Below are 72,089 nucleotides of genomic sequence, written 5' to 3'. Positions count from 1 at the left end.
CCAAACCTTCTGCACTTCAGGAACACCCTTTTCAAATGCTGCAAATGGTCGTGATGGCTGCTGGAGTATACTATTATATCATCAAGGTAGATGAGGACAAACTTATCCTTCTCTCCCACAAATGCTATATCTATAGCTCTCTGAAAGGTGGCTCCAGCATTCATCAGCCAAAAAGGCATCTTGAAATACATAAAGGTGCCCCAAGGAGTGGTGAATGCAGTCTTCTCTTGATCATTTAGATGTACAACAACCTGATTATACCCTGAAGATCCATCAAGGAAAGACATCACTTTGGCTCCTGAGACCTTTTGCAGCAAATGCTCCATCTTGGGCAGAGGATAATTGTCTTTCTTGGAGCATTTGTTCAAGTTTCTGAAATCAACACAGAGTCTGATTTCTCCACTTTTCTTCCTCACCACTACTAGGTTGGCTACCCATTTTGAATATCTGAGAGGGACTATGATTTTGGTAGCCAGTAACTTCTTTATTTCTTTTTCAATCAAAGGGAGGAGCAAAGGATTTATTAGTCTCAGCTTCTGCTTGAAAGGGATAGTGTCTTTCTCTAAAGGGATTTTATGTTGGATGATCTTCTTGTCATATGTTTTCAGGTCACTATATTCCCAGGCAAAGGCACCAGCAAATTGCTTCATTAAATTGCAGTACTTAGAACTTTGGTCAGCAGATAGATGAGTGGACAGATTTATGTATCTTGGCTGACCTGGACTCCCTATATTGTGCTCACAGACTGCAGATTGGTCTTCTTTTTGGGCAGCCTTGTAAGGCATATAATTCTGGTCAAACAGCTTTTCTAAAGGAACTAGACCCTTAGGTATATGATTGCTAGGCAGTTGGACAATGCTATCTTTGCCAATTTTGTTTCTAAGCTTGGATTGGGGACTTTCTTCCAAGGCTTCATTCTCTTGGTCAATTTTCATTTTAGAAAATTCATCAATGACTTGCAGAAACCTATTCACTTCATCATCATCTTCGAAAACTTTCCAATGCTGGACATTATCAGGCAAGGATGGTCTATATTTCATCTAGACCTCATAAACTAATTTGGGAGGCATGGGAGGAATAAATATGCTAGCAGATACAGCAAGGGAATCAGCAAGCTGATTTTTGGCTCTAGGGATGTATGAGATATAAAAACTATCAAAAGAATCTTTGAGTCTCCATACCTCATCTCTGTATGCTTTCAGCCTTGGGTGCTTTTCCTGGAAGGTTCTGTTCACTTTCTAAATGATAAGATCAGCATCTCCAAACACCTCTATATTCCTGATTCCCCTGTCTTTAGCTACATTAAGGCCCAATATTAGAGCCTCGTATTCTACTATATTGTTTGTGACTTGAAAAGACAGCTTAAAAGACAGATGTGTGCTTTCTTGTTTTGGAGATATCAGCACCACCCCTGCTCATGCAGTCTCCCTAGAACATGCTCCATCAAAGAACATCTCCCAAACCTAACGTCCTTTCTCTCCTTCGGCCTGCTTCACTGGCTTCTTGATCTGCATTGAGGTCTTTTGAGATTCTTCAATTTGGAGGATAGATGCTCCAAAGTCATTGTCCACAACATAAATGGGATGATTGGAAGGATTCTTCTCATCACTGATGATGTATGCCAGCTGTGTTTCTTTGTAAAATCTCCTACTTTCTCCTCCAAAAACTGGGACAGTGGCATAAGATAAGTCATTTTGTAGTGTCCCACCTAGTCTCTTAATCCACCCTCTAGACAACAACATGCCAAACTTGGGAGGGACATCTGCTACCACAATATTCATCATCATGCTCTTCATGGGCAGTTGAGTCAGGGTAATAGCTAAGTCTTTTATCAATCCTAGGCATTTTATTTTCCTTTAATCAAAATAGAATAAATCATGATAAGGTCTGGTGATATCAAGGCCTAACTCTTCCATGACAGCTTTAGGCATTAAATTGTGGTTGGCCCCTGTGTCTAGCAGGAAATTGTGAAGGATTTTGTCATGAATGATCAAGGAGACATAAAATGATGGAGAATTATCATCAGCAGGTTTAGTCATTCGGCTAACCACAGCTGTAGGCTTATCATCTTGCAAATTGACATAGTCAGTGGAGGTTTGTGTGGCTTTCAGCTCAAGAGCCTCAAGGATAGGCTTTCTAAAAACTTCACTCTTTACCAATTCTATCAGAGGCACAGATATTTTTAACTTCTGGACTTCTGATTCAAAGATGAAAGGGGAAGGGGACTTGTCAGGTTCTCTTACCTCTTGAGCTGGTGCTTTGAGAATGACCGGATTAGCTGCTGGTCTTTTCTGCCTGATATTCTGTGACTCTGTCTGGACAACAACTTTTTGGGCAGGACTCTCCTTGACATTGTTTGCTTTTGACCTCAGATTATATCTTTGCTACTCATCAGTTTGTAGAATAGCCTCTCTGTCCCACCTTTGACTGTTTTGGTCCTGCAACAATGATTCTTCATATGTAGCCAATGTCAATAAGGCAGCACTGCCTTTATCTTCCATGCAACGAATTTCATCTTCCTCCTCAAATTTCTCCTCCTCCATGACTACATTCTGGAAAGGAGCCTTCACTTTTTGTTCTTCATTTACTTCTTTACCCCTCTAAATGATTTGCATTTGTTCACTTTCTCTTCTGAATGGATTTGGATTTCTTGGAGCAAATGTGTTTGGAAGCCTTGTCTTCCTAGAACTCTGTTCAAGCTTCAGCTTAGATATCTCAGCAACCAATGACTCTATCATTTTATTCATTTTATCTAACTTGGGTTCTGAAGAGGAAACAGAGGAAGAAGAAGCCTCACCTCTCTGCCTACTTCTATCAGCATGACTTTTTATCTTTTCTACAACCATAATATTAGATTCCTCCTCTAGTGCCGCATCTTGCATTTCAGCTAGAGTGACAAATCTTCTTTCTCTTAAAAGCAGGCAGAAATCAGAGTCAAAAGAATTGGCATAGGCAAGTTTGGCAAAGATGGGAGTAGGCTTTACTTCAGCTGGTATCTTACTATACATACGATTGAATATTTTATTAAAATCAAACATTGATTCACCATTTTCCCTCTTCAAGTTAGCAAACTCAGTATGGTAATACAAAAAGTCTTTTTTATCTCCCCAATGTTTCAAAAAGGCATCATCTAGGGCTTCAATATCAGCAATAGACCTAGGGGCCAATTCTCTGTACCACTTTCTGGCCTCTCCATCGAGGCTCTGGACAAACACTCTCATCCACACATCATCCTCACTGATATCTAGGTTATCAACATAACTATAAAAAGATTCAAGGTGTTCCTCAGCTGTTACTCCTTCTGTACTAGTGAATTTAGGCATGTATTTCTGGTATTCCCCTGCAAGCATGGCATTCAAAGGAATAGGCAAGACCAAGGGTCCATACCTGGCAGCTATGATTCTTTCCATCTTCGTGGGTGCTTGTTGGCCTACCATGACTAGGATAGGTGGAAGGATACTGGTAGATTGGATGGTAGGGAGCAGTGAAATAGATGACAGAGACAAAGGGATGTGATGGACTGTATGGGAGACTTTCTTTGGACTGAGATCCAAAGGGGAACTAAATGGACAAGGAGCTTTATGAATCTCTAAGGGTAGTTTGCTAACAATATTAGGCTCTATATCTTCAAAATGTACATTTTCAACTATAATCTTCTCCTGCAGAGACACATAATATTTCTTGGGTTTACCTAATCCTGATGCTCCTTTCTGTGATGTTTTATTTTGCTTAACAATCTTCTCAGGGTCAGGCACTGGGTCAGCTGGTGATTTCTGAGAATTTCTCCGAGTATGCCTCACAAACTGAGCCAGAACTATAATGTCGAGTCGCCACTAGGTTGGTTCTCCAATAGAGTCACCAGATAGATGATTACAACCAGAAATGTGTCCAGACTTTGTCTATCATCAAAGTTGGAACTATGTCGTTCTCCTAGGGAAGCTAAGCTTCAATCTCCTCTCCCCAACAACAGCACCAATTAATGTTATCACCCCAAGAAACTCTCCTAGGTTGTTTCTCGAAGATGCTCGGGAACATTACAAACTCAACTTAATGTTGGAAATGGATGAATGGAAGGAATGATGCTTGTTCAAGCCAGATAACCACTTCTACTATGCTTAACTCAAGACACGCGTGAACACCCCCAGACTACAAGGCTTTAGACCACCAATCACTCACAGTTTAAAGATTGGGTGAATATGGAGAATACTGACCACACCAGCACATGCACAAGACCTTGTGATGGCCGGCTGCAACTAGTAAAGAGGTATGCAAATCTAATTCCCTAATGCACAGACAAGATGAGAACTCTCTGTCACTAGGTGAAAAGAAACCTAAATAACACATTTGCTGATACATACAAGATTCTAACACAGAGGTAGGATGACAGCTCCTTTGATGCTAAACATCGAGAGTTCAGGAAAACTGCATAACAGGCACAACCTAGAACATAATAGAAATGGAAAGAGAGCAATTAACAGCAAAGAATCTTGTATTAGCTGAAAATGAAAACGAGACACTGCAAGTATCAAAGCAGTTACAGTCTGCAGAAGTTGAACTTTACATAAAAACAACAACCATCAACCCTGATTACATCTTGTTTCTGGGTATATAAAGAGTTTCATTACAAAGGCACTCGACCCTTCTAAGTATGGGGAGGTCATAATTGACGACCAATCGCTTTAACTGCCTGATGGAGTTTCTGGTTCAATTTTCCTGCTTCAGTGAATGATTTGATCTTCTCGGGTGCTCTATTGTCCTTCTCGGGCAGGTGGAGTGTTATATGGGATGAAGTCCCATAACTGCTGAATGAATTTACCTGCCCGGGTTCTGTCCTTTTTCTTCTTAGCCTTGCTGTTTGTTGAAGGTGGTGGTTGAGGAGAAAATGCACCAGGTACAGGTAAACAAGTCATCTTTGTTCTTCGGGCAAATGGGACAATTCGAGGACATGAATAGTAGGGTCGGATGGAGGGAAACAAATCGGTCGTTGGATTGGGCAGATCAATGGCGGGGGTTTCTTTGGAGAGGGTATCGGGAGATATGGGAGTGGGATGAATGTAGGCCATTGGATCTTGGGTGGACATATCCAACAGTCATTGGGTGTCAAAGGTGCACGGAGTTTATCGAGCAGGAAAAGTGGGCTTGAGCAGTAAGCGGTATTGCTCGCACCGCTATTGAGGGTCGGGCGGTAATCATACAAGGGCGAGCGATCCCACTCGGAGCACGACGCATGGCGGCGGGGAAAGGGAAAACCACCCTCCCATCGTGCGTTAACGCACCGTCATGCTGTGGTCACGCGGGAAGCGGATGCCGTCCGATCGCGGCAGATGCGATCGAACGGTGGGTATTTAAGTGCACGGGTTAGTTCGTTTGATGTGACGAGAGGGCCGTTGGATCATGGTGTCGGGGATCAATCACTAAGATCATAGGAGAGGGCTGCAAGAGTGTGTGTTATGAAACTAGCTCAAGAAAAGATAGAAAAGATAGATCAATGCCTTAGAATTCAGCCTCTTCGAGGGGGAAGCCTCCTTTACATTACATAAATGAACAATTCTTCGATGGTTCAAATGACAAAACCTCCTTTCTATATATATGAGTCTAAGGAGTCGCAATATAATCCAGCCGACCTAACAATAATAATATAAAGCCACAAAAATAACAATAGAGGGATTCTATGGGGCACATTAATAACAATATGGGGGCAATAGGGGCACAACAATATTAATAAGGGGTATAATTACAATAGTAATGGGGTAGTCACTAGTATTATAGGTACCCAACATGCCCCTCTCCTTCAAAAAAGTGTTGTCCTCAATGCTTGAGTAGTTCTGGATACTTCTGCATAAAATTTTCATCCTCCCATGTGGAATCTTCAACGGATAAGTTCTTACACTTGATAAGATACTCTAAAATTGATTGATTTCGTAGCTGTCCAGTTCTTTTTTCTGTGACTGCTTCTGGTTCCAATATAATTTTTCCTTCCTCGTCAAGTTCTGGCAATATTGTTTGAACTGGGAGCTTGTCACCTATAACCTTCTTTAAACATGAAACATGGAAAACTGGGTGCAATCGAGAAGCTGCAGGAAGCTCCTTTGTATGCCATAGTACCAATCTTTTGCAACACCTTGTATGGACCATAATACTTTGGTGATAATTTATTATCCTTCTTAGCTTGCTTGAGGGACATTTGCTTATATGGTTGTAGCCGTAGGAATACCCAATCACCTACATCAAAATTTCTTTCAAGGCGATGTTGATCTGCCTGTTGTTTCATTCTATTCTCTGCCAACACGAGGTTATCCTTTAAGAGTTGGAGGACTTGTTGTTGATGTTCGATGTGATGTTCCACTGCCTGAACCTTAGAATTTTCTCTTAAATATGATGTGATGGATGGTGGTTGATACCCATAAAGTGCCATAAATGGGGTCATTTTTGCTGCTGTATGGAAGGAAGTGTTATACCACCATTCAGCTAGAGGCAACCATTTGATCCATTGTGTCTGTTTATCAAATACAAAGCAATGAAGATATCCTTCCAAACATTTGTTTACTATCTCAATTTGCCCATCAGATTGAGGATGATAAGATGAGCTATGAGCTAACTGAGTACCAAGACAAGAAAATAAATTTTTCCAAAAATTTCATGTGAAAATGGGATCTCTATCACTTACAATAATCTTTGGGTTTCCATGTAGCTTTTGAATTGTTTCCATAAATGTAGTAGAAATTGTACTGGCTTTAAATGGATGTGATAATGCACAAAAGTGTGCATACTTGGTAAGTCTGTCAACTACCACCATGATGACACTCTTTCCCTCAGACTTGGGTAAACCTGTGATAAAATCCATTGAAACCTCCTCCCAACGTTGGCTTGGAATGGATAATGTTTAATAGACCCGGTGTCTTAATTGTTTCAACTTTATTTTTTTGGCAAACCAAACATTCTGTTAGCCTCCTGCTGCAGCAGGTTAATCATCTTTCATGATCGACAGTTTTACATGCCAAATATGTCGTACTATGCATGCTGCAATGCTCCATATTTGCTACAGATGGCCAAAGAAGTGTCCATAAGAGTGTGCTAGTCTAAGGGCCACTGCTGTGTTCCAATTTTGATAAGCAATCCATTTTTCGGTCCGAGGCAGTTTTTCAGTTGGAGGTACTCAGGCTGGAATTCACTAACCTCTCCCTTCTTCTCATCACCCTTATTATATAACTCCCTAACAATTTTCCCCCTTCCCCTATTTTAATCATGTATATAAACTCCCCTATGTAAGTACCCCTCCCTGGCAATATAGCCATATTCTCTATAAGTCCGGGAAATCACAGTCCATCTGGGGTTGTTTTTAGCCCATCCGAGTCATTAAGGAACTAGTCTGACATTTGGTCAGCTAGTAACCTCTCCCTTAACCCTAAAAACCCCTAAAAAACACATATTCCGCCCCTAACCCAAAGTTTTTGTGCATAAGTATTAAGCCCGCCCCTGTAAAACCCACATAAACCCGTTTCCCTAAGTTTTTAACCCACCCGCGCAAATATTAAAAAATGAATATACTCCGCATATACCCCGCACTTAACCCGCCGTCCCTTCGTGTCCGCCGCCAACTGTTCGATCCACAGCCCCGCAGATCGATGGTGGGTGAGCCGCCCCATCCCCGAACCGCCCGGCCTTTAACGTCCGGGAGTTCAGCGGTTTTGCCGTCGTACTCCCGCCACGCGCCAGGCACTGGGCTGTGGTGGAGCCCCTCCCTCCAAAACCGCTCGCCCCTGAAAGCGGTGCGCCACATACCGCTTACCGCCCCGCCCAGTGACGTCACATGCCCACGTCACACCCTACGTCACCTGCTGAGTCACCACCCTGCCAAGTCACATGTCGAGTCACCTGCCTGCATGGCCTCCTGCCACGTCACTGCCATGTGTCCCTGCCACTGTACCTGCCATGTCATCGTCCGTACATGATGACATCATGCTGACGTCATCCCGCCACGTCGTCGTACTGATGTCATGCTAACAACACCCATCGTACAATGCTGACGTCATGCTGACGTCATTAGCACTTTTTTGGGCGTAGAGGCACAAAAGTCGCACTTCGGAGCCCCGGAATCGAATTCTGAGGCAGTTTTTGATGAGCGATTTGCGAATTGCTCATCGCAGGATTTTTTAGGCCGAAATGGAGAATCTTCAGGGAATCTTTAAGGAATATTCTCACCATGCGGCCCCGGGAAGCCCGAAAAGGCGCAAAAATGATACGTTTTCTTCACAGAGCATACCAAAAGGATTAGAAGACAATTGCAGATGATACAGAGGCCGAACAGCGGCCATTTACTGGTGATTAGACCCGTAGCATATCAGATCAGCAGTCCAGATTTTGTCTGAGAGTATCAGTGGAAGAAAAGACGCCAGAGAGTATCAGTCAAGATTTTTTTAGGGGCTCGAGGCACCTGAACATTGATGAAACCCCCAGAAAGTCAAATCAATAAGCATCAGCCCATCCTTGCCTTCAAATCACCATTAAGGCATTCAAAGCACCACGAAAGCAAGGAAGCAGAAACCCATACTCATTTATTGCAGAAAACACTGCAGCAAGCCACCAAGGACAGCATCATTTATTCAGTTTTGATACATCGGCCCTGAGCACGGCCCGAGATATCTTTTGTATTTATTTCAGGATAGGATTAGGTCAAGTAGTCATTTTTTATGACCTAATTAGGTCAAGATGTAATAAAGGAACTCTGCAGAGAGTTTTTGCCCTATATATACCATCCTCTGTATAGTTTTAAGGGTGGGTTAATTGAGAATTTTCACTAGTTACTCGCTGTGTATACCTGAATTTTTCTGTAATCAAAGATTGCTTAAAACTTGGAGAGCGAACTGTTTGTTGTTGATGAATGTTTTGAAGAGTTGAAGATGGAATTCCTGCGCTGCGGCCTGAAGCAATAAGTGTCTCTTATCTCTGTTTATGTGTTTGCCATTATCTAAATAGTAGAAAAAAGGAATAGCCTAGAATTAGTTTAAATACTCTCTATGCTCAATTTCTGTTCTTTCTTGATGTTTTCCTCTAAAATAATTGGTTATGAACATTGAATTCCTTTCGCCTCATGTTTACCCCAATTCACCTGTGTTGGCCAATTATCTAGGGATTCTTAACTGCCCCTAGGTAGCGCCCTGTTATTTTCTCTTCTAATTTGTTGGAGAGATTCTTAACTGCCTCTCTTTCTTTAGCATTCAGTTCATCCCTTAAATCTGAAGATTGCTTCAAACCTCAGCTATCTGGCTCCATGTTCCCTCACCGTTATTAAGAAAACGCACCAGCAGTTCCCCTCCTCGACTCCACGCCCAATGGCTTGAAAAATTCGGACTATACTCTGCCTCTCTACGTGAAAGTGTCAGTTTTCCCACCAAAACTCAATCAAAACCCCTGTGCATCATATCTAGCCTAAAATCATCCCTTTCAACAAAGCTAAATCATAAAGAGAGAGCCCTCTCTGACTGCAGGTAGGCTAGGGCCTGCAGTCCAAAGTTGGTTTGTGGTTACCTCAGTCGTATCCCTTTAGGAGTCAAAAGGGACAACCTGAGTGATAACATAATGGAGACTCCACTAGGGAGTGAATCATGTGTTTATTAGTGTAAATCCTCAATTTTGACAAGTTCGCCTCGTTTTCTGGAGAAAGTGTTCCTTTTCTTTAGGGCTTTTCATGTTCAGCTCTGATCTGTGACGATGGACAGAGATCAGGCACTTCAAGGTTGATTCATCCACCTGGCGACTCCACATCATCCTCATAATAAAGACTCCACTGGAGAAATGAACCCGAAGGAATTATAAAACAGATCAGGCTCTTGACTTGGACTATCATTCAAGAGATCATGTTCTTTCTCTTGCACCAGATTTTTCTGTGCATATTGTACTTTAAAAATGATTTTATGTCAGATTTTTGTGTTTTTCCTTTGGAAAAGGTTGTTGAAAAGCCTCCTTGCACATGAGAGCAGCAGCTTTCAAATGCTGTTGAAAATCATCATACAACCAAGGAGGAACCAAAAATAGAGCCCAGTCTTCTAGTTCCTGTACATACTCCCGTGCCTCGTAAAGTTCCAGAAAGATATAAGCCACTCATTTTGCCTCCTATGCTTGGTCCTCTGCCGGCAAATCATCCTGAATATCTCCCTAGATTTGATGGAGAAACTGGTATTACTGCCCAGAAACATATCCAGGATTTTGAATATTATCTTAATACATTTGAAGTGGAAGATGAAGATGTCAGTCTTAGACTATTTTCCCTTTCTTTGCAAAGCGAAGCTAGGACTTGGTTTAAAGCATTGCCTGAGGCGAGCATCTCTAAGTTTCAGCAGTGTGCCAAGCTTTTTCTTGATAGATGGATGATCAGAGGTAATCTCTGCGCGCTCATCGAAGAATACAATCATTTAGAAAGGCATCCAGATGAATCTGTTCAGCAGATTTCAGACAGATTCAATCAAGTTTATCAGTCCATGCCTTTAAATATAAGACCTCCCCTTGATCTAGCTCTATTACAATATCCTAGAGCATTTGACACAGAGATGGAATTCTGTTTGAGAGAAAGATGCCCGTCCACTTTGAAACAGATGCAGGACATAGTTGTGGACGTAGAGGCAAATCTAAGAAGGAGGGAAGAACAGTGCAAATCAGAGCAAGAAGAAAGATTTCATAGCGTGTTACAAAGGATAGAGGAAATGATGCAGCTGATCACAATGAAAGTGGAATGTTCAGAGCACCAGAACAGATCTGTTTCACAACAGGAAAATAGTGACATTCACGAACAAACCTGCCACAAAACAGATGACATATTCATCCAGCCATACATGATGGAGTAGTCTCCTGATATACTGTGTGAATATAATAGCTTCTCTCCTTTCAACTTTTTGCCCAAATATGATCTGTATGATGATGATTATAAGCCTAATGACCAAATCAGCCTTGCAGAGGAATCAGATCCTATTTTGGCAGGAAGCAGCGTTCAGGTTCAGCAACCTGAAACCAATGATCAGCATGCCCATCTCAGGTATGAAGAAAAGGAAGAAAACGAAGAGTGTGTTGATTTCAGTGAAGGAACTTTACCCTTTTGTTTTGAATATTTTCAATTTATCAAGGATAACTATCATGCTGTATATGATCAAGTGTCACCGCTTGTTGCTATTGACCGTCTGGAGGTTAATCAAGATATTGTTCCAAAGGTATTGCCTCTAGTTTTGCAGCCCCAAAGAGCCATTGAATATCAGATTGAGGTGGATCCAGAAGCAACAGTATATGACCAAACAATCCAAGTGGATCCCCTGCCTCTTTGTTTTCAGCCATCTGAGTTGTTCAAAGAAGAAGAAGACCAGCAGCCTGCACAGATCAGTCAAGTCCTATTCGAGCCAGATTGTAATAAATTACAAGAACCTCTGCAAGTTCTAAATGACCTATCCGCTGGCAGGCAGAATGATGAAATAGATCGGTGCTCTTCTCCATTAACAGGCTGCAAGGCTCAGTATCGAGTTATCGATGATCTCCCGACTCCAAGGCATGGTAGCGATCCTCAACCTTTGTACAGTTCTTTAATTCAGCCTAGAAATTGTATATATATGTTGCAGGACAGTTTTATAAAGTATTTAAACACCGCAAAGGAGGTTAGTGGCTTCCTGATCTTCTCAAATATTGACAAAGCCATAACAATTTGCAAAATCTCAGTTGGTCCCACTAGCAAGCACAAGCAGCAAAGCCCACTCATGTTATTATTGCTTAAGTGGTTGCATTGGCTATTTCACTTCACCTAACAGCAAAGTAAGTGTTGGTTAGGGTAGGTAGGTAGGTAGGATCAATAAGGCAGCCAGCCAAGGGAAATTTACAGAACACAGCAACAATTGAATACAAGGCAATCTGACCTACTGTTCTTGGCTTTTCACAAGGAAAAGCCATCCCCAAGTGGAGCCACTGTTAGCCTCCTGCTGCAGCAGGTTAATCATCTTTCATGATCGACAGTTTTACATGCCAAATATGTCGTACTATGCATGCTGCAATGCTCCATATTTGCTACAGATGGCCAAAGAAGTGTCCATAAGAGTGTGCTAGTCTAAGGGCCACTGCTGTGTTCCAATTTTGATAAGCAATCCATTTTTCGGTCCGAGGCAGTTTTTCAGTTGGAGGTACTCAGGCTAGAATTCACTAACCTCTCCCTTCTTCTCATCACCCTTATTATATAACTCCCTAACAATTTTACCCCTTCCCCTATTTTAATCATGTATATAAACTCCCCCATGTAAGTACCCCTCCTTGGCACTATAGCCATATTCTCTATAAGTCCGGGAAATCACAGTCCATCTGGGGCTGTTTTTAGCCCATCCGAGTCATTAAGGAACTAGTCTGACATCTGGTCAGCTAGTAACCTCTCCCTTAACCCTAAAAACCCCTAAAAAACCCATATTCCGCCCCTAACCCAAAGTTTCTGTGCATAAGTATTAAGCCCACCCCTGTAAAACCCACATAAACCTGTTTCCCTAAGTTTTTAACCCACCCGCGCAAATATTAAAAAACGAATATACTCCGCATATACCCCGCACTTAACCCGCCGTCCCTTCGTGTCTGCCGCCAGCCGTCCGATCCACAGCCCTGTAGATCGACGGTGGGCGGGCCGCCCCATCCCTGAACCGCCCGGCCTTTAACGTCCGGGAGTTTGGCGGTTTTGCCACCGTACTCCCGCCACATGTCAGGCGCTGGGCTGTGGCAGAGCCCCTCCCTCCGAAACCGCTTGCCCCTGAAAGCGGTGCGCCACATACCGCTTACCGCCCTGCCCAGTGACGTCACATGCCCACGTCACACCCTACGTCACCTGCTGAGTCACCCCCCTGCCCAGTCACATGTCGAGTCACCTGCCTGCGTGGCCTCCTGCCACGTGTCCCCGCCACCGTACCTGCCACGTCATCATCCGTACGTGATGACGTCATGCTGACATCATCCCACCACGTCACCCTACTGACGTCATGCTGACATCACCTGCCGTACAATGCTGATGTCATGTTGATGTCATCAGCACTTTTTTGGGCGCAGAGGCGCAAAAGTCACACTTCGGAGCCCTGGAATCAAATTCTGAGGCAGTTTTTGATGAGCGATTTGCGAATCGCTCATCGCAGGATTTTTTAGGCTGAAATGGAGAATCTTCAGGGAATCTTTAAGGAATCTTCTCACCATGCGGCCCCAGGAAGCCTGGAAAGGCACAAAAATGATCTGTTTTCTTCACAGAGCATACCAAAAGGATCAGAAGACAATTGCAGATGATACAGAGGCCGAACAACAGCCATTTACTGGTGATTAGACCCACAGCATATCAGATCAGTAGTCCAGATTTTGTCAGAGAGCATCAGTGGAAGAAAAGACGCCAGAGAGTATCAATCAAGATTTTTTTAGGGGCTCGAGGCACCTGAACATTGATGAAGCCCCTAGAAAGTCAAATCAATAAGCATCAGCCCATCCTTGCCTTCAAATCACCATTAAGGCATTCAAAGCACTAGAACAGCAAGGAAGCAGAAACCCATACTCATTTATTGCAGAAAACACTGCAGCAAGCCACCAAGGACAACATCATTTATTCAGTTTTGATACATCGGCCCTGAGCACGGCCCGAGATATTTTTTGTATTTATTTCAGGATAGGATTAGGTCAAGTAGTCATTTTTTATGACCTAATTAGGTCAAGATGTAATAAAGGAACTCTGCAGAGAGTTTTTGCCCTATATATACCATCCTCTGTATAGTTTTAACGGTGGGTTAATTGAGAATTTTCACTAGAGACTCGTTGTGTATACCTGAACTTTTCTGTAATCAAAGATTGCTTAAAGCTTGGAGAGCGAACTGTCTGTTGTTGATGAATGTTTTGAAGAGTTGAAGATGGAATTCCTGCGCTGCGGCCTGAAGCAATAAGTGCCTCTTATCTCTGTTTATGTGTTTGCCATTATCTAAATAGTAGAAAAAATGAATAGCCTAGAATTAGTTTAAATACTCTTTATGCTCAATTTATGTTGTTTCTTGATGTTTTCCTCTAAAAGGATTGGTTATGAACATTGAATTCCTTCCGGCTCATGTTTACCGCAATTCACCTATGTTGGCCAATTATCTAGGGATTCTTAACTGCCCCTAGGTAGCGCCCTGTTATTTTCTCTGCTAATCTGTTGGAGAGATTCTTAACTGCCTCTCTTTCTTTAGCATTCAGTTCATCCCTTAAATCTGAAGATTGCTTCAAACCTCAGCTATATGGCTCCATGTTCCCTCACCGTTATTAAGAAAACGCACCAGCAGCTCCCCTCGTCGACTCCACGCCCAATGGCTTGAAAAATTCAGACTATACTCTGCCTCTCTACCTGAAAGTGTCAGTTTTCCCACCAAAACTCAATCAAAACCCCTGTGCATCATATCTAGCCTAAAATCATCCCTTTCAACAAAGCTAAATCATAAAGAGAGAGCCCTCTCTGACTGTAGGTAGGCTAGGGCCTGTAGTCCAAAGTTGGTTTGTGGTTACCTCGGCCGTATCCCTTTAGGAGTCAAAAGGGACAACCTGAGTGATAACACATTCCACCACAAAATTTTGAATATCTGATTTAAGGCCATCCCAAAAAAATTCTTTCTTAACCCTATGGTAAGTTTTTAAAAATTCTGAGTGCCCTCCTAAGGAAGAAGTGTGCAATTCCATAAGAATCTTTTGTTTTAGCTGGGAATTCTTGCACAGGTATAAGCGATCTTTGTACCATAGCGAATCATTTTTCCAGCTAAATGTATTAGACATACTGGAATCTTGTTGTAACTTTCGAATAAGTGCCCACACTTCTTCATCATTCTTCCATTCCTCCCTTGCTTCGTTTATCCAATCTGGTTGGATAATAGAAATGGCGCACAACAATGCTTCCACATCCTCATCCTTTCTTGAGAGTGCATCTGCCACCACATTTTGCTTCCCTTTTTTGTAGATGATTTCAAAGTCATAACCCAACATCTTTGTGACCCACTTTTGTTTCTCTTCAGAGGATAATCTTTGTTCTAAAAAGTATTTAAGGCTATCATGATCCGTTTTTACCTTGAAGTGTCTTCCCATTAGGTAGGGTCGCCATTTCTTAAGTGCATGGAGTATTGCCAACATTTCCTTCTCATAAATAGCTTTGCTTAAAAACTTTCCCTTGATTGGACGACTTTCAAAAGCAATGGGTCTTTCATCTTGCATTAGAACAGCACCAATTCCATTTCCTGAAGCATCACATTCCACAATAAAGGTTTTTGTGAAGTCCAGTGTAGCTAAGACCGGTGCTTGGCACATTGCCTCTTTAAGATGTTCAAAGGCCTTTGTTGCTTCCAGAGTCCATGAAAATGCATCTTTCTTCAATAATGTTGTTAGAGGTGCTGCTATTCTCCCATAATTCTTAACAAACTTGCGATAATACCCTGTCAACCCGGGAAATCCTCGCAGATGCTTTATGGATGTGGGGATTTTCCATTCCTTAATGGCTTTAATTTTGCTAGGGTCTACCTTAACTCCTTCATGAGATACAATATGACCCAGATATTCCACCTCCTGGACTCCAAAGAAACATTTGGATCTTTTTGCATATAATTGTTTCTCCTCCAATAGTTGTAGCACCCTGTCAACATGTTCAACATGATCCTTCCAAGACTTGTTGTAGATTAGTATATCATCAAAAAATACTAACACAAATTTTCTAAGGAATGGTTTGAAAATTGAATTCATCAAACCTTGAAATGTTGAAGGTGCATTGGTAAGGCCAAAAGGCATGACCAAAAATTCATAATGACCCTCATGAGTTCTAAATGTTGTTTTCGGAATGTCTTCAGTCTTCATTCTGATTTGATGATATCCTGAACGAAGATCCAAATTGGTGAAGTAAATTGATCCATGCAATTCATCAAGTAATTCATCAATGACAGGAATGGGGAACTTATCTTTAATAGTGAGCTTGTTGAGCTCCCTATAATCCGGACACATGCGCCATGATCCATCCTTCTTGTGCACCAATACTACTGGAGCAGAGAAAGAACTTTGACTCGGTTGAATTATACCAGCCTCTAGCATTTCTGCAACCATACGTTCAATTTCACTCTTTTGGACATAGGGATATCTGTACGGCCTGATGTTTGGAGGAACACTTCCTGGAATCAGATGAATAGCATGATCATGATCACGCATAGGTGGGAGACCTTTGGGAGTCTCAAATACCTTGGAATGATTGTCCAGGACTTTTTGGAGATCTGGAGAAATAGATGATTCTGATGTGGAAACATCTAGCGAACATAATTGTGCAATTACACCTCTTTGCTCCTTTTTTAGAAGCTTTGTCATACCATTAGAGCTGATTATCTTTCCTGGTTTCCCTGTAATACCCCTTAATTCAAATTCCTTTCCTTCCGTAGAAAATTTGATGAAAATTTCTTGAAAATTAAAAGCTATTGTACCCAAGGATTGTAGCCATTGGACTCCTAGTACAACATCAGCACCTCCCATTGGAATGGAAAGCATTGGGCTAGTCAATACATATTCTCCCATGGATAGCTTGATATTATGGCACTTTCCAGAGAAATTTATTGTTCCTCCATTTGCAATCATCACTTGACACTTTGGTGCTAGATATAGGAAGCAATTCAATTCTTTTGCTACCTTACAATGAATAAAATTGTGGGTGCTTCCTGAATCAATCAACACTATTACCTTTTTCTTCTTGATTTGTCCTTCTATCTTGATGGTTTGAGGAGTGGTAATTCCCGCCAATGCATTACAAGATATGGTCGGATTTATTTGTTCTTCATCTAGGCTTTGTTCCTGGAGTATATCCTCTTCTTTTGACCTTTCTTGCTCCTTTTCTTCTTCCTCTTCACAATCTATGTAGAATAATTTCTTCTCAGCACACTTATGACCTTTAGTGTATTTGCTATCACAACTGTAACAAAGTCCTTTTGCTCTTTTTTCTTCCAATTGTTGTGGTGTCAACCTTATAGGTTGTGGAAGACTAGGGGCAACAAAACTTCCGTCTTTATAGTTGTGAGTGGTATGCTTCCTGGTTGCCATAATTTTTGCTTTCCATTTTTCTTGCTAGCCTGAATGCCTTCTCTAATGAATCAGGTTCCCAAAGGCGAACATCATGTTGGATATTATCCTTTAAAGACCCTATGAACACATCAATCCTATGCTCCTCTGGAATATCTTTTACCCTTATGTTCAATTTTTGGAATTCCTCAATGTGCTCCATTATTGAACCCTTTTGTTTGAGACTTATCAATTGGCTAAAAAAAGTGTTGCTTTTTGTATCCTCATAATGTGCTATCAATTCTTCCGTAAAATTTGCCCAAGTGATAAATTGTTTACGAGAGCAAAGCCATTGATACCATACAAACTAATTTGGTTCCAAATATAAAGTTTCCATACGTACCTTTTGTGTGTTTTGCACATTATTGAGATCGAAGAATTGCTCCATCTGTAATATCCATGTGGCGGGATCCTTGCCATCAAACTTCCTCATATCGATTTTTGGAATATGGTGGGTCTTCGATCCAACATTAGAGTCTATGGAATCATGATTAACATTTCTTTTGTTCACATCATGAGTTTCCTTTACAACCTTTTCACCATTAGTAAGTATTTCTTGTAGAAAATTTGTCAAATCTATCTTCAAATCTGCCATGTCTGTCTCCAAATCTGCCATGTCTCTCTTCAAATCTATCTTGGAATCATCCATCTTAGCTTCCATGCCCTTTATCTTAGATTCCATGCCATTTGTCTTAGATTCCACACCATTTATCTTAGCTTCTGTTAGCTTTTGTGAGCGTGACATTTGTTGCACTTGTTCTTGTAATTTTGATATATCATGTAGCATTTCTTCCTCTTCTTCATGAGTCATGCTAGAACTTTAAGGTTCCTTACTAGGTGTTTGCATTTTCTTTCCTCGGGGCATCAGATACTGATAATAATGCTTTACTATGCCCTTTGTATTCCTCCAAACCAAGCTTACGCAAAAATTTTAAAAAAAACTACACACCTTTTTTCACTTTGTAGAAGCCTGATATTGAATCTGATGTATCTCTGTAAATTCAGATCCTCTAGTCCTAAAATTGTGACCTGTAGTAGCCTTCTACGTCCTCTTTGCAATGCCACAAGTCTGACCTAAATTGGATTCACCAAGGAAGAGTTATGCGAAATCTCCCACAGTGACTTGATTATAGACTAGTTCAATAGAGCGAACTTGTACAACGTGCCACAAGTCACTGTTTCGAACTTTGGATCTAAAAATGCAAAAAAGAAACTACATTCTGTCCTCTTTCTGTACCTTCTTACGAAATTTCAATCCGATCCCCAGAGAAAACGTTATGACAATTTTCCCCAGGTCACCTGTTTGGAATGTAATTCAGGAGTCTGCAAAAAGACCAACTTCCTCAGATCATATCTCCGCAAATATAGCGCGCAAATCTCTGAAGTTTGGACCCCAGGTTCCACGCGATTTCTCCTCAAATGGGTTTTTTTTGAAACTTCTGAAACGTTACATAAAAGAAGTTATAGCGAACATTCCACGATGACCTGTTTGGAGCAACGAAACCCTAGAATCCAAAGCTTTGATACCAAATTTTATGAAACCAGCTCAAGAAAAGATAGAAAAGATAGATCAACGCCTTAGAATTCAGCCTCTTCGAGGAGGAAACCTCCTTTACATTACATAAATGAAAAATTCTTTGATTATTCAAATGACAAAACCTCCTTTCTATATATAGCAGTGTAAGGAGTCACAATATAATCCAGTCGACCTAACAATAATAATATAAAGCCACAGAAATAACAATAGAGGGATTCTATGGGGCACAGTAATAAAAATATGGGGGCAATAGGGGCAAAAAAATATTAATAAGGGGTATAACTACAATAGTAATGGGGTAATCACTAGTATTATAGGGACCCAACAGTGTGGGGTCATGTGGACATGGTTACATGATGGTTTAAGCTCCGTGCTCTGGGTCTGAAGGGATATGGGTTTATGCAAAGTTTTAGAGGAAAACGGAGGCAGCGTGGGTGGAAGAGAGTGGGTCAGATAAAGGAGAAGCATGAAGATGACCGGTGGGAATTCTTCTTTGAGTATGAACCATACATCCAAGCTTGCATTTGACCCTCGAGACATCAATGTATGTGGCAGAGCTAACAGGACAGAAAATGGGTATCTTCTCAAAGAAGAACACGCATAGTATTGTACCAAAAGCATAGTCATGATTCACTTTCCTCTTGAAAAGACTCAACTGTCATTTCACCAATGACAGCATCATCTGGGGCCACCCATAGTAGGTCCCGACCAAAACATTCTTAACTAACATCATCTGCATACCAATGATGTGGTGGAATGCCTTGCTACGCAAGACCCATATGACAGCTGCGGAAACATCTGTGTCTCTAGCCTCTCTAGACCAACAAGTGGGATAGTCATGCCCTTGACACGAACATCCCATCGAAAATTGTGCTCCATGAACTCAGTAAAGTTCCTCCCATTACGTAACACCGGATGAATATCCCCCACCACTTTGAGGGGAGGCAGTGTAGTCAAGAAGTAAATATCCTATAATGTGAGCTTGATCTTGTGCCCCTGAGTTCTAGATCCCAATAGCTCACAATTATCGATATCAAGGGCTCACATGCCCTCATCAATGGGTTCTCTACGAGCTTGAGAACCCCATAATGAGCCAATGCCCCTCAAACCACTTGATCCCCCTCGATCTCGAATCGAAGAGTATCCAAGTCTTTCTCACGCCAGTCGATTTTTAGCTTTGCCATGCTTGCAAAACACCATGTCTTGTCAGTTCAGAGTACAAAAAAATGATCTACATTGATCAGCCTATAACCCCCACCAAGCGAGAAGACCAACTTTGTCTCCAGCCCCAAATCATAGTTTTTAGCCCATAAAGTGCGAGTTTGTAGGTTTCTAGTTGTTTCCTGCGAGCCCGATCACACTTCTAGGCCTAGAAAATGTGATGCAATTGTGAGCAAGAGCAAGGGTCTCTCAAAGAGTTGATAGGTGCCAAAATTGAGGAAATAAAACACTGAATTGAGGAGACGAGTAAGACCACCTAACTCAAAGTTGCAGATCCTGATTCTGATAGTTGGTTTGTTTACTACGATCTCCACAAGATTTAGAGCCTTTTCCTCCTCTCCAAATTCACCACAGTTCACTTAGCAAATGAATACAAATTGGAGGGAAAATGTCCTTTCATAGATAAATATCCAATTTTTCTATCAGCCATTGTGACTCGACCATAGATCAATTTGAAAAACCATTAGTACTGTTGGAAATCTATCACCGAGCTCTATAATGGGTCTTCCTTAGTTTTGATGATTTGACACTACAACGGGAAACCATTTTTCCATGAAAGGTCACTTTGTCGCATCTCAAAATTGAATTTTTTCTCAAAGCGACACGTGTGCTTTGAGGTGCACCTTCTCTTCATACTTGTCATACCATATGACGACTCTTGTCATGAGTAACCATCATTTACTCATGATTTAATGGTCCCCACTAGGACTAGTCTGTGTGGCAGCTTCATCGAGTCACCCTTGCATTCTTGGAGTCTATTTCATGTCCCATCATCTCATGTCAGAGTATTATATCCATACTTGCATACCATTCATCTCGTGTTGTCCATTTTCGCCTCTATTCATACTGTCCCCATCCCCTTTGGAGTTGAGTGAGTTGCTTCCAGGTCAGCCATGCACTTTATGCTCTGACAAGGGTAGTCATCTATTTGTCCCTCAATCCCACTTTTTCCCCATTATCCCTAGTGTCATTCCAAGAGTCACATTACTATTTTCCCTCGTGCTTTAATTGAGAATCCTCATTGCCTCATCTATCAGAGGGCCTATTCTTTTCAAATCAGCTCATTTATACCAGAAGAACGACCTAGAGGGCGATGTATCTCGGTTCCAACTTCCATTCTTATTTGGCACCTTGGATCAAGCAAAGGGTCATTATTTCCCTTTCACTTGATCGTTTCATGTTCGTGATCCATACACCTGATGGTCCAACGATGCAGTAGATTGTACTAGTGATTCTGAGATGTGGGTTAGATGTTTCAAACCTCATTAGGGGGTGGCCCTTCAGGTAGTCCCCCACATGCTCAAATGCATACCTACTATGTTATAGCCTCAGATGCAGTTCCGAAGAGTTGATGGGTTCGGTTCCTATTAATTGCAGTGTTCATCACATGCATGTCTCCTCCAGATGATCCATTCAATTTTGCATAGCCCTTTCTTGTTCAGCAGGGCTTCTCCAATTGTTCTACCCTCCCTCCAACCCATTTTTTGAGGGAAGGGGCTTTATATCTCATGTACTCATATATTATTATATTTAGTCCTGGCTCATGTTTTTCTAGGTGCATTACATATATGGTACACATTGTAATATTTTTTGGCTCTGTTATGCCACCATGTCATGTACCATTCAACATGTACTTCATTGCTCAGTTTTATATTTCTGGGCGAACAATTATTTTTGTACTAATTTACCTTGACAGGTATGGGTATGCCTCCCCCGCCTCAGTGAAGTCCGGTACCACAACATAAAAGGAGACTTGCATTAGTCTTGTCCCCTCTATCCCTATCCTCTTTCAAATTTAGCTTCATTGGTTTCTCTCTCTCTCTCTCTCACTCCCCTGTGTTGTCTAGTGATTGTGTCTTTACAACGTACTTCGGTCATAAATTTTTCTCCTAACACTCATACGTTGGGTGGTAATTTTTTATCACCAAAAAATTGATCATCTAGCCTAATTCACTAGATGGATCGAAGTACACCATGTAAAGCCAATTTTACCGTAGTAAAATTGCTTTCACTCTGAGAAACTAATTAATAAACCACCTTTGTTAAGTAATTTATAGTTAAACCCATGAAGAATAATTAAATAAATCACTATTTATTTGATTTTCTTCTAGGAATAATTAATTAAACCATTGTTTTATTATTATTTCTTGTCATATTTGACCGAATCATGAAAAATAAACATATAAATCATTAATTATCTTATTTTTCAACAAGAATAATTAATTAATCACTAATTAATTATTATTCTTTCTCAAATTTGACTAAGTCCCTTAGGAATAATTAAATAAATCCTTATTTGTTTATTATTCCTTAACTAATTCCTTGAGATGATAAATTAATCATTTATTTATTTATTATTTCTAAATAAAAGTTTAAATATGTTTTCCCTCCTAAACAAATATAATAAAATATTCCAAGTCGTTATTCCAAGAATGGGATCAATAATATTTGATTATTGCTCATTATTCGATGATAACTCAATATTTTGCTATAAATAGAAGGGTATTCCATTCATTACTCACTTTTGATTATTTCCATTGTTTCACTCACTATTGTAACGCTTATCATTTCCATTCTCGCACACCATATTTTTGCTATGTTTTCGCATTATAGAGGAGAGAGACTCTACACAAGATGAAGACGTTTGAGGATAGCCAAGAACCCATCGCATAGAGGGGGACTGGTAACATTTATTTGTTCTCTTCATAGGTGTTATAGTAAAATTATTCTTTACATATCTAGTTTCCATTGGATGATTGGAGTTATTACTCTTTCTTTTTTCTATTTAACTATGATTGTGGCATAGATCCAGACTTTGGCAAGTTTTGTTTGTATCAATTGTTGCAGATCCATAATGTTTAGCAGCCATTTATATTATTGATATTGTTTGTCAGCCACAATATTAAGTGGGTTCTTTTCATACATCATTGAGAAGAAAACACTACAACAAGCATGACTGGTTGAGATGACACAGGATACTGAGGTGGTTGGTGCATGGGCGGTTGACCTCTAGAAGTTTCTTGGAATTCCCACATTTGGAACATTTGAGGTAAGAGGGGACACTCATGAGTATAATCTCCATGTACATCACAACATGCACAAGGCTTGTTCGTATGAATAGCCAAGTTATTTTGCTTGGGTTATTAGCCCTGTTGTTGGTGTTAGGCTGGTTACTTTGGGGTTGATTATGCTGGTTACCCTTGTCACCCTTCCCCTTATTCTTTTTCTTTGAATTTCGGGGATTGGTCACGCTTTGTTGTGCATACACTTAGCCCTGAGGGGGCAGTGGATGTTGGGGATGACGATGCATGGGAGGTTGTTGCACTAATGCTTGGGGGGCTGGAGAGCTCGACGTGCATAGGTGTAAGATGGTGAAGGGGCAATGATCTAGTATACAATTTTAGCACTAGCTAGCCATGAAACTTGCTAATGTCATTGGGTGAATTCATAAGATGTGCTTTGTCCTAAACACACAATGCTTGCAGGAGGGGAATAAGCGTTGGAGGAATTGGTGCCCCCATGCGGATAGCCATAACTCTATTGAGTATATGGCGAAGGATGTTAAATAGCTCGAACGACACTATCAGCAGTGTGATATTCCCCCAATGCATATGCACAACGAGGAAGAGGGAGGTCCGGTATAACAGTATATACATTTAACCATATTGAGCATAAATCAACTCATATCTTAGAGTGGTCTGGAGAGCTTCTTCCTCTATCTAAGGAAAGTGAGACGTGACATATTTGTCAATGGGCGCTAAAAGAGTCCTAATAAACCAATTGAGGTATACATGGTCTTTGAAGGAAGGATCACGAACATGCTCCTCCTTCTATTCCATTCCTATACATTATCAGAAAGATGGGTGGCAGAGGACAAACGAAATGTGTTCAAGAGCTCCGTACTAGTGTTGTATCGGAGAGGTAACTGAAAATATGGAAGGAACACTTTAGCAAGTGTTGGGAAAGTGGAATGAGAAGCGGTGGGCTCGTCAACATACCACTTTGCAACATCTCCAGTGAGCTTGCATTGGAACAACCAAAGATGAATGGAGTCATCAGTGATGAAACTGAATGAACACCACATATGCAAGGAGCGGACGTGATTGGTGGGGTCCTCTCCAGAATTACCGTCAAAATTGGGAATGTGTGAGGGAAGCTTAGTCATCATAGCTAGCCAACAAACATCGTGGTGTATAGGGTCATTAATCAACTAGTTAAAATATGGGAGACTTAACCCAACCATGAAAGGTAGCAAAGGGGTTGTGGGAATCGTTCTTGTAATGGTTCTGGTAGATGTGATTATCAGGATAGAACTGGAGCCACCAATAAGTTGGTTTCCTGCACTTGTAGTGGGACCTGACATGATGACAATATGGAGTGAAGGAAGCTCAGAATCGGATGAGGAATCAGATGGAACAAAAGAATATTCGGTATGGAGACTCGCGGGATGAATAACTCGAAGTTGGTGGGGAGGAGTAATACATCCAAGTGGAAACTAAGGATGAAGGCCTAAGAGTCTCTAAAAAAAACACCTTGGTGGTGTTATGGTTTTACAACACAAGTCACACAAAAATTGTGAAGGGAGATAAACAAAGTGTCTCTATCTTTGTTTGGGAGATAAATTAGTTAAGTTAAGTCTTGGCTTAGAGGTGTAAACCAAGAACCATTCACTTAAGGTGTGATTGTGTGTGCAAGTGTGTTTATTAAATAGGCCTAGATCATGTTTGGAAAAAGAAAAATATTGTTGAAATATTGTAAATGAACTAAAAGTAAATTGACTATCTAAACCAAGTCGAAACTGGGTTTGCAAACATTGTGCTGGTTGGTGCTCAAATCAACTAAAAACAAACAAAAAAGGCCAAGAGATCTAAGTGTTGGCTTGATTGGGATCAAATGACACTATGCTGATGGAAAGTAGTGTAGCAACAACAAAAAACTAGTGAGGAAAATCATTGCAAAAGATAGGGAGATGGGTGTGAAACCTAGGGAAAACAGTGGCACCCTATCGAAAATGACCAAACAGGGTTCAAGAGGGAACTTTGGATGGAAACAACCTATCTTTAAGATCTGAAAAAGGAAGGTACATATTTAGAAAATATGGTTGAAATCTCTATAAAAACTCAAGCTTCTTACTCAGCTAAACTCCTCCTACAAAGGTGGAAACGTACTAGAAGCCCTGAGGGGCTAAATTCCACTTTGACGAGCAAAAAAGAGTAGATCAAGTCCTAAGTGAGCTAAGAGAGTGGTCAACCAACCCATCAGACTACTCTCAAAAAAACCCAAAAAAATATCAAAAAATTTCTCGGAAACCCTAAAATCGCAGGTATTGACCTGATTCAAGGGATATCACAATTTTTGGGCTAGAAAGTGTGTTCTAGACCTCCATATCACAGGTTAAAATGTGATTTCTACTCCTAAGTTCTCGGGTGGCAAGTCTCAGAAAATTTGTTGTCTCTGTCGCGACTCGTTCCTATGACCTACGGAAATAACCAGAAAACTTGCGGAAGTTAGAAATTTGACTAATCTAGGGTTAGAATGCTAGTAAACAACACTAAGATATTGAAAAAATAAAAAACCTAAGCTAAAAATTGAAGGTCACCCAGGTTTCTAAGTCATAATTAAAAACGCAGTGGAGTTGCCATTTTTTTTTAGTGTTCTTCTCGAATGTGTATGAAAAGAAACCAATTTATATTAAGTATGACAAACAACCCTAATCATAAAAAATGTTGTTAAACATTGTCAATCTGCAACAAATGATAGAAACAAAACCTGCCAAAGCCCTGATCTATGCAACATAAATAGTTAAACAAAAAATGGAATAAGAATATAAACGCAAGTAACTCCAATAATCCAATGGAAACCAGATATATAAATAATATATTCTATTAGATGACACCTGTGAAGGGAACAAATAATATTACTAGTCCCCCTGTATAGGATGGGTTCTTGGCTATACTCAATGTCTTCATCTTTTATAGAGTGTCTCTCCTCTATAATGTGTAAAACCCAGCAAACAAAATGTTTGAGCTCAATGAGAACTCAAATGCAAAAGAAAATGGTGTGCGACAATGTTAATAATTACAGCCGCAATAGTGAGTGTAATGAAAATGATCGAAGTGAAAAATGAATGTAAAACCCTCCAATTTATAGCAAAATATTAGGTTATTCTCGAATAATGGAAAATAATAAAATATTATTAACCACATTCTAGAATTAACCATTTGGAATATTTTATTATATTTGGTTGGAGGGAAAATTTACTTAAATTGGTTAAATAGTTTTATTTAGAAATAATAAATAAATAAATGATTTATTTATCATCCCAAGAAATATCGTTAAGGAATAATAAACAAATAATGATTTATTTAATTATTCCTAGGAGATTTAGTCAAACTTGACAAGAAATAATAACTAATTAGTGATGAATTAATTATTCCTAGAAGATAATTAAATAAATAGTGATTTATTTAATTATTCTTCATGGGTTTAATGAGAAATGACTTAACAAATGTGATTTATTAAGTAATTTCCTACAATGAAAGCAATTTTACTATGGTAAAATTGGCCCTACATGGTGTACTTCGATCCGTGTGGTAAATTATGGCTAGATGATCAGTTTTTGGTGATAACATAAAGCTTAAACAAATTGTGCACTTATATGGTGTAGACTACAAAACTTAAAATTTGCAATTCAAACAAATATTTTGTTACATTCTAAAAAAATTACTAAAAATATGTTTAAGAAAGATCCAAAACATAAAATAATTAGCCTCCTTAAAATGTTTTAAAATATTTTAATTATAATAATATTATTTTGGTTTCTTTATATAATATATACATACATTCATAATTGGTTGTTATCACTTAGAAAATTTTCTCTTGGTTGTTGGAGACAAATTTCGAAGGTAAGCTTTTCACTCCAACTTGTAGATTGAAGACTAACCCCTTCAATCCAGAGAGAGCTCTCTTTGAACTTTACATTGCGACTAGATCTTTTTGGATAGGTTGTATTAATGTAGGGTTTGGTTGAGCCTAAAATAGATAACTCATTAGGTGATGGAGTCAGATAGCTAGGGTTTAGATAGGTTTACCAAGATAACTAGTTTAAGGATTGATATAGGCAAGGTGGATAGCAGATCCTAGACATTTACCATTTAATGTAGATGGATGAAGAAGAAGAAAAATAGTCCACCGCAATATGGCATGCATAATAAATCCTAAGGTGGATTTAGAAGATTAGAATGAGAACCTTTGAAAACCTAACTCAGAGCATCAAGAGCATAATGAATGTTGAATTAATTTAACTTTTACAAACATTCAAAAGAAATGTAGTTATGATATTATTGAAGAAGAAGTTTAAAAAAACATAGAGATACATACTAAAAATCCATTATCTCATGAATCTTATATCACTGTTGTTGGGTCCCTATAATACTAGTGATTACCCCATTACTATTGTAGTTATACCCCTTATTTATATTGTTGTGCCCCTATTACCCCCATATTGTTATTTATGTGCCCCATAGAATCCCTCTATTGTTATTTTTGTGGCTTTATATTATTATTGTTAGGTCGGCTGGATTATATTGTGACTCCTTAGACTCCTATATATAGAAAGGAGGTTTTGTCATTTGTATCATCCAAGAATTGTTCATTTATGTAATGTAAAGGAGGTTGCCCCCTCGAAGAGGCTGAATTCTAAGGCGTTGATCTATCTTTTCTATCTTTTTTTGAGCTGGTTTCATAACATTTGGTATCAGAGCTTTGGATTCTAGGGTTTCGCTGCTCCAAACAGGTCATCGTGGCATTTTCGCTATAACTTTTTTCTGTGATGTTTCAGAAGTCGCAAAAAAAACCCATTTGAGAAGAAATCGTGCTGAACCTTGGGTCCAAATTTCAGAGCTTTTCGCGCGATATTTGCGGAGATATGATCTGAGGAAGTTGGTCTTTTTGCAGACTCCTGAATTACATTCAAAACAGGTGACCTGGGGAAAATCGTCATAACTTTCTCTCTGGGGATCGGATTGAAATTTCGTAAGAAGGTACAGAAAGAGGACGGACTGTAGTTTCTTGTTTGTGTGTTTCAGATTCAAAGGTTGAAACAGTGACTCGTGGCACGTCGTACAAGTTCGCTCTACTGAACTAGTCTAAAAGCAAGTCACTGTGGGAGATTTCACATAACTCTTCCTTGGAGAATCCAATTTGGCTCAGACTTGTGGCATTGGAAAGAGGACGCAGAAGGCTACTACAGGTAGCAATTTCAGAACTGGATGATCCGAAATTACAGAGATACATCAGATTCAATATCAGGCTTCTATAAAGTGAAAAAAGGTGTGTAGTTTTTTTTTTAAATTTTTGTGTAAGCTTGGTTTAACGGAATTCAAAGGGCATAGTAAAGCATTATTATCGGTAACTGATGCCCCGAGGAAAGAAAATGCAAACACCTAGTAAGGAACCTGAAAGCTCTAGCATGACTCATGAAGAAGAGGAAGAAATGCTACATGATATATCAAAATTACAAGAACAAGTGCAACAAATGTCACGCTCACAAAAGCTAACAGAAGCTAAGATAAGTGGCGTGGAATCTAAGATAAATGGCGTGGAATCTAAGATAAAGGGCATGGAAGCTAAGATGGATGATTCGAAGATAGATTTGAAGAGAGACATGGCAGATTTGAAGATAGATTTGAAGACAGACATGGAAGAATTGAAGAAGTTGCTACAAGAAAGGGTCACTAATGGTGAAAAGGTAGTAAAGGAAACTCATGATGAGAACAAAAGAAATGTTAATCATGATTCCATAGATGCTAATGTTGGATCGAAGAATCACCATATTCCAAAAATCGATATGAGGAAGTTTGATGGCAAGGATCCCGCCACATGGATATTACAGATGGAGCAATTCTTCGATCTCAATAATGTGCAAAACACACAAAAGGTACGTATGGCAACTGTATATTTGGAACCAAATCAGTTTGTATGGTATCAATGGCTTTGCTCTCGTAAACAATTTATCACTTGGGCAATTTTTACGGAAGAATTGATAGCACATTATGAAGATACAAAAAGCAACACTTTTTTTAGCCAATTGATAAGTCTCAAACAAAAGGGTTCAATAATGGAGCACATTGAGGAGTTCCAAAAATTGAACATAAGGGTAAAAGATATTCCAGAGGAGCATAGGATTGATGTGTTCATAGGGTCTTTAAAGGATAATATCCAACATGATGTTCGCCTTTGGGAACCTGATTCATTAGAGAAGGCATTCAGGTTAGCAAGAAAAATGGAAAGCAAAATTATGGCAACCAGGAAGCATACCACTCACAACTATAAAGACGGAAGTGTTGTTGCCCCTAGTCTTCCACAACCTATAAGGTTGACACCACAACAATTGGAAGAAAAAAGAGCAAAAGGGCTTTGTTACAGTTGTGATAGCAAATACACTAAAGGTCATAAGTGTGCTGAGAAGAAATTATTCTACATAGATTGTGAAGAGGAAGAAGAAAAGGAGCAAGAAAGGTCAAAAGAAGAAGATATACTCCAGGAACAAAGCCTAGATGAAGAACAAATAAATCCGACCATATCTTGTAATGCATTGGCGGGAATTACCACTCCTCAAACCATCAAGATAGAAGGACAAATCAAGAAGAAAAAGGTAATAGTGTTGATTGATTCAGGAAGCACCCACAATTTTATTCATTGTAGGGTAGCAAAAGAATTGAATTGCTTCCTATATCCAGCACCAGAGTGTCAAGTGATGATTGCAAATGGAGGAACAATAAATTGCTCTGGAAAGTGCCATAATATCAAGCTATCCATGGGAGAATATGTATTGACTAGCCCAATGCTTTCCATTCCAATGGGAGGTGCTGATGTTGTACTAGGAGTCCAATGGCTACAATCCTTGGGTACAATAGCTTTTAATTTTCAAGAACTTTTCATCAAATTTTCTACGGAAGGAAAGGAAGTTGAATTAAGGGGTATTGCAGGGAAACCAGGAAAGATAATCAGCTCTAATGGCATGACAAAGCTTCTAAAAAAGGAGCAAAGAGGTGTAATTGCACAATTATGTTCGCTAGATGTTTCCACATTGGAATCATCTATTTCTCCAGATCTCCAAAAAGTCCTGGACAATCATTCCAAGGTATTTGAGACTCCAAAAGGTCTCCCACCTATGCGTGATCATGATCATGCTATTCATCTGATTCCAGGAAGTGTTCCTCCAAACATCAGGCCGTACAGATATCCCTATGTCCAAAAAAGTGAAATTGAACGTATGGTTGCAGAAATGCTAGAGGCTGGTATAATTCAACCGAGTCAAAGTTCTTTCTCAGCTCCAGTAGTATTGGTGCACAAGAAGGATGGATCATGGCGCATGTGTCCGGATTATAGGGAGCTCAACAAGCTCACTATTAAAGATAAGTTCCCCATTCCTGTCATTGATGAATTACTGGATGAATTGCATGGATCAATTTACTTCACCAAGTTGGATCTTCGTTCGGGATATCATCAAATCAGAATGAAGATTGAAGACATTCCGAAAACAGCATTTAGAACTCATGAGGGTCATTATGAATTTTTGGTCATGCCTTTTGGCCTTACCAATGCACCTTCAACATTTCAAGGTTTGATGAATTCAATTTTCAAACCATTCCTTAGAAAATTTGTGTTAGTATTTTTTGATGATATACTAATCTACAGCAAGTCTTGGAAGGATCATGTTGAACATGTTGACAGGGTGCTACAACTATTGGAGGAGAAACAATTATATGCAAAAAGATCCAAATGTTTCTTTGGAGTCCAGGAGGTGGAATATTTGGGTCATATTGTATCTCATGAAGGAGTTAAGGTAGACCCTAGCAAAATTAAAGCCATTAAGGAATGGAAAATCCCCACATCCATAAAGCATCTGCGAGGATTTCTTGGGTTGACAGGGTATTATCGCAAGTTTGTTAAGAATTATGGGAGAATAGCAGCACCTCTAACAACATTATTGAAGAAAGATTCATTTTCATGGACTCCGGAAGCAACAAAGGCCTTTGAACATCTTAAAGAGGCAATGTGCCAAGCACCGGTCTTAGCTACACCGGACTTCACAAAAACCTTTATTGTGGAATGTGATGCTTCAGGAAATGGAATTGGTGCTGTTCTAATGCAAGATGAAAGACCCATTGCTTTTGAAAGTCGTCCAATCAAGGGAAAGTTTTTAAGCAAAGCTATTTATGAGAAGGAAATGTTGGCAATACTCCATGCACTTAAGAAATGGCGACCCTACCTAATGGGAAGACACTTCAAGGTAAAAACGGATCATGATAGCCTTAAATACTTTTTAGAACAAAGATTATCCTCTGAAGAGCAACAAAAGTGGGTCACAAAGATGTTGGGTTATGACTTTGAAATCATCTACAAAAAAGGGAAGCAAAATGTGGTGGCAGATGCACTCTCAAGAAAGGATGAGGATGTGGAAGCATTGTTGTGTGCCATTTCTATTATCCAACCAGATTGGATAAACGAAGCAAGGGAGGAATGGAAGAATGACGAAGAAGTGTGGGCACTTATTCGAAAGCTACAACAAGATTCCAGTACTTCTGATACATTTAGCTGGCAAAATGATTCGTTATGGTACAAAGATCGCTTATACCTCTGTAAGAATTCCCAGCTAAAACAAAAGATTCTTATGGAATTGCACACTTCTCCCTTAGGAGGGCACTCAGGATTTTTAAAAACTTACCACAGGGTTAAGAAGGAATTTTTTTGGGATGGCCTTAAATCAGATATTCAAAAGTTTGTGGCGGAATGTTTGGTTTGCCAACAAAATAAAGTTGAAACAATTAAGACACCGGGTCTATTACAACCTTTATCCATTCCAAGCCAACGTTGGGAGGAGGTTTCAATGGATTTTATCACAGGTTTACCCAAGTCTGAGGGAAAGAGTGTCATCATGGTGGTAGTTGACAGACTTACCAAGTATGCACACTTTTGTGCATTATCACATCCATTTAAAGCCAGTACAGTTTCTACTGCATTTATGGAAACAGTTCAAAAGCTACATGGAAACCCAAAGATTATTGTAAGTGACAGAGATCCCATTTTCACTGGAAATTTTTGGACAGAATTATTTTCTTGTCTTGGTACTCAGTTAGCTCATAGCTCATCTTATCATCCTCAATCTGATGGGCAAACTGAGATAGTAAACAAATGTTTGGAAGGATATCTTCGTTGCTTTGTATCTGATAAACAGACACAATGGGTCAAATGGTTGCCTCTGGCTGAATGGTGGTATAACACTTCCTTCCATACAGCAACAAAAATGACCCCATTTATGGCACTTTATGGGTATCAACCACCATCCATCACATCATATTTAAGAGAAAATTCTAAGGTTCAGGCAGTGGAACATCACATCGAACATCAACAACAAGTCCTCCAACTCTTAAAGGATAACCTCGTGTTGGCACAAAATAGAATGAAACAACAGGCAGATCAACATCGCAGTGAAAGAAGTTTTGATGTAGGTGATTGGGTATTCCTACGGCTACAACCATATAAGCAAATGTCCCTAAAGCAAGCTAAGAAGGATAATAAATTATCACCAAAGTATTATGGTCCGTACAAGGTGTTGCAAAAGATTGGTACTATGGCATACAAATTGGAGCTTCCTGCAGCTTCTCGATTGCACCCAGTTTTCCATGTTTCATGTTTAAAGAAGGTTATAGGTGACAAGCTCCCAATTCAAACAATATTGCCAGAACTTGACGAGGAAGGAAAAATTATATTGGAACCGGAAGCAGTCACAGAAACAAGAACTCGACAGCTACGAAATCGATCAATTTCAGAGTATCTTATCAAGTGGAAGAACTTATCCGCTGAAGATTCCACATGGGAGGATGAGAATTTTATGCAGAAGTATCCAGAACTACTCAAGCGTTGAGGACAACACTTTTTTGAAGGAGAGGGGCATGTTGGGTCCCTATAATACTAGTGATTACCCCATTACTATTGTAGTTATACCCCTTATTTATATTGTTGTGCCCCTATTACCCCCATATTGTTATTTCTGTGCCCCATAGAATCCCTCTATTGTTATTTTTGTGGCTTTATATTATTATTGTTAGGTCGGCTGGATTATATTGTGACTCCTTAGACTCCTATATATAGAAAGGAGGTTTTGTCATTTGTATCATCCAAGAATTGTTCATTTATGTAATGTAAAGGAGGTTGCCCCCTCGAAGAGGCTGAATTCTAAGGCGTTGATCTATCTTTTCTATCTTTTCTTGAGCTGGTTTCATAACAACTGTTCAGAATCTATTGATATTGGAAAATGAAATAATTGAAGCATACAAAACAAATAGACAGTGAACTATAATTTTCAGAAAATCCAACCCTTTATTCATATTCCTGATGCAATATATATAAATTACAATAGAGTTGAGCTCCTTGAAGTAGGTATCAATAATTACAAAATGTTTACATAATATTTAAAATTTTAATTGAAAGAAATTACAAAAACCCTATCCGCTGAGCTATTAGGATGACTAATATGGTACATAATCCCTAGACAAAATAGAGTACAAGGTGGTTATATGATCCTACTGGTTGTATCCTAGAAGAATAATGAGATATCTGCTGCAAGATAAAATATGGAATATTTTTTTTCTTTACATGCTTGATCTCTGAAGCTAAACCTATATTCCCTTCTTATAGCCAACTGATGCATGAACCTAGAAATCATGCCAAAACTATGGAATTGTATGTACTCTTACTTCATCCTTTCCTCGTGTTGAATCATACTCCTCACAGCACAAAAACATCTGATATATTACCACAGTATAGTCAAAATTACTACTTGATAATTTAACCATTGTAAACCAAAATGTTAAATATATATTAGTGTTTGGTGCAACAAAATTAGGGTTTAATATAATATTCCTCATGGAGTCAACTGATCACTTCCCTATGTCCTCTACAACTTGAGCAAGGATGTCCAACTTATCTTGACTCCTTGTCACTCTCCTCGTTAGATTTTGTGAAATTTTATAATTTTTTTGGGTTTTTCTTTTGCTCTTCTCAACATACTTTTTTTTCCTTGTCTTTTCTTACCTTTTGAAGCTTGCTCTATTTTGTTTCTTCATCAAGGATGATGATTGCTTATTTGTACTTGGGATTCATTGTGTCCTTGAAGTTCAACCTAAGCTTGTTAGTAGGCTGAGTTTGAGGCATCCTGTCCAAAACCCTAACTGTCTCAGCCTCCCTATCTTATGCTTCACTTCAATATTATTGTACTAGGTTCAATAGCATCTACAATGCAATACCTAATAATATTAAGCCTCCACCTAACCTAACATTAATCAAATTCCTTGATGGTTTTGACACTGAAATGTCATACCAATTAAGGGAAATAAACCCAGAAACATCGAAACAAATGCAAATTAATGTTGTTAGTGTAGAGGCCAATCTATTAGCTAAGAAGGATATAATGAGAAATGAAAAGAGAGTTGTCATTAAAGAGGAAACTTCCACTTCTGATGGTAAAATAGATAGTTTAGAAAAGAGTGTAGAGAGAATAATGGATAGATTAGAAAACATGGAAAGGGAAACTCAGTGGGAGAACCAACAACCACCCCCAATAAGAAACTCCAACTTCAGGAAGAATCCTAACACTGGAAAGAATGCAATACCAGATCAACAAATTAGGCCACCCTTCTAGGAAAACTAAGCTAAGGGTTCATGGAGTCATGAAGGAGAGGATGACACCTAGATAAACTTATTAGGAATAAAAAATGAAGATGTTATTTTTCTTAATCAGGAAGGACAAGAATTATACATGTTGCAACAATTGCAATTAGAATCTAAAGAGTCCTTTGACTTTAAACAAGGCTATGAATCATCCATATATGAGGTTCACAAACAGTATAGTCTAAGAAGTAAAAAGAGAAATGAAGCTCCCACTAAGAGATCAATCCAGACCTAAACAAAAAATATAACAAAAGCTCTTGTCGCTAAAGTTTTCCAAATCATCCCTAGGGGAACACAAGGGACTTTTACCCCAAAAATTGTAGATATAACCTCATCTGAAACTCAAACTGAAACAGTTACTCAAAACATTCCAAATAAGAGAATTCAAAGCAAAACTGTTGAAACACAGACTGAAGTGCCTAACACTAAAAAAGACGATGAAAACACACAGACCACATTCTGTAAGGAAGATCTCATCCACAATATTAGCCTAAACATTCATGACAAAATATTACATAATGCTATGCTAGACTCAGGGGCATCCCATAACTTGATGCCAAAGGAAATCAAGGAGAGACTAAAATTAGATATCACCGGACCATATAAGGACTTGGCTTGATTAAAGAGTTATGTGTAACTCTAGTCCAATACCCAGCAAAGAGTATTGTGATGGACATAGTAGTTGCGGACATCCCACCCAAATATGGAATGTTGTTATCTCGCTCATGGGGAGCAAAATTACAGGGATCCTTGCAATTAGATATGTCATATGCCACCATATATGTTTTTGGTCTACAAAGAAAACTTTATAGAGAGACCTTGATGAAATACATGGTGAGCAGTGCAGAAAAACCACAAAACTTCACTATATACTCCATGCATTCTGATATGGACTCTTTCATCCTGTATAACTCAGACCATGACAAAAATGAAATCACAGTTGTAGAATAGAAATACAAAACAGCTGACAGTGAAAACATTTTTCATGAATCATTGTGGCATTTAGATTTTGATGGATCTATGAACAGACTAGGAGCAGGTGCAGGAGTGTGGATTCACAACATGGAGAATAATCATTCTGAAGGTCATGCCTTTAGATTAAATTTTAAATGCACAAATAACATGGCAGAGTATGAAGCTCTGGTATTATGATTACAAATGATTAAAAAACTTGGAGCCAAAATAGTTTCTATAATGGGAGACTCAGAATTGATTATTAAACAAATTAACGGTGAATACTCTATAAACAATCCCAGACTTAGCCAATATAGAGGGACTCTCCCAGATTTGATCAAAGACCTTCTGGAAAAAAATTTGCTTCCATTCCTAAAAACAAAATATGCAAGCCACAGCCTGACCACTTTTGCTAGTACCTGCAAACTACCTTTTCAACCCAACCATCAGTACACTGCAGAAGTGAAACATAGACGTGCCATACCTGATAGTTTGAAATATTGGCAGATCTTCTCACATGATTCTCAAATTTATGACTTCATGAATGCTAAAGATGAGTTTAAGAATTGTAATATAGATACAGATTGTATAGTAGACAATGACATAGATACTGGGATAGATGTAAATATTTTAGATAGAGGTAGACCCACTAATTTCACTAAATTAGAACTAGATAACTTAGAAAATGTAGAAATAGAAGAAATAATGAATGATGATCCTAAAATTCTTAATCTTAAAAATATTTTTTTGCCTAAGGTATTAGTCCCCTTAGAATATTTGTTTGATTCCAACGATGTAGCTAGAAAACCAAAAATGGAGCCTTTGAGAGAAGAAATATAAGAATGTAACATAGGAACTGAAGAAAAACCTAAACTCATTAAATTATCAAAAGCTTACCTCCAAAGGAAAAGGTTAAATACATAAATATGTTTAAAGAGTTTCAATATGTATTTGCATGGATTTATGAGGACTTAAAGTCCTATGACACCAGAATAATTCAACACAAGATACCTATCAAAGAGGATCATAAACCTTTTAAACAGAAACTTAGGAGAATTAATCCAGTTCTTATTCCATCTATTGAGAAGGAGGTAAAGAGAATGTATGATGCCCAAATTATAGCTCCCATTAGATATTTAAATTGGGTTTCAAACTTAGTCAGTACTAGGAAGAAAACTAGAGAAATCAGACTTTGTGTTGATTTTAGAAATTTGAACAAGGTCTCATTGAAAGACAACTATCCTCTCCCAAAAATTGACCATATTCTTCAGAGGGTAGTAGGTTCATCTAGAATTTCATTGCTTGATGGATTTTTGGATATAACCAAATCTTAGTTCAACAAGAGGACCAATCGAAAATTGTGTTTACTACTCCTTGGGGTACCTTCATGTGTTTGAAGATGCCTTTTGTATTAATGGATGCAGGAGAAAAATTTCAAAGAGCTATGGATATAGCTTTTTCCAAGGAGATCCATGAATTCCTAGTGGTTTACCAAGATGACATCACAGTATTTTCTAAATCTAATAATAAACATCTAGATCACCTAAGAAGGGTTTTGATTAAATGAAGGGAATTTGGTATTTCCTTAAATCCCAAAAAGGCACTCTTTGGTCTAGAAGAAGGTAAACTGTTGGGACATATAATATCCAAACATGGAATTAGAATAGGTCCTACTAGAATAAAGGCAATATTTACCATCACCCATCCTAGAAACATCAAAGAATTATAGACATTTCTAGGCAAAATAAATTTTCTTAGGAGGTTCATTTCAAATTTAACAGGATTGATTAGAGAACTAAATAACATGTTAAGAAAAGATTTAGCACTTAAATGTACATTGGAAGCTAAAATATATTTTGAGGCCATCAAACAAGCCCTTACCAAAACTCTATTCCTTATAATTCTTGACTTTCAGAAAGCTTTTATAATTTTTTCTTTTGCTTCAGAACATACTATTGCAGCGGTCTTGTTACAAAAGAATGATCAAGGATATGAACATCCCATTGAATTTTTCACTAAATATTTAACAGATGCAACCCTAAAATATGAGATAATGGAGAAACAATCATTAGCTTTAATGAAAGCTATTAAATATTTTAGAGTATACATCTTGTATTCACGCATCATTGCTTATGTTCCAAACTCAGTAGTAAAGGACATTTTGACACAAAATGGGCCTGAAGGGAAGAGAGGAAAATGGATTTCCACAATTTTGGATTATGACATAGAAATAAAGCCCACTAAACTTATCAAAGGCCAAGGTTTAGCCAAACTCATGGCTAAATCGAACTGTCGGGCCCTAGATATAACTTTCATTAGTGCTCTTGATAATCAAGAAGAGATAACGACTCCACAAATCAGTGAACCTTTTACAAATTCACCTTGGTATGTAGATATCATATTTGTATTACTAAATTTACAAGCTCCTCCTAGTTTACCTAGAACTAAAGCTAGATTTTTGAAAATGAAATCAATTAGGTGTTTTATCATAGATAATGATTTATTTTGGAAAGACAATGGTCGTATTCTTTTAAATTGTTTACTGGAAGATGAAGCTGATAAAATTATGCAAGAATTTCATGCACGAGATTGGAGGACACTTGTATTGGAAGACTACTGCTCACAAAATTCTGAGGCTAGTTTTTACTGGCCCACTCTTTTTGAAGATGTTAAGAAACATGTGACCTCCTGTCATAAGTGCCAAATATTTGAGGGAAAAAGAAAGCTTTACCTTTACCTCTGAAACTCATCTCCACAGAAATTCCATTTCAACAATGGGGTTTAGGCTTCATTGGAGAAATTCACCCAGCCTCCTCAACCCAACATAAATAGATTTTACCAAATGGATAGAAGCCATCCCTTCTACACAAGCTACAAACTCTATCATTATCTCCTTCCTTGAAAATAATATTCTGTCAAGATTTGGATGCCCCCAAAATCTCATTACTAGTAATGCAGCTGCTTTTAAATCCAAGAAAATGGTAGACTTTTGTAACAAATACCACATCACCCTTGGCCACTCCACTACCTATTACGCTCAAGGTAATGGACTTGAAGAATGCTCTAACAAAAGCCTTGTCAATATCATTAATAAATTACAGAAGATAACAAAAAGACATGGAACAAAAGGTTGGTCAATGCCTTATGGGCAAACAGACTAACTACCAGAAATTCCATTGGTACATCTCCCTATAAGTTAATATATGGGATGGATACTGTTTTTCCATCCTCTTTAGGAGTGTCAGTGACGAAGATCATCCATGAGTTGCAGGTAGAACCTAATGATATCTAGAGGAGGATAAATCAAGCAATACACTTGTAGCATACCTGAGAAGGAGTCTATGTCAAATCACAAATAATCCAGGATAAAATCAAAAAGATTTTCGATAAAAAGACTAAAGTTGACTATTTTACATAGGTGACAAATTACTTAGATGGGATTCTAGAAGAGAAGACAAGGGAAAACATGGAAAATTTGACTTTTTGAGGAAAGGCCCTTATGTCATTTATGGTTACACAGGTAACAATTCTTTTTTCTTGAGAGAGATAGATGGATCAGTTCTACCAGGAGGACCTATCAATGGTAGAATGATGAAGCATTACTTTTTCACAAATTAACAATAGTTCACTTTACTTTATTCATTGTATATAACAGTGTAGATTTTAGATTGGATTGGATGGTAATCTTTTGAAGTTGAAGCCTGGAGAGAAGGCCCTAAGATTTGAATGGTTCACCATCATAAGTATGAATAAAGCAAAATCACAGAAGAACACTTTACAAGGTAACTTCAACCACATTGTCAGAGGCTACTGATCTTGAAGTTCTTAACATTTCACCAGGAAATGCCATCCCCATGTGGAGCCATTGTTAGGGTCCTATAATAATAGTATTCATAATTTTGAATTGGCTATGGTTAGTCTTGTAAATATTGTACATACGTTTTCTTTCTGCAAACATAAAAATTAAAAAATGTAAAGATGGTATGTCCTAAAAGAATCATGAAAAGATCAAAAAAGTGAAAAATATGAACCCCAAACAAAAACAGATCATGAAAGTGTGCAAATTCATGCGCCACTACTTTTACTTTTATGTGCAAAATAATGGTTGTGTGCACCTTATCATAAACCATAGCCCATGATAGTCAAATAGTTTAATCTTGACAAATTCATGCTTTAAATTTAATGTCTATAGATAGGGAATAAAGATATAGCATAACTATTTAACCTTGGCAGATCAGTAGTTAGGTAGAGAAACAAAAATGTGCTCATCAGCTTAATCTGAGCCATTGGAAGTTATAAGGTTAGAATTAGATAGTTTGCTTGTCAAAAGAAAAGGAAATAAAGGGTCTGCTAGCTCAAATGCACCAAATAAAGTGAGGAAAAAATGTTAGGGTAAATAAAGGGTACGTAGAAGAAAGGTTGCAGATGTACAAGGTTGTTAAAACATGAGCACATTTATCATGCTTAAACTTATGTTTCAGTGTGCAGGAGAATTTATGAGTGAAAATATGTTCACTATCTTATTTGATTAACTTCCCCTCATTTCATTTCACCCTCCACATACTTGCTTACTAATTTCCCCATTATCCCATCATTTCTTATAAGAATACCCTTTTTCCCTTCATTTTGGCCCTTACCCCTTGGTTTCACGCATTTCCCTATTAAATTACCCTCCAAAGGTCATTCCCCTACCCAAAACCCCTTTTCACTAGTGTGAAGCCCATTCCCCATTCAAAAATCTCTCTTCTCCCTTATTAATTTCCCTATTTTACATCAAAAACCCATAAAAACCCCTTATCCTAATTTTTTATGCCCCCCCCCATATTATTTAATTAACTCCTCGATTTATATTTCCCCAACATAAACCTTTTAACCCACCAACCCAAGTCCAGTTAAACAAACTCCACCACGTTAACCCTTGATCCCACTCCATTGAACCCGCTCATTGTATTTTTAATCCCCTCCTTATTCATTAAATAACTACATTTAGTTGTACAAACCCCCCGGGCCCCACAAATCTTCACCCCTATTCCCTTCATGCAGCTTGATCGTGCGACAACCATCCAGTCTTTCACCCCCACATCCGACAACGCGCATCCATATCACGCTCATTCCCTCTCCAACCTTTACTAGCCCAAGAGCACGTGAGATTTGCGGTTTTGCCTGGGCCCTATTCTGCTACGTGGCAACCTCAGGTGAGAATGTGTGCTCTCAAGTAAATATTGCCTGCTCTCCAAAAGTGGTGCGATGGACCCTGAAAATGCCTCCCTACCAGAAGCTAAAACCATCCACTGTTCATTTATGAATTCCGCACCAAATTGTGACCGTTGTCGATTAAAAGGCCAGAGAAGCCCATTTTGACTCTTTTCGCTCGTTTTTACTATGAATGTTGTCCAATCCTTCCTGCACCACCTTGAGCCTCTGCAACCGAAATTAACTACCGTTTACCTCCCGAACAAGCTCCAGAAGATCAATTCAAGTATCTAGTGCACAACTGAAGCCAACGTACCATATATAGTCACCATTGAAACCAATTTTCAGCTAATACCACCAATTTCCAGGTATTTTTGAGAAAAGACCAAACAACCCTCTAAATTTGAAAACGTACAGTCAAGTTTAAAGGTTACTTAATTGAAATTAATTAATACATTTGCTTAATTGAAGAGTAATTTGCCTGTATACCCAAAATCCCTCTTTTGCAAAGTGGTAAAACCCTTTCACAATACCAATTTCTCAAACCTCACTTCTACAGCCAATACAAGCCTAATCTCAATCCATAAACTCAGTCATGGCTTCCTAGACCTCTCTGGATGTGAGACGTGTGTCAACCCCCCACCTGGACATCGACCATTTGGCACTAGTAGACAGGGATTTCCAGATAAAAGATACTGCTACCCCAGCCTACCTTCTGAAGCTCCACTGCTGGAGTAAGGACAGATTCCTGAACCATGCCGATGACATCCATCTATGGGAATCCAATTTACCCAAATATCTATTCCAATAAGTTCACCCATTCCCTGATATCATACATTTTTGTCATGCCTATTATATCCCTAGCCAAAGGGCTATTGTTGCCCCAAACCAGTAGCTCTTATTCACCATCACACCAGAGTCTATCAATCAAATGCTGCAAGTCCAACCTAGCCCTAATCAGACCCCTCTATCCATTGGAGACCTATTGGACTTATATATCACACTAGACCTGGTTAAGATAAGACAAATCTTCTAGACCTTCATCATTGAAGACCGCCATACTTCGATAGATACTCCACCTTATGTTATCACCATTTTTTCAGAGACATGCAGACATATAATCACCATGATCTCTTGCATCCTAGATATATCTCGGATGATCATGTGGATGAGGTTATCCTACCATCTTGTCCATGTTCACGCAAAGAAGGCCTCCTACTATCATGTACAATTATGCTCAGTTCATTACAAATAGGATGCATCAACAATTCACAAGACTGCCCACTCAAAGAGTTTTCAAGTACTCTTCAGTGTTATTTCACATGTTTTTATATTACCAAGCAGATAAGTTCCCTGTAAGCGTCCAGAAGTTGGATGCCAAGGGAAAAGAGAGATTAGTGGTCTACTGGACACCCTTGATCCAGAAATACTCCACAACATTTACCTACAAAGACATCATAGATTCATTTTTATACCCAGTCATGAGCACGCTAACCAGTAACACTCAACCTAGAATCAGCCAAGAAATCAAGAGGATGCTACAGTTGGCTGAGAATAGCAACGTGGGAGACTGGTACCTATACCATAACCACACTGAAATCAGGGTTTATGGCTGGAAATTAGCCGCTTATAAGTTGCCCAAATACCTCCCTATGAGGATATTTGAACTTGATTATTTCAAAGAAATCATCAACTCTCATGAGGTCCACTTCCTATCTGCTTGGAAGAAGACCCAGTTTAAAATGAAAAACCAATTGGGCCCATTCATTTGCAATAAAAGAGAGGTTGGACCAAAGGCTAACAAGACACTACAACAGATGAAATTTAGAAACAACTTCATGTGGCAGGATGAACCTCATGTGGTCATAAACAAATTGAGAATAAAGGTCAAATTGGGACCTTTCATCCACCACCCAAGACCTAACATTGAATAGTTTTCCAACCAATCTGAGTGGTTGGAAAACACATTGATTGATATGGATAACATAGTTGTGGATGTTGAAAATGGACTCATTGATGTAGAAAAGAAAATTGACCAGAGCTCTTTCCTGCGGGTTCCAGAACTAGGGGAACCAATCAACAATCCTCTTGTTTTACAAACCCCAGACAATGAGGAGAAGAATCCAAAGAGGAACAAGGAAGAGGGTTCCAGTTCTACCATGGAGACTACATATGAGATTTTTGAGCTCAGAAAAAGGCCCAAGTTGAATCCTGTGTCTGAACAGGAGGAGAAAATTGACTCAATGGAAATAACTGACACTGAAACAATGGGGCAAAGGATCAAATACACAACTTCTTCAAGTGAAACACAGTAGCCATCAACCTCCAATGCTCAAATGATTGAGAGACAACAAAGTGTTGAGGTTTCTTCCTTTGTCAAGCTAGCTGATAGTGAAAAGGATATCAAAGATAGATACAAGGAAATAAAAATGAGAAATGAGAAGTTGAAGGCAGATACATACACCCAATAATTCAAGCATACACCAGCCAACCAAAGCAAGTTGATGTCAGCCTTTGACAACAAAGCAAGAAAGATGCAGTTCTCATTTTTGCATCCCACTATTTAGTAACCAAAACACCTCAGTTGATTACAAGAAGAGTGATTTTGAGGTGTTGGCGAGTGATGTTCATCCCATTGACCAAATAGAGTTTCATAAATAGGCTGGAGAAATAATTTACTCCACCCTTATAGGAAAGGACATGGCTGCACACAGGCTGCAGGATTCACTGGATAATGTAACAACCCAATATAAATTGGAGAAGGCCTCCTCATTGGCTAAATATAATAGGATCAAGTCATTGGAGGACTTGGTCATTGAACTGGGCCATGATCCTAGTGACATTAAGGCTGCTAAGAAGTTGATCAAAAAGAAGAATGAGGATATAGTAGCTCTTAAGAAACAACTCAAGCTACCTCATTTACAACACCCAAAAACAAAGGAGGTCCTAGAGAGCCAAGCCAATCATGAAGAGATGATGGACCTACTGCTTCAACTGAATGATCAGTTAAAGGAGATGGAGAAAGAATTGGATAGCTTGACTCAACTAAAACAAGCTAGTCTTGATGATGCCCCTGCAACTGTCATGCCAACAATTACCACTGTTGTACCTTCTACTTTAGCAGCATCCTTAGCTCCCACGACTCTAATGGCCACAACACTGCCAGCATCTACACCCTCTACATCAACAATAGGGTCAACAACAACAAGATCTAGAGGTGAGGAAGCAAACAGGTTGGACATTGCAATTGAAGAAATGTCCATTCATACCACTGAGATGAAAATGGTTAAGGAAAAAGTGACCAACTTGGAAACATATTACAAACTTTCCCAAATCATGCATAAAGAAGAACAACGGAAGTCTACAAGGATGAATGAACGAACCAAAAGCCTGGAGAAGGAACTGACATTGAATGAACCTCTAGGTTAGGCTAAGGAGCAACTGTGGGCCAATATCATTGACTCTATCAATGATATTTGGCCATCCATCCAGGTTATTTTTAAAGAGATTGATTTGATAAAGAAGCCTACAAAATCCATACAAAGAGTCAAAGTAGAAGTTGGAGACATGCTAGAGGAAGCTACAAGGATCATTCACCTCCTAAACTCCAAGAACAAGTATGAGCTATAGAAATTAGAGATACCTGACAGAAGAAGTACAATTTTGGAAGTTAAAAGGGTCCTCACCAAGAGGAATTTGATGTTGAACCTAGAGATAAGTACCAAACCATGCAACTAGCCATTGACAGATCCATGGTTAAGTTTGAAATTTTGAGGCAAAGGGGTTTACCAAATCCCTTGGTTATAAACAACAAGTTAATGACACGGGAGGACTATAGTAAAAATATCAAGGAAGTAGCCAGAGATCAAGTGAATACTTCATCCATGAAGGGCATACCTACTGGCAAAGTATTATATAAAACTTTTGAGAATTTGTTTTACCTCCAGCATGAGGTAAAACACCTTTTTGTCAATAAGCCCACTTTTTCCAAGTATACAGAGGCAGATGAAATCTACAAGAATATTCTTAATATCAAATTAGAAGATGCTGAGACATGGGAGAAACTAAATGATTTATTGTAGAATACATTATAAAAATGTAAAAACGTACAGTAAAAGTAAAAGGGCACAGTGAAAGGATATTGACAGGTCAGACAGGTCAAAGTGTATCAGATGAAAGTGTATCAAATGAAAGGCCAGAGTAAATAGAGCATCCAGCATGAAGACCAAACAACAAAGTAGATTAAAGGGAAAAGGATCAAATATTAAAAGACAGTAAAGCCTAAATAACAGGGACAACAAGCATGAGGTCAATAATTGTCTCTATCTTCTTGCATGAAGATTTTTCTTTCTCCTAGATTAGTTCCCAAGACAGATTGGGATATTTTGTAAAATATTTTCGTATAAATAAATTCAAAGTATTGAGGTGGATTGCTATACATTTGTAAAATTATTTTGATCATAAACCTGAGGGTTATTGTACCAATTTTCAAGTCAACAGACTGGAGCAAGTAATAAAGAAATTGCATTATAGGATTCATGTGTAGAGTTATTACAGTGAAGCATTTTCTTTGTCATTTTGTTATTCTCTTATGTTTTTCACAAACTTAAATGTTATCTAAAGTTGAATGAATTAACTGTAAATTTATCTCAGAATCTATTTAAGTACACTCTGTTTTCCACAGTTAATCATTTACATGTTTTCTTTTGATATCCGGATCTGAGAATCCTTAATTGCTCTCCCATCCCAATTGACCTCTTTCACTTTCTTCATAATCCAGCCTAAGGAACCCTTAATTGCTCTTTGGAACTGATTGAAAACCACTTCACCATCCAGCCTTGAGATCTAAAGTAACTATGCTATCTTGCCCTGTAGACACTGTTTTTATAACTTGATCTAGTCCTGTTTGTCTGACATTTGACCCCATAGCCCAATGGTAAAAAGACAACCCTTTTTCATCTAAGTGATCCCACCACCAAATCTAAATAAAAACCCAAGCACAATCATAACTAGCCTAAAATCAAATAACTAAACAAAGTTAAATCAAAAAGGGAGAGCCCTCTCTAAGAAGGAAGGTTAGATCCTAATCTCCAAAGTTGGTTTGTGGTTACCTCTATCATTTCTTTTTCTAACAACTTAGAAGAAATTTTGGAGTGATAACATCATTGGCGACCATACTGGGGAGTTCAATCCTCAGTGTAATAAAACTTTAAGGAAACCTTAAATTTCATCTTGAGCCCCTTAAAGTCATTTTTATAAGTTATTCTTAAAAAATTTCATAAAAACAATTAAAAAGCTAAAATTTTGGCTCCCAAGAAGACTCACTATACCAGGGCAAATCCAGATCCAAACTATGCTACCATAGTTGATGACCCAGATAGGATTTTAAGAAAACCAAGAAAGGTAGAAACTCAAGCAAGTAGTAGCCAGTTGGTTAAAGCAAATTCACTCCCCAAGTAGTTATCAACTTTAGAGGAAATTCCATTTGATTTGTCATTTGATCTCTCATTATTTAGAACTAAATCAAAGAATACAATTCATGAAACTGTGTTAGACCCTATTTTTATTCAATTCATTGAATCAAAAAAGGTGCCTATACATCCATATTGAGATAAATTTGTGTTGGATACTTTTGACAAGTTAGAAGCTTTAACCTCCACATTGATAAGCCATATATATGATGCTTACCTTCAACAATCAGTTGAACTAGCTGCCCTTACTGTTGTTTCCTCTGAAATTTTTGCATAATCTTCAAATATTGTAAATACACCTTCATTTACTACCACCCCACCCATTATATCCACCATAGTCCATTCCCCTAAACTAGTCATTCATTAGCTTCCTATCCAACCAAACTCCTCATCCTCATCTAGTTCATCTCCATCTGTTTCAAGCCCTTCCTCAAGTACCATCACTTTACCCCCCTAGTCAAGCCAAAATCCAAGCCATTGCAGACCAATATGCACCTTTGGTTTTACCAGCTTAACTCCATGCCATGGCCCAATATTATCAAAGAAAAATCTTTTTGTTTGATGCTACTAGTCAGTATACTGCCCAACAAAGTGTGAACAAAATGACTAACCATTTTGAATTGCATGAGATAGATGAATCTGATGTCAAAATGAGGTTGTTTACTTAAACATTAACTGGGGATGTTAAGAAATGGTTTAAAGCTTTACTTTCCAATCAAATTGCAGAATTAGCTGCTATTCATAGATTATTCATTGATAAATGGGAGAGAAAGAAAAAACCCCTGCAAATACTTTTTGAATATGATAACATTAGAAGAGCTCCTAATGAGTTAGTTCAGGATTATTGTATTAGGTTCAATAGCATCTACAATGCAATACCTGCTAATATTAAGCCTCCACATGACCTAGAATTAATCAAATTCCCTGATGGTTTTGACACTAACATGTCATACCAATTAATGGAAAGAAACCTTGAAACATTGGAACAAATGCAAAGTAATGTTGTTAGTGTAGAGGCCAATCTATTAGCTAAGAAGGCTAGAATGAGAAATGAAAAGAGAGTTGTCATTAAAGAGGAAACTTCCACTTCTGATGGTAAAATAGATAGTTTAGCAAAGAGTGTAGAGAGAATAATGGATAGATTAGAAAACATGGAAAGAAAAACTCAATGGGAGAACCAACAACCACCCCCAATAAGAAACCCCAACTTTAGGAAGAATCCTAACACTGGAAAGAATGCAATACTAGATTAGCAAATTAGGCCACCCTTCTAGGAAACTATGCTGAGGGTTCACAGAGTCATGAAGGAGAGGATGACACCGAGATAAACTTATTAGGAATAAAAAATGAATATGTTGTTTTTCTTACTCATGAAGAACAAGAATTGTACATGCTGCAACAATTGCAATTAGAATCTAGAGAGTCCTTTGACTTTAAATAGGGCTATGAATCAACCATATATAAGGTTCACAAACAACATACTCTAATAAGTAAAAATAACAATGAAGCTCCCACTAAGAGATCAATCCAAACCCAAACTAAAAATATAATGGAAGCTCTTGTCACTAAAGTTTTGCAAATCCTCCCGAGGGGAACACAGGAGACTTCTACCCCAAAAGTTATAGATATAACTTCATCTGAAACTCAAACTAAAATAATTACTCAAAACATTCCAAATAAGATAATTCAAAACAAAACTTCTAAAACATAGACTGAAGTGCCTAACACTGAAAAAGAAGATAAAAACACACAGACCACATCCTCTAAGGAAGATCTCATCCAATCAAGCAAAACTCAATTGCATTTCAACATTAAAGCTGAGATAGCAAAATTGAAAATATCAGTCCCTTTGACTGAGCTAGTCAAAAATGAATTTTATAGATCACAGATCACCGAAACTTTAAATATAGGTGAAGGAGAAGATGTTGTCAATTTAAATTATGATCAACCTGAGTTATTGTTTGGCCCTGAGGTAAATGGTACTCATCAGCAAGGAGGAATCCCTCCTTTCTATATTAGCCTAAACATTCATGACAAAATATTACATAATGCTATGTTAGACTCAGGGGCATACCATAACTTGATGCCAAAGGCAATCATGGAGAGACTAAACTTAGATATCACCAGACCATATAAGGAATTGTTTTCCTTTGACTCTAGTCAAGTTAAATGCCTTGGCTTGATTAAAGATTTATGTGTAACTCTAGTCCAATGCCCAACAAAGAGTATTTTGATGGACATAGTAGTTGTAGACATCCCACCCAAATATGGAATGTTGTTATCTCGCTCATGGGGAGAAAAATTGCAGGGATCCTTACAATTAGATATGTCATATGCCACCATATCTATTTTTGGTCAACAAAGAAAACTTTATAGAGAGACCTTGATGAAATACATGGTGAGCAATGCAGAAAAACCACAAAACTTCCCTATATACTCCATGCATTCTGATATGGACTCTTTCATCTTGTATAACTCAGACCATGAGAAAAAGGAAATCACAGTTGTAGAACAGAAATACAAAACAGCTGACAGTGAAAATGTTTTTCATGAATCACTGTGGGATTTAGATTTTGATGGATCTGTGAACATACTAGGAGCAGGTGCAGGAGCATGGATTGAAAACATGGAGAATAATCATTTTGAAGTTCATTCCTTTAGGTTAAATTTTAAATGCACAAATAACATGGCAGAGTATGAAGCTCTAATATTAGAATTACAAATGGTTAGAAAACTTGGAGCCAAAAGAGTTTCTATAATGGGAGACTCATAATTGATTATTAAACAAATTAATGGTGAATACTCTGTAAACAATCCCAGACTTAGCCAATATAGAGAGATTGTCCTAGATTTGATCAAAGACCTTCTGGAAACAAACTTTGCTGCCATTCCTAGAAAACAGAATATGCAAGCCCACAGTTTGGCCACTTTTGCTAGTACCTAAAAACTGCCTTTTCAGCCCAACCATCAGTACACTACAGAAGTGAGACATAGGCATGTCATACTTGACAATTTGAAATATTTACAGATCTTCTCATGAGATTCTCAAATTTATGACTTCATGAATGCTGAAGTTGAGTTTCAGAATTGTAATATAGATACAGATTGTACAATAGACAATGACATAAATAGTGGGATAGATGTTAATATTTAGATATATGTAAACCCACTAATTTCACTAAATTAGAAATAGATAACTTAGAAAATGTAGAAATAGAAGAAATAATGAATGATGATCCTGAAATTATTAATCTTAAAAATATTTTTTTGCCTAAGGGATTAGCCTCCTTAGAAGATTTGTTTGATTCCAAAGATGTAGCTAGGAAACCAAAAATGGAACCTTTGAGAGCAGATATAGAAGAATGTAACATAGGAAATGAAGAAAAACATAAACTCATTAAATTATCAAAAGTCTTACCTCCAGAGGAAAAGGTTAAATACATAAATATGTTTAAAGAGTTTCAAGATGTATTTGCATGGAGTTATGATGACCTAAAGTCCTACGACACCAGCATAATTCAACACAAGATGCCTATTAAAGAGGATCATAAAACTTTTAAACAGAAACTTAGGAGAATAAATCCAATTCTTATGCCATCTATTGAGAAGGAGGTAAAGAGAATGTATGATGCCCAAATTATAGCTCCCATTAGATATTCAAATTGGGTTTCAAACATAGTCACTATTAGGAAGAAAACTGGAGAAATTAGACTTTGTGTTGATTTTAGAAATCTGAACAAGGTCTCATTGAAAGACAACAATCCTCTCCCAAAAAAGGAACATATTCTTCAGAGGGTAGTAGGTTCATCCAGAATTTCATTGCTTAATGGATTTTCTGGATATAACCAAATCTTAGTTCAACCAGAGGACCAAGCAAAAATTGTGTTTACTACTCCTTGGGGTACCTTCATATATTTGAAGATGCCTTTTGGATTAATGAATGCAGGAGAAACATTTCAAAGAGCTATGGATATAGCTTTTTCCAAGGAGATCCATGACTTCCTAGTGGTTTACCAAGATGGTGTCACATTCTTTTTTAAATCTGATAATGAACACCTAGATCACGTGAGAAGAGTTTTCATTAAATGCAGCAAATTTGGTATTTCCTTAAATCCCAAAAAGACACTTTTTGGTCTAGAAGAAGGTAAATTGTTGGGACATATAATATCCAAAGATGGAATTAGAATAGATCCTACTAGAATAGAGGAAATATTGACCATCACCCATCCTAGAAACATCAAAGAATTACAGTCATTTCTAGGCAAAATAAATTTTCTTAGCAGATTCATTTCAAATTTAGTAGAATTGATTAGAGAACTAAATAACATGTTAAGAAAAGATTCAACCCTTAAATGGACATTGGAAGCTAAACAATATTTTGAGGCCATCAAACAAGCCCTTACCAAAACTCCAGTCTTTATAAGTCCTGGCTTTCAGATAGATTTTGTAATTTTTTCTTTTGCTTTAGAACATACTATTGCAGCAGTCTTGTTGCAAAGGAATGATCAAGGATATGAACAACCCATTGCATTTTTCACTAAATCTTTAACAGATGAAACCCTAAAATAAAATATAATGGAAAACGGGCATTAGCTTTAGTGAAAGCTATTAAATATTTTAGAGTATACATGTTGTATTCACACATCATTGCTTATGTTCCAAACTTAGTAGTAAAGGACATTTTGACACAAAATGGGCCTGAAGGGAAGAGAGGCAAATGGATTGCCACAATCTTGGAATATGACATAGAAATAAATCCCATTAAACTTATCAAAGGCCAAGGTTTAGCCAAACTCATGGCCGATTCGAACTGTCAGGCCCTGGATATAAATTTCATTGGTGCTCTTGATGATTAGGAAGAGATGGCGACTCCACAGATTAGTGAACCTTTTACAGATTCAAATATCATATTTGTATTGTTAAATTTACAAGCTCCTCCTGATTTATCTAGAACTAAAGCTAGATTTTTTAAAATGAAATCAATGAGATATTGTATCATAGATAATGCTTTATTTTGGAAAGACAGTGGTATTCATTTAAATTATTTACTGAAAGATTTAGTTGATAAAATTATGCAAGAATTTCATGCAGGAGATTGTGGAGGACACTTGTATTGGAAGACTACTACTGACAAAATTCTTAGGGTTGGCTTTTACTAGCCCATTCTTTTTGCAGATTTTAAGAAACATGTGACCTCCTATCATAAGTGCCAGATATTTGAGGGAAAAGAAACCTTTACCTCTCAAACCCATCTCCACAGAAATGCCATTTCAATAATGGGGTTTAGATTTCATTGGATTTTGACAACAACTAACTATTTTACCAAATGGATAGAAGCCATCCCTTCTAGACAAGCTACAAACTCTATCATTATCTCCTTCCTTGAAAATAATATTCTTTCAAGATTTGGATGCCCCTGAAAGCTCATTACTGGTAATGTAGCTGCTTTTTAATCCAATAAAATAGTAGACTTTTGCAACAAATACCACATCACCCTTGGCCACTCCACTGCCTATAACCCTCAAGGTAATGGACTTACAGAATCCTCTAACAAAATCCTTTTCAATATCCTTAAGAAATTCCTAGAAGACAACAAAAAGACGTGGAACAAAAAGTTGGTCAATGCCTTATGGGCAAACAAACTAACTACCGAAAAGCCCATTGGTACATATCCCTATCGGTTAATATATGGGATGGATGTTGTTTTTCCATCCTCTTTGGGAGTGCTAGTGATGAATATCATCTAGGACTTGCAATTAGAACCAAATGATATCTATAGGAGGATAAATCAAACAATACACTTGCAGCAGACCAAAGAAGAAATCTATGTCAAATCACAAATAATCCAGGATAAGATCAAAAAGATTTTTTATAAAAAGACTAAAGCTCATGATTTTTACATAGGTGACAAAGTACTTAGAAGGGATTCTAGAAGAGAAGACAAGGGCAAAGATGGAAAATTTGACTTTCTGTGGCAAGGCCCTTATGTCATTTATGGTTACAGAGGTAACAATGCCTTTTTCTTGAGAGAGATAGATGGATTAGATCTACCAGGAGAACCTGTCAATGGTAAAATGCTGAAGCATTATTGTTATGAAACCAGCTCAAGAAAAGATAGAAAAGATAGATCAACGCCTTAGAATTCAGCCTCTTCGAGGGGGCAACCTCCTTTACATTACATAAATGAACAATTCTTGGATGATTCAAATGACAAAACCTCCTTTCTATATATAGGAGTCTAAGGAGTCACAATATAATCCAGCCGACCTAACAATAATAATATAAAGCCACAAAAATAACAATAGAGGGATTCCATGGGGCACATAAATAACAACATGGGGGTAATAGGGGCACAACAATATAAATAAGGGGTATAACTACAATAGTAATGGGGTAATCACTAGTATTATAGGGACCCAACATGCCCCTCTCCTTCAAAAAAGTGTTGTCCTCAACGCTTGAGTAGTTCTGGATACTTCTGCATAAAATTCTCATCCTCCCATGTGGAATCTTCAGCGGATAAGTTCTTCCACTTGATAAGATACTCTGAAATTGATCGATTTCGTAGCTGTCGAGTTCTTGTTTCTGTGACTGCTTCCGGTTCCAATATAATTTTTCCTTCCTCGTCAAGTTCTGGCAATATTGTTTGAACTGGGAGCTTGTCGCCTATAACCTTCTTTAAACATGAAACATGGAAAACTGGGTGCAATCGAGAAGCTGCAGGAAGCTCCAATTTGTATGCCATAGTACCAATCTTTTGCAACACCTTGTACGGACCATAATACTTTGGTGATAATTTATTATCCTTCTTAGCTTGCTTTAGGGACATTTGCTTATATGGTTGTAGCCGTAGGAATACCCAATCACCTACATCAAAACTTCTTTCACTGCGATGTTGATCTGCCTGTTGTTTCATTCTATTTTGTGCCAACACGAGGTTATCCTTTAAGAGTTGGAGGACTTGTTGTTGATGTTCGATGTGATGTTCCACTGCCTGAACCTTAGAATTTTCTCTTAAATATGATGTGATGGATGGTGGTTGATACCCATAAAGTGCCATAAATGGGGTCATTTTTGTTTTTGTATGGAAGGAAGTGTTATACCACCATTCAGCCAGAGGCAACCATTTGACCCATTGTGTCTGTTTATCAGATACAAAGCAACGAAGATATCCTTCCAAACATTTGTTTACTATCTCAGTTTGCCCATCAGATTGAGGATGATAAGATGAGCTATGAGCTAACTGAGTACCAAGACAAGAAAATAATTCTGTCCAAAAATTTCCAGTGAAAATGGGATCTCTGTCACTTACAATAATCTTTGGGTTTCCATGTAGCTTTTGAATTGTTTCCATAAATGCAGTAGAAACTGTACTGGCTTTAAATGGATGTGATAATGCACAAAAGTGTGCATACTTGGTAAGTCTGTCAACTACCACCATGATGACACTCTTTCCCTCAGACTTGGGTAAACCTGTGATAAAATCCATTGAAACCTCCTCCCAACGTTGGCTTGGAATGGATAAAGGTTGTAATAGACCCGGTGTCTTAATTGTTTCAACTTTATTTTGTTGGCAAACCAAACATTCCGCCACAAACTTTTGAATATCTGATTTAAGGCCATCCCAAAAAAATTCCTTCTTAACCCTGTGGTAAGTTTTTAAAAATCCTGAGTGCCCTCCTAAGGGAGAAGTGTGCAATTCCATAAGAATCTTTTGTTTTAGCTGGGAATTCTTACAGAGGTATAAGCGATCTTTGTACCATAACGAATCATTTTTCCAGCTAAATGTATCAGACGTACTGGAATCTTGTTGTAGCTTTCGAATAAGTGCCCACACTTCTTCATCATTCTTCCATTCCTCCCTTGCTTCGTTTATCCAATCTGGTTGGATAATAGAAATGGCGCACAACAATGCTTCCACATCCTCATCCTTTCTTGAGAGTGCATCTGCCACCACATTTTGCTTCCCTTTTTTGTAGATGATTTCAAAGTCATAACCCAACATCTTTGTGACCCACTTTTGTTGCTCTTCAGAGGATAATCTTTGTTCTAAAAAGTATTTAAGGCTATCATGATCCGTTTTTACCTTGAAGTGTCTTCCCATTAGGTAGGGTCGCCATTTCTTAAGTGCATGGAGTATTGCCAACATTTCCTTCTCATAAATAGCTTTGCTTAAAAACTTTCCCTTGATTGGACGACTTTCAAAAGCAATGGGTCTTTCATCTTGCATTAGAACAGCACCAATTCCATTTCCTGAAGCATCACATTCCACAATAAAGGTTTTTGTGAAGTCCGGTGTAGCTAAGACCGGTGCTTGGCACATTGCCTCTTTAAGATGTTCAAAGGCCTTTGTTGCTTCCGGAGTCCATGAAAATGCATCTTTCTTCAATAATGTTGTTAGAGGTGCTGCTATTCTCCCATAATTCTTAACAAACTTGCGATAATACCCTGTCAACCCAAGAAATCCTCGCAGATGCTTTATGGATGTGGGGATTTTCCATTCCTTAATGGCTTTAATTTTGCTAGGGTCTACCTTAACTCCTTCATGAGATACAATATGACCCAAATATTCCACCTCCTGGACTCCAAAGAAACATTTGGATCTTTTTGCATATAATTGTTTCTCCTCCAATAGTTGTAGCACCTTGTCAACATGTTCAACATGATCCTTCCAAGACTTGCTGTAGATTAGTATATCATCAAAAAATACTAACACAAATTTTCTAAGGAATGGTTTGAAAATTGAATTCATCAAACCTTGAAATGTTGAAGGTGCATTGGTAAGGCCAAAAGGCATGACCAAAAATTCATAATGACCCTCATGAGTTCTAAATGCCGTTTTCGGAATGTCTTCAATCTTCATTCTGATTTGATGATATCCCGAACGAAGATCCAACTTGGTGAAGTAAATTGATCCATGCAATTCATCCAGTAATTCATCAATGACAGGAATGGGGAACTTATCTTTAATAGTGAGCTTGTTGAGCTCCCTATAATCCGGACACATGCGCCATGATCCATCCTTCTTGTGCACCAATACTACTGGAGCAGAGAAAGAACTTTGACTTGGTTGAATTATACCAGCCTCTAGCATTTCTGCAACCATACGTTCAATTTCACTTTTTTGGACATAGGGATATCTGTACGGCCTGATGTTTGGAGGAACACTTCCTGGAATCAGATGAATAGCATGATCATGATCACGCATAGGTGGGAGACCTTTGGGAGTCTCAAATACCTTGGAATGATTGTCCAGGACTTTTTGGAGATCTGGAGAAATAGATGATTCCAATGTGGAAACATCTAGCGAACATAATTGTGCAATTACACCTCTTTGCTCCTTTTTTAGAAGCTTTGTCATACCATTAGAGCTGATTATCTTTCCTGGTTTCCCTGCAATACCCCTTAATTCAACTTCCTTTCCTTCCGTAGAAAATTTGATGAAAAGTTCTTGAAAATTAAAAGCTATTGTACCCAAGGATTGTAGCCATTGGACTCCTAGTACAACATCAGCACCTCCCATTGGAATGGAAAGCATTGGGCTAGTCAATACATATTCTCCCATGGATAGCTTGATATTATGGCACTTTCCAGAGCAATTTATTGTTCCTCCATTTGCAATCATCACTTGACACTCTGGTGCTGGATATAGGAAGCAATTCAATTCTTTTGCTACCCTACAATGAATAAAATTGTGGGTGCTTCCTGAATCAATCAACACTATTACCTTTTTCTTCTTGATTTGTCCTTCTATCTTGATGGTTTGAGGAGTGGTAATTCCCGCCAATGCATTACAAGATATGGTCGGATTTATTTGTTCTTCATCTAGGCTTTGTTCCTGGAGTATATCTTCTTCTTTTGACCTTTCTTGCTCCTTTTCTTCTTCCTCTTCACAATCTATGTAGAATAATTTCTTCTCAGCACACTTATGACCTTTAGTGTATTTGCTATCACAACTGTAACAAAGCCCTTTTGCTCTTTTTTCTTCCAATTGTTGTGGTGTCAACCTTATAGGTTGTGGAAGACTAGGGGCAACAACACTTCCGTCTTTATAGTTGTGAGTGGTATGCTTCCTGGTTGCCATAATTTTGCTTTCCATTTTTCTTGCTAACCTGAATGCCTTCTCTAATGAATCAGGTTCCCAAAGGCGAACATCATGTTGGATATTATCCTTTAAAGACCCTATGAACACATCAATCCTATGCTCCTCTGGAATATCTTTTACCCTTATGTTCAATTTTTGGAACTCCTCAATGTGCTCCATTACTGAACCCTTTTGTTTGAGACTTATCAATTGGCTAAAAAAAGTGTTGCTTTTTGTATCTTCATAATGTGCTATCAATTCTTCCGTAAAAATTGCCCAAGTGATAAATTGTTTACGAGAGCAAAGCCATTGATACCATACAAACTGATTTGGTTCCAAATATACAGTTGCCATACATACCTTTTGTGTGTTTTGCACATTATTGAGATCGAAGAACTGCTCCATCTGTAATATCCATGTGGCGGGATCCTTGCCATCAAACTTCCTCATATCGATTTTTGGAATATGGTGAGTCTTCAATCCAACATTAGCGTCTATGGAATCATGATTAACATTTCTTTTGTTCTCATCATGAGTTTCCTTTAGTACCCTTTCACCCTTAGGAACTATTTCTTGTAGCAACTTATTCATATTTATCTTCAATTCGTCCATGTCTGTCTTCAAATCTATCTTCAAATCATCCATCTTAGCTTCCACATCAATCATCTTAGCTTCTACGCCTTTCTTTAAATAGTCCATCTTAGCTTCTACACCTTTCTTTAAACCATCCATCTTAGCTTCTACATCTTTCTTTAAACCATCCATCTTAGATTCTGTTCCTTTTTGTGCAAGGGACAGTTGTTGCACTTGGTCTTGTAATTTTGATATATCATGTTGCATTTCTTCCTCTTCTTCATGAGTCATGCTAGAGCTTTCAGGTTCCTTACTAGGTGTTTGCATTTTCTTTCCTCAGGGCATCAGTTACCGATAATAATGCTCTACTATGCCCTTTGAATTCCTTCAAAATAAATTTTCAAACCAAGCTTAAGCAAAAATTTAAAAAAATCTACACACCTTTTTTCACTTTGTAGGAGCTCGATATTGCCTCTGATGTATCTCTGTACTTTCCAATCATCTACTTCTGAATTTGTGAGCTGTAGTAGCCCTCTGTGTCCTCTTTCCAATGCCACAAGTCTGACCCAAATTGGATTCTCCAAGGAAGACTTATGTGAAATCTCCCACAATGACTTGCTTATAGACTAGTTCAGTAGAGCGAACTTGTACGACGTGCCACGAGTCACTGTTTTGACCTTTGGATCTGAAACATGCATACACAAAACTACAGTCCGTCCTCTTTCTGTACCTTCTTACGAAATTTCAATCCGATCCCCAGAGAGAAAGTTATGACGATTTTCCCCAGGTCACCTGTTTTGAATGTAATTCAGGAGTCTGCAAAAAGACCAACTTCCTCAGATCATATCTCCGCAAATATCGTGCGAAAAGCTCTGAAATTCGCACCCAAGGTTCAGCGCGATTTCTTCTCAAATGGGTTTTTTTTGCGACTTCTGAAACGTCACAGAAAAAATTTATAGCGAAAATTCCACGATGACCTGTTTGGAGCAGCGAAACCCTAGAATCCAAAGCTCTGATACCAAATGTTATGAAACCAGCTCAAGAAAAGATAGAAAAGATAGATCAACGCCTTAGAATTCAGCCTCTTCGAGGGGGCAACCTCCTTTACATTACATAAATGAACAATTCTTCGATGATTCAAATGACAAAACCTCCTTTCTATATATAGGAGTCTAAGGAGTCACAATATAATCCAGCCGACCTAACAATAATAATATAAAGCCACAAAAATAACAATAGAGGGATTCCATGGGGCACAGAAATAACAACATGGGGGTAATAGGGGCACAACAATATAAATAAGGGGTATAACTACAATAGTAATGGGGTAATCACTAGTATTATAGGGACCCAACAATTACCTTTCCAAAGATTAACAATAGTTCACTTTACTTTACTCATTGTATATAACAGTGTAGAGTTTAGATTGGACTGGATGGTAATCTTTTGAAGTTGAAGCCTGGAGAGAAGGCCCTGAGCTTTGAAGGGTTCATCATGATAATTATGAATAAAGTAGAATCACAGAAGAACACTTTACAAGGTAACTTAAGCCACACTTTTAAAGGCTACTGATCTTGAAGTTCTTGATATTTCACTAGGAAATGCCATCCCGATGTGGAGCCACTGTTAGGGTCCTATAATAATAGGATTCATAATTTTGAATTGGCTATGGTTAGTCTTGTAAATATTGTACATACTTTTTCTTTCTGCAAAATTTTTTCCATATTCAAAATTAAAAAATGTAAAGAGGGTATGTCCTAAAAGAATAATCAAAGGACAAAAAGAAAAATAAAAGTGAAAAATATGAACCCCAAACAAAAACAGACCATGAAAGTGTGCAAATTCAAGTGCCACTACTTCTAGTTTTATGTGAAAAATAATGGTTGTGTGCACCTTGCCATAAATTCCACAGCCCATGATAGTCAAATAGCTTAATCTTAACTAATTCATGCTTTAAATTTCATGTTTATAGATAGAAAATAAAGAACTAGCTAGATTGTTTAACCTTGGAAGATCAGTAGTTAGGTAGAGAAATAAAAATGTGTTCATCGGCTTAATATGATCCATTGGAAGTTATAAGGCTAGAATTAGATAGTTTTCTTGTCAAAAGAAAAGGAAATAAAGGGTTTGCTAGCTCAAATGCACGAATAAAGTGAAGAAAAAAATGTTAGGGTAAATAAACGGTAGATAGAAGAAAGGCTGCAGATGTACAAGGTTGTTAAATCATGAGCACATTTATCTTGCTTAAACTTATGGTTCAGTTTGCAGGAGCATTTATGAGAGTGAAAGGATTTTCACTAGCTTACTTGATTAACTTCCCCTCATTTAATTTCACCCTCCACATACTTGCTTACTAATTTCCCCATTATCCCATCATTTCTTATAAAAATACCCTTTTTCCCTTCATTTTGACCCTTACCCCTTGGTTTCACACATTTCCCTAGTAAATTACCCTCCAAAGGTCATCCCCCTACCCAAAACCCATTTTCCCTAGTGTGAAGCCCATTCCCCATTGCAAAAATCTCCCTTCCCCCTTATTAATTTCCCTATTTTACCTCAAAAACCCATAAAAACCCCTTATCCTAAGTTTTTATTCCCCCCCTCCCCCCCACATTATTTAATTAACTCCTCGATTTATATTTCCCTGACATAAACCTTTTAACCCACCAACCCAGGTGTAGTTAAACAAACCCTACCACATTAACCCCTGATCCCACTCCATTAAACCCACTCATTATATTTTTAATCCCCACCTTATTCATTAAATAATTACAATTAGTTGTAATTAACCCCCCAGGCCCCACAAATATTCACCCCTATTCCCTTCGTGTAGCTTGACCACGCGATAACCATCCGATCTTTCACCCCTAGATCTGACGATGTGCACCCATATCACACTCATTCCCTCTCTAACCTTTACTAGCCCGAGAGCACGCGAGATTCGCGGTTTTTCCCAGGCCCTATTCTACTACATGGCAGCCTCAGGTGAGATCACGTGCTCTCAAGAAAATACCACCCGGTCTCCAAAAGCACTACGATGGACCCTAAAACAACCTCCTAGCCAAAAGCTAAAATCATCCACTGTTCATTTATGAATTTCATGCCAAATTGTGACTGTTGTCGGTTAAAAGGTTGGAGAAGCCCATTTCGACTCTTTTCACTCGTTTGCACTATGAATGCTGCCCAAGCCTTCCTGCACCACCCTGAGCCTATGCAACTGAAATTGACCATCGTTTACCTCCCGAACAAGCTTCGGAAGCCCAATTCAAGCATCTAGTGCACAACTGAAGCCAGTGTGCCATCTATAGTCACCATTGAAACCAGTTTGCAGCTAATACTACCAATTTCTATGTATTTTTGAGAAAAAACTAGAACGGCCCTCTAAATTTGAAAATGTACAGTCAAGTTTAAAGATTAATTAATTAAAATTAATTAATACATTTGCCTAATTCAAGAGTAATTTTCCTATATACCCAAAACCCCTCTTTTGCAAAGCGTGGAAACCCTCTCACTATACTAGTTTCCCAAACCTCAATTCTACAACCAATACAGGCCTATTCCCAATCCATAAACTAAGTCATGGCTTCTCGAACCTCTCTAGATGTGAGACCTGTGTCAACCCCCCACCTAGACATCGACCATTTGCACTAGCAGACAGGGATTTCCAAATAAAAGATACTGCTACCACAACCTACCTTCTGAAGCTCCACTGATGGAGTAAGGACAGATTCCTGAACCATACCGATGGCATCCATATATGGGAATCCAATTTACCCAAATATCTATTCCCAAAATTTCACCCATTCCCTGATATCATACATTTTTGTAATGCCTTCTATATCCCTAGCCAAAGGGCTATTATTTCCCAAACTAGAAGCTCTTATTCAACATCACAATAGAGTCTATCAATCAAATGCTGCAATTCCAACCTAGCCCTAATCAGACCCCTCTATCCATTGGAGACCTATTGGACTTATATATCACACTAGACCTCATTAAGATAAGACAAATATTCTAGACCTTCATCATTGAAGACCGCCATAGTCCCATAGATACTCCACCTTATGCTTCCACCATTTTTTCAGATATAGGCAGACATATAATCACCATGCTCTCTTGCATCCTAGTAGATACCTCAGATGAGCATGTGGATGAGGTTATCCTGGCCTTCTTTTCCATCTTCACCCCATGCAAACCTCCTGATATCATGTACAATTATGCTCATTTCATTGCAGACAGGATACATGAACAATTCACAAGATTGCCCACTGAAAGAGTTTTCAAGTACTCTTTAGTGTTATTTCACATGTTTTTATATTACCAAGAAGATAAGTTCCCTATAAGCATCGAGAAGTTGGATACCAAGGGAAAAGAGAGATCAGTGGTCTATTGGACACCCTTGATCTAGAAATACTCCATAGCATTTACCTACGAAGACTTCATAGATTCATTTGTCTACCTAGTCATGAACATGTTGACTAGTAACACTCAACCTATAATCAGCCAAGAAATCAAGAGGGTGCTACAGTTGGCTAAGAATAGCAAGGTGGGAGACTGGTACCTGTACCAGAACCACACTGAAATTAGGGTTTATGGCTGCCAATTAGCCCATTATAAGTTGCCTGTTAGGGTCCCACCCTAACCCCCTTATTTATGTAATGGGATCACGTCATAGTCAAGAGTCAATAAAGCCCATATTAATAATTGTAAGTGGTTAATCCGCAATTAATGACGGAACCACAGTTAGTTGCAAATGGGCCGTAGTAGTAGATAGATGGTATTAATAAAACCCACGGTATTGGCCTGTGGTATTGCATGTATGAGTCATATATATAATATAGAGACTCCCTGCAAGGAGCATCGTGTCTTATTTTGTAATCGAGCTCTGCTCTATTGGAGGTTGCCCCCTCGAAGAGGCAAGTGAACATTACTCTCTGAATAATAAAATCATTGCTATTCTGTGTTCTGGGTATCTTTTCTTCACATATTCTGTATTTGGGTATCATTTTGTAGGTTAAGAGCATAACAAGTGGTATCAGAGCACTTTCCAGGGTCAGTGGGATCTCCATTTCTTAGCAAAAAAAAATTTTGGCTAGAGACATGTTCTGGCGTCTTTAAACCACGGGATCTGTCGTTGAGCGCATAAACCTGTGGATTTGGGGAGGCATGCACGCAGGAAATACAAGAGGTGGTCACGTCTGTTGGACTCCCTTGTAACCCCTGTGGGTACCCCTTCGAGTAGTAGCGCATTAGACAGAACCGCGCACGGACTGTCTTCCACGTACCCTCTGGGTATATTGGAAGCCCCCTTGGCTCCCTTGAAACCTCACCATAGATAAACCGTCGGTTGTCTTGCGGCTACAGTACACCGAGAACAGCACTCGGAGAGATTACTCACCCGTACGATAGGGTAGTCGGGTTGTACGGTTAAGGGTATGATCGATCCTCCTTAGTTAGAGCCCTGAAACATTGGGCCGAGTACTACTGCCAGACCCTTATGCATATTGAGATCTATAGCACTTGACACTCCTCAAGACCATAGTTCCCTTTTCTATCGGGGGATCACACATCATCTCTTCCAGATCCGCTTGTACAAAGGGGTGCAGCAGCAACAGACATCAATCCCGCAGTCTCGAGTTTGCAGATCAGCCATTCCGATCTATTAGATCCATCAGATCCATAGAAGCAGTCTGTTCCGCCACCCAGAGCTATCATATCCGCCATTCAGATCTCTCAGATCCACCAGATCGGAGTCATTGTGAAGGGTTCCTATACCGGGGTATAATTTTCGAAGGACTTTTGGCCGCATTGACATTTTGAGGATTTGGCCACTGCAGTATTGATAAGGAAGGAGTAAAACTCCGTTAGGAGTTTTCAAAAAAAAAAAAAAATATCTTTCGGGGCGCTTATTGGTGATCTAGCCCATCAAAATCAGGACGACGAGCTGAGCATGGTGGTACCATTCACTTCTTAGTGAAATTTTTTTTAGGCGGTCCCAATTTTAAAAAAATCAGGTTGGTGTATGGTAGAAACTAGAGCTCAAGCGATGGCCAATGAAAGGATGGAAAAACTTGAAGAATCAGTGCAAAACCTCCACATTCAGCTTAGCGGACTATGTAGCATGGTCGAGAAAATAGTCCCGAAGGGCAAGGAGCAAGCCCACGAGGAGGCGTATAATGGCAATGAACACAATGAGGGTGAGTCTAGCCACTCTCCTCACGTCTGGAACACCCACCAACAACCCAGTTAGCGACCGCCCAATTTGGATATGCATAAATTTAACGGTTCTCACTCGTCGGCATGGATAGCACAAATGGAGCAGTATTTCAAACTGAATCACATCTTCAATGATGAGACTCAGCTTATGTTGGAGAGCATGTACTTGGACAATGAAAGGTAGCAATGGTGGGAATGGCATCAACGTTGCACTGGACCTTTTAGGACTTGGACCAAATTCAAAAAAGCTCTTCAAGACCGCTTTGACCAGGAATCATCTTTTTTGGGTCGTCTTACTAAGCTCCGACAGACTCGTACAGTGGATGAATATATTACAGCTTTTGAGGCCTTAGCTTTCCGCACTTGGGGTCTCTCAGATGTGTTCTACACGGAATGTTTTATCAGTGGTCTTAAAGAAGCTATCAAAGCCAAAGTCCTACTACACCACCCTCCCACATGGACAGAGGCTTGCAAGGTAGCTCGTAACGTGGAACGTGCATTAGCAGCCCAATACAGACGCCCAAATTTCTCCGCTAAAGGTCGCCCCCCACAGGCTCACAACACGACTCAAACACTTAAGGTCCAAAAGATGTCAGCTGCGGAAATGGCCGAAAGAAGAAAGCAAGGCCTATGTTACTACTGTGATGAAAAATACTCCCCAGGTCATAAATGCAAGGAGCCCAAATTTTTTCAAATTGATGCCACTCACTATAGCTCAACAGAGGAAGATCCACCACTGGAGGAACATAAGCCGCTAGAAGAAGACACCCAAAAGGACAATGTCTCTGACGAACCAGTTATTTCGTTGCATGCTTTGGCAGGAATTTCTTCCCCTCAAACTCTCAAAATCAGAGGTTTTATTAAACATCGCCCAGTAGTAGTCTTGATTGATAGTGGAAGTACACATAAATTCATCCATCAAAAAGTCGCAAAAGCAGTGCATTGTTTTGTATGAGTAGTTTCTAACTTCCAAGTTCAAATTGCAGATGGAGGCACAATGAAATGTGACGGCCGCTGTGAAAATGTCAAACTCCAAATGGGGGATTATCAGTTGAAAACCCACATGTTTGCCATACACATGGGGGGTTGCGACATTGTCCTCGGCGCTGAATGGCTCCGCACTCTTGGGCCAATCACAATGGATTTCCAAGAGTTATATATGAGTTTTAAGTAGAACAACTACACACATACCCTCTGTGGACTCCAGGCGGGAGGCCCCTCTATCATCAGCTCGCATAGGATGGAAAAATTGTTAAAAAAGGGCAATCATGGAGTTATAGCTCAATTTAATGCCATCCAGGCAGTCGATACCAAGCCTCTGCCAATTCATCCTGAGATGCAACAGATTTTAAATAACCATCTGCCGCTCTTTGACAAGCCTCATGAGCTTCCACCCTCATGAGGGGAACATGATCATAGCATCACCTTGGTTCCAGGGGCCCAACCCCCAAATATGCGCCCATACAGATATCCGTTCACCCAAAAGAATGAAATAGAAAAAATCATCAAGGAACTTTTGGAAGCAGGTGTCATTCGTCCCAGCATTAGTCCTTATTCATCCCCAGTGGTCATGGTGCTCAAGAAAGATGGGGAGTGGCAGATGTGTCCCGACTTCAGGGCCCTCAATAAGTTGACAGTCAAAGATAAATTTCCCATCCCGGTGGTTGATGATTTGTTGGATGAACTCAATGGGGCTCAATTCTTCACTAAGCTAGATCTTCGCTCAGGCTACCACCAAATTCGCATGAAGGAAGTCGACATTCCCAAGACTGCTTTCAGAAATCATGAAGGCCATTATGAATTCCTGGTCATGCCATTTGGTCTTTGTAATTCCCCCTCTACTTTTTAGAGCCTTATGAACCACATTCTCAAACCATATCTCAGGAAATTTTTCCTTGTTTTCTTCAATCACATCCTCATCTATAGTTGCACTTGGGCCGCACATCTTCAGCATGTATATCTACTCTTGCAATTGCTCCGCAAGCATAAATTATTTGTCAAGATGTCCAAGTGTTCGTTTGGCATGGCAGAAGTAGAGTATTTGGGCCACATTGTGGGGCGTGAAGGTGTCAAGGTGGACCCCAAAAAGATCCAGGCAATGCAGGAATGGCCTCAACCTAAGACCTTGAAGAGCTTGAGAGGATTTTTGGGTCTCACAGGCTATTATCGTAAATTTGTCCGCAACTATGGTCACATAGCGAAGCCCCTCACCCAACTCCTAAAGAAAAATTCATTCTTCTGGAATGAGGAAGCACAACAGGCCTTTACAGCTCTAAAAAATGCCATGTGTTCCACTCCAGTCTTAGCACTACCTGACTTCACCAAATCTTTTGTCATTGAATGTGATGCTTCGGGTACAGGTATTGGGGCGGTCTTAATGCAGGAAGGGCGACCGTTGGCCTTCACAAGCCAACAACTCAATGGGAGGAATCGGGGCCAATCTACCTACGAGAAGGAAATGATGGCCATCTTACATGCTGTCGAGACCTGGAGACCTTACTTATTGGGGTGACGTTTCCAAATCCGCACAGATCATCACAGTCTTAAATATTTTTTGGAGCAACTCCTATCCTCCCCACAACAAAATAAATGGCTCGCCAAAATGCTGGGATATGATTATGAGATCATTTACAAGAAAGGGAAAGACAATAGTGTAGCAGATGCATTATCTTGCCAATTTGAGGAGGAAAGTACTCTGCTAGCAATTTCCCTCCACATTCTAGAATCGATTGAAGAGGCTCGGAGGGAATGGTTTTCACACCCCGGGCTCTCCCAACTCATTTCTCAATTGCAGGTAGATCCAAATTCCACCAAGGGCTACTCGTGGCAGGATGATATTCTTCGCTATAAGCATAGATTCGTAATATCACCAACATCCACCCTCAAAAGTCGCATTTTGGTAGAATTGCACTCATCTCCCATTGCAGGACATTCGGGCTTTCAGAAGACATGTGCTCGCACCAGAAGATCATTTTTTTGGACAGGCATGAAAAAGGACATCCTTACTTTCGTAACAGAATGCGATGTCTGTCAATGCCACAAAGGGGAAACTGTCAACACACTAGGCACATTATAACCATTGCCCATTCCGGCATCAATTTGGACGGAGGTTTCTATGGATTTCATTACAGATCTTCCAAAGTCAGGGAACAAGTCAGTCATCATGGTGGTTGTGGATTGACTGTCGAAGTATGCTCATTTCTGCGCCCTACCCCACCCGTTTACACCAACTTTGGTTGCTCAATCTTTCATGGATCAGATCTTCAAATTGCATGGCATGCCCACTTCTATTGTGTCCGATCGCGACCTGATCTTCACCAGTAATTTTTGGCAGGAACTCTTCATAATACAAGGCACTCAACTAAAACTCAGTACTTCGTATCATCCGCAAACAGATGGTCAAACCGAAGCCGTCAACAAATGTCTAGAAACCTACCTTAGGTGTTTCACTTCAGAAAAGCAACACCTTTGGGTACAGTGGTTACCTCTGGCTGAATGGTGGTATAACACCAACTATCATGTCACCACCAAAATGACTCCCTATGAAGCAGTATATGGTCAACTCCCGCCTTCACCTACTTCGTATCTCAAGGGATGCTCAAAAGTACAAGCAGTGGATCAACTCCTCCAACACCGCGCAACCATGCTTGCCCATCTGCGAGAGAATCTTCATCAAGCTCAGAACCGCATGAAGCAACAGGTAGACCAGCATCGCTCAGAGCGCCAATTTCAAGAAGGGGATCAGGTCTTTTTACGACTACAACCATATAAGCAAACATCACTCAAAGACAAGGGGTGTCAGAAACTCTCTCCCAATTTCTACGGACCATATCAAGTACTTCAGCGCATTGGAGAAGTGGCCTACAAGTTGGCCTTGCCACCTACTGCAAAAATCCATCCAGCTTTCCATGTCTCATGCCTCAAGGATTGGGAACAATTGCATAATTTAAACCAGTCTACTTGAATTGGACGAAGAAGGGTCCATCTGGCTTCAACCCGAACAGGTCCTAGACACACGAGACAAGCAACTGCGCGGCCGCATGATTAAGGAATTCCTCGTCAAATGGAAAGACACCTCTCCAGAAGATGCAACTTGGGAACCAGCCACTATTCTTCAGTAGTTTCTGTAGTTTCAGCCTTGAGGACAAGGCTAGTCTTAAGGGGGAGGGCATGTTAGGGTCCCACCCTAACCCCCTTATTTATGTAATGGGATCACGTCATAGTCAAGAGTCAATAAAGCCCATATTAATAATTGTAAGTGGTTAATCGCAATTAAAGATGGAACCATAGTTAGTTGCAAATGGGCCGTAGTATTAGATAGATGGTATTAATAAAACCCACGGTATTGGCCCGTGGTATTGCATGTATGAGTCATATATATAGGATAGAGATTCCCTGTGACGAGCATCGTGTCTTATTTTGTAATCGAGCTCTGCTCTATTGGAGGTTGCCCCCTCGAAGAGGCAAGTGAACATTACTCTCTGAATAATAAAATCATTTCTATTCTGTGTTCTGGGTATCTTTTCTTCGCATATTCTGTATTTGGGTATCATTTTGTAGGTTAAGAGCATAACATTGCCCGAATACCTCCCTATGAGGATATTTTCACTTGAGTATTTCAGACAAATCATCAACTCTCATGAGGTCCATTTCCTATCTACTTGGAAGAAGACCTAGTTTAAAATGAAAAACCAATTGGGCCAATTCATTTGCAATAACAGAGAGGTTGGACCAGAGGCTGAAAAGATACTACAACAGATGAAAGTTAGAAACAGCTTCATGTGGTAGTATGACCCTCATGGGGGCATAAACAAATTGAGAATCAAGGTCAAATTGGGACCTTTCATCTACCACCCAAGACCTGACATTGAACAATTTGCCAACCAATCTGAGTGGTTGGAAAACACATTGATTGATATGGATAACATAGTTGTGGATGTTGAAAACACAATCATTGATCTAGAAAAGCAAATTGACCAGATATATTTCCTGCAGGTTCCAGAACTAGGGAAACCAATGAATAATCCTCCTATTTTACAAACCCCAACCAATGAGGAGAAGAATCCAAGGAGGAATAGGGAAGAGGGTTCCTGTTCTGCCATGAAGATTACTATGAGCTTTTGGAGCTTAGAAAAAGGCCCAAGTTGAATCTTGTGTCTGAACAAGAGGATAAAATTGAATCAGTGGAGATAACTGACACTGAAACAATGGGGCAAAGGAGCAAAGACACATCTACTTCAGGTGAAACATAATAGCCATCAACCTCCAACACTCAAATTATTGAGAGACAACAAAGTGTTTAGGTTTCTTCCTTTGTCAGGCGAGCTGACAGAGAAAATGATATCCAAGACAAGTACAAGGAAATAAAAATGAGAAATGACAAGTTGAAGGCATAGACATATGCCCAATACTTCAAGCATACACCAGCCAACCAGAGCACATTGATGTCATCCTTTGATATCAAAGAAGGAAAGATGCAGGTCTCATTTTTGCAGCCCACTATTCAGCAACCAAAGACCTCAGCTAATTACAAGAAGAGTGATTTTGAGGTGTTGGCCAATGATGTTCATCCCATTGACAGAGTTTCATAAACATGCTGGAGAAATTATTTACTCCACCCTTACATGAAATTCCATGGCTGCACACAGGCTGCAGGATTCACTGGATAATATAAAAACCCAATATAAATTGGAGAAGGCCTCTTGACAGGCCAAAGATAACAGGATCAAGTAATTGGAGGACTTGATCATTGAGCCGGGCCATGATCCTAGTGACATTAGGGTTGTTGAGAAGTTGATCAAAAAGAAGAATGAGGATATAGAATCTCTTAAGAAACAACTCATGCTACCTCATTTAAAACACCCACAAACAAAGGAGGTCTTAGAGAGCTAAACCAATCATGAAGAGATGATGGAACTAGTGATGCAACTAAATGATCAGTTAAAGGAGATGGAGAACGAATTGGATAGCTTGATTCAACTAAAAAAAGATAGCCTTGATGATGCCCCTGCAAATATCATCCCAACAGTTACCACTATTGTACCTTCTACTTTAGCAGCATGCTTTATTCCCATAGCTCCAATGGCCACACCACTGCCAGCATCTAAACCCTCTACATCAGCAACAGGGTCAATAGCAACAGGTTCTACAGGTGATGAAGAAAACAGGTTGGTCAAAGAAATGGAAGAAATGTCCATTCAGACCACTGAGGTGAACAAGCTTAAGGAAAAAGTGACCAGCCTCGAAATAGATTACAAACTTGCCCAAATCATGCACAAATAAGAACAATAGAAGTCTACAAGGATGAATGAACGAATCAAAAGCCTAGAGAAGGAACTGACATTGAATGAACCTCTAGGTCAAGCTAAGGAGCAACCGTGGGCCAATATCATTACCTATATCAATGATATTTGGCCATCCATCCAGGTTATTTTTGAACAAATTGATTTGATAAAGCAGGCTACATAAGCCATACAAAGAGTCAAAGCAGAACTTGGAGACATGCCAGAGGAAGCTACAAGTATCATTCACTTCCTCAACTCTAAGAACAAGTATGAGCTGCAGAAATTAGAGATACTTGGCATAACATGTACAATTTTGGAAGTTAAAAGGGTCCTCACCAAGAGGAATTTGATGTTGAACCTAGAGGATAAGTGCTAAACCATGGAACTGGCCATTGACAGATTCATGTTTAAGTTTGAAATTTTGAGGCAAAGGGGTTTACCAAATCCCTTGGTTATAAATGACAAGTTAATGACACAGGAGGACTATAATAAAAAGATCATGGAAGTAGCTAGAGATCAAGTGAATACTTCATCCATGAAGGGCATACCTACTGGAAAAGTATTATATCAAACTTTTGAGAATTTGTTTTACCTCCAACATGAGGTAAAACACATTTTTGTCAATAAGCCCATTTTTGCCAAGTATAAAAAGCGGACGAGATCTACAGGAAGATGCTCAATATCCAATTACCAAATACTGAGACATGGGAGAAACAAAATGATTTATTATAGAATACATAATAAAAATGTAAAATTGTATAGTAAAAGTAAAAGGGCACAGTGAAAGGATATTGACAAGTCAGCCAGGTCAAAGTGTATTAGATGAAAGTGTATCAGATGAAAGGTTAGAGTAAATATAGCATCCAGCATGAAGACCAAATAGCAAAGAAAATTAAAGGGAAAAATATCAAAGATTAAAAGACAAAAGAGCCTAAATAACATGGACAACAAGAATCAGTTCAATATCTATCTCTATTTTCTTGCATGGATATTTTTCTTTCTCCTAGATTAGTTCCCAAGACATTTGGGATATTTTGTAAAATGTTTTTGTATAAATACTTCATAATTTGAAGTATTGAGGTGGATTGCTATACATTTGTAAAGTTATTTTGATCATAAACCTAAGGGTTATTGTACCAATTTTCAAGTCAGCAAACTGGAGCAAGTAATAAAGAGATTGCATCACAGGATTCATGTGTAGAGCTATTACAGTGAAGTATTTTCTTTGTAAATTTGTTATTCTCTTATGCTTTTCACAAACTTAAATGTTATCTAAATTTGAATGAATTAACTATAAATTTATCTCTGAATTTGTTTAAGTACACTCTATTTTCCACAGTTAATCATTTACATGTTTTCTTCTAATATTCGGATCTGAAAACCCTTAATTTCTCTCCCATCCCGGTTGACCTCTTTCACTTTATTCATAATCTAGCCTAAGGAACCCTTAATTTCTTTTTGGATCTGATTGAAAACCACTTCACCATCCAACCTTGAGATCTAAAGTAACTCTGCTATCTTTCAGAGTACTGTTTGTCTGACATTTGACCCCATATCCCAATGGTAAAAAGACAACCCTTTTTCATCTAAGTAAGTGATCCCACCACCAAATCTAAATCAAAACCCACGCACAATCATAACTAGCCTAAAATCAAATAACTAAACAAAGTTAAATAAAAAAGAGAGAGCCCTCTATGAGATTAGGAAGGCTAGATCTTAATCTCCAAAGTTAGTTTGTGGTTACTTCTACCATTTCTTTTTCTAAAACCTTAGAAGAAATTTTGTAGTGATAACACCACATATCAATTTTCTATTAGGAATTAAATGAGCTACACATTTCTCTTTTATTAGAAATTAACTCAAATATTTTACTTTTAATTACTTCTTCCTTTTGATCATTGAAATATTTTAGTATGATACACACACATATTCAAACAATTAAGTCTTATATTACAATATTAATAAGGAAATTACAATATATATTTTTTAATTGCTTATCTCTATAAAGTTGATATAAAATTATATTACTTAAATAAATATTATAGCTCAAAGAGTGAAGTTGATATATTTTTATCACATTGTTTATATTGGGTTGTAATATTAACAATGAATCAAATGATTATAATGAGAGTGAGATTATAGGTGTCTTATATTTCATAAAATATTTATATATCTTTTAATTATAACTTACATTGGTTTTTTTCCAGAGTATATCTTATTTTCATTTTAAAGGGGACATGCATCAGCTCCATATTGAGCATGCATAAAATCACACATCTCCTCATATTGGGTTGTAGAATGCACTGCTTGACATAAAAATTGCTTAAATAATTGTTAATAATTTAAGAATATTTATTTTAATTATCTATTACAATTATTAAGAAAAATCATTAATAAAATTTATGAATAAGATTTAATGACTTTACTAATAATTTTATAATAAGAATTATGTTTAGCATTTTTATACTTATCTAGAGACACCATACCCAACATAACCATAGTCAACAATAAACATCTCGCCCATAGTAAATATAGTCATAGACATTAACATTGTCATTACAATTAATAACTTTAAATTGTAATAACTTTAAGCGATAAATTTAGCAAGTTTAATAAATTTAATTTTAATTTTTTTAACATTTGAATTTTAATATAACCTTTATAACATTTTTGAATGGTGTAACCATATTCAATGATCAGTGAAGTAGCTCAACCATGGTTAACAAGGTTATCTA

This window comes from Pinus tabuliformis, chromosome 8 (genome assembly GCF_031772625.1).
Source record: "Pinus tabuliformis cultivar Carrire ecotype Pingquan chromosome 8, CPIR1, whole genome shotgun sequence".
In the NCBI taxonomy this organism is placed as follows: domain Eukaryota; kingdom Viridiplantae; phylum Streptophyta; class Pinopsida; order Pinales; family Pinaceae; genus Pinus; species Pinus tabuliformis.
Note: the sequence above shows the minus strand (reverse complement) of the source record.